Source organism: Meles meles, chromosome 18 (assembly GCF_922984935.1).
Source record: "Meles meles chromosome 18, mMelMel3.1 paternal haplotype, whole genome shotgun sequence".
Taxonomy (NCBI): Eukaryota; Metazoa; Chordata; class Mammalia; order Carnivora; family Mustelidae; genus Meles; species Meles meles.
In genome coordinates this window covers 3,174,138-3,246,226 of record NC_060083.1, presented here as the reverse complement: position 1 = coordinate 3,246,226, position 72,089 = coordinate 3,174,138, and the positions used below count along the sequence as shown (strand labels likewise).

Below are 72,089 nucleotides of genomic sequence, written 5' to 3'. Positions count from 1 at the left end.
TCCCCCCGCCCCCGCCTGCCTCTCTGCCTACTTATGATCTCTGTCAAATAAATAAATAAATAATCTTAAAAAAAAAAAAGTTTCCAAGCAGAGGCAAGAATTTTCAGGAGATGGGGAGAGACAGAATCCTGATGATGTTGTTAAACCTCTGTTACCATATGTGCTTGTGTTAGAAAAACTTTAGACTTTCCTCCTGTGTTTCTCAACTCTCACACAACTACTACACTTACAATACTTCTGACACTAAATACGCAGGGGGTTTTTCCTCCACCAAACAATTTTCTGAGATACCAGCAAGGTGTCCTAAAGTTTAACTTAATGTGACACTATCTTCCTGGAGAGAGAGCATCAGATCCCACAGGTTAAGGGTTCAAGCCCCCCAAACTGCCCCCTACTTCAGATGCTAATCACAAGTAATACATCTCCAGGTTACCCACAACTTCTGTTCAACTTGGTTACAAATCAGAGGTTCCCATGACCCCATCCTTGGTTTTGATTAATTTATCAGAGTGGCTCCCAGATCACAGGAAAACGCTAAATTATGTTCACCAGTTTACTAAAGGACATGGTAAAGGATACAGATGAACAGCCAGGTGAAAAGATAAAAAGGACGTATTCTGGGCTGGTACCGACTGAAGGAGCTTCTGTCCCTACAAAGTTGGGGTACATCACCCTCCCTGTATATGGATATATTCATCAATCTGGAAGTTTTGCAACCCCCAGATTCCTGGGATTTTTATGAAGGCTTCCTCACCTAGGCAAGACCAATTATTAATTCCATTTCCAGCCCCTCCCTCCTCTCTGGAGAACAGGAGATGGGACTGAAAATTCTAAGCTTCCAATCACAGTTTGGTTTTCCTGTGACCAGCCCCTACCTGGGGGCTACTCAGGAACCCTCCCAGAGTCACCTTATTGAAACAGAAGATCCCCTATCATCCAGGAAACTACAAGTGTTTAGAAGCTCTGTGCCAGGAACTCAAGACAGATAATTTTCAATTATCTCACAGTGCCTGATACCAGGTTTGCTTTCTTGGATTTTCCAGATACAAATGCTAACCAGTTCCCCCATCTTATTTAAGCTGCTGTGAGATAGATTTCTGTCACTTCCATCCAAAGTAGCTCTGACAATTATATACTCTGGCCTCCCTACTTCTCTTATCATCACTATTTTAGTAAAATAACCTTTTCATATTCCTCCTGCTTTATACAAACTATACAGCCTACTCCATATCTCCGTAGTTCTTCCTCTGTCAATCATTCACTAGGAAATGATAACAAAATCATGAGAAGTAGAAGTCTGAATAAAATATTTACTGAGCACATATGTGCCAAGACTCATGCGAGGTCCTTTTTATCAAGTAATTGATTTAATTTTTGCAATTCTCTTTTGTTTCTACATTTAATTCTTACAACCCCTCTTAAGATTGTTGATAGCATTTTCACTGCTTTACGGAAACCCCCAGAATCTCTACGCTGAGTTCTAAAGCCTATTGGCCACCACCATGTGCCCTCCTTCCCTCCCCCACCACTTAATTACCTCACAGAAATGAGGATACAGTGAAATCAGATTAATACAACAGGGTACAGAACATTATGTTGTCACCTTTAGGCTTCATGAAAACCCCTGATTTTCATCGCGTCTTTCATTTATTTTAAATAGACATGTTAAAAAACTTTTGCATTTTTAAACTTTAAACGTTGGGATATGCCTACAATTGGTCATACATTTCAACAGATTACTATTCTTTTTCTTGAGAGGTTTTTATTCATTCAGAGTGTATCATACATTAGAAGTATGTGAGGATTACAGACACAAGGCAATAAATCTCCTACTTAAGCCAGACCGCGCCATTTACTTAGTTCTTGGAGTGCTTTGGTCTGCCTGATGGGTTTCTCAGCCAGCAGTCCATTGAGGCTAGACACAGGAGACTTGGTAGAACAGAGAGTAAGAGTATCAGATTTGCCTCCCCAAAATATCCGTCTTTTGGTATATTGATTATTTTGAGCTGGAAGCACTTGAAAAACTGAAGAAGCCAGAAGTAGCTTTCTCTTTCTCTTTCGCTAAGCTTTCTGTTTAAAGACAGATTCTCCAAAGGAATTCAGTGTCATAAATCTGCTCCCCCAGGAGCATCATCATCCGGGAAGCCTGGAAGTTGACCCCACACTCAGACAAAGTTTGTCCCAGATTATCCCACCTTGTATCTGTATTCCATAGGGCCCATTCACCTTTCCTGGAAAATCAATTGCTCGCCCCTGGGAGGCTGACATCCTCCTTTCCTTTCTCTTTTAAGATGATATTGTTGAATAACAAAAATTCAACTGAGTTTATTTTAAAGATCTAATTGGCCTTACTAATCGATTCATGCATCAGGCAGCATACCATCTCGCAAGTAGAGGGGAGCTCCAAATGGCTACAGTTGGGGAAAGGTTTTTAAAGGCAGGACAAGGAGGTCATAAACAGAAAAGAATCATTTCAGGTGAGGTCACCTTCCTTTGGGGACAAAAGGATTTTAACAGGTGGATTAGCTCATCTCCCACTGGGGCAACAAAGAGGGCCCATGTGACAAATTACTTCCTTGGTACTGATCAGAAAAATTCCTGACTGACTGGTAAGACTAGATTTCTGGGGGGTTGAAGTTATAGTTTGTTTAGGTATTAAGTCTTGGTTTACTGGCTTGGGGCCTTAACCTAAGTGACACCATTTTGGGGCATGTGGTTTTCTTTTTAACAGTATTTAAGTCTGGTTTCTTACGCCACCTGAGGGAGTTATTTATTTCTCTCTGGTCTCTCTCACGTATACATGAGGTATATATCTTAATAAGCTTGTTTGTTTTTCTACTGTTAATCTTTTATTCAGTGGTCACAGCTAAGAACTCATAATGGTAGAGGGAAAATTATTTTTCCTCCCTGACAAGAATAAAACATCCCCAAGCCCGGGCAAAAGAAATCTTTGGTCACCATTATCATACAAAGGGTTTTCTGGAAGTGCTAGGATACTGAGAACTCAGAAGAGGAAGGAAGCAGACAAAGGGAGAGAAAGATAGAACAAAATACACCTGCTAGATCAGCATAACTCAAGTGCAATCATGCATGCTATTTCCTTTTGTGCTCTCTATGTGATACTCTTATCAAAAAGAGACACAAACTTGGACTTAGAGCACCTCAAACTTCTTTTTTTTTCCCCCATTTTATTTATTTTTTTCAGCATAACAGTATTCATTGTTTTTGCACAACACCCAGTGCTCCATGCAAAACGTGCCCTCCCTGTTACCCACCACCTGTTCCCCCAACCTCCCACCCCTGACCCTTCAAAACCCTCAGGTTGTTTTTCAGAGTCCATAGTCTCTTATGGTTCGCCTCCCCTCCCCAATGTCCATAGCCCCCTCCCCCTCTCCCAATCCCACCTCCCCCCAGCAACCCCCAGTTTGTTTTGTGAGATTAAGAGTCATTTATGGTTTGTCTCCCTCCCAATCCCATCTTGTTTCATTTATTCTTCTCCTATCCCCCTAACCCCCCATGTTGCTTCTCCATGTCCTCATATCAGGGAGATCATATGATAGTTGTCTTTCTCCGATTGACTTATTTCACTAAGCATGATACGCTCTAGTTCCATCCACGTCGTCGCAAATGGCAAGATTTCATTTCTTTTGATGGCTGCATAGTATTCCATTGTGTATATATACCACTTCTTCTTTATCCATTCATCTGTTGATGGACATCTAGGTTCTTTCCATAGTTTGGCTATTGTAGACATTGCTGCTATAAACATTCGGGTACACGTGCCCCTTCGGATCACTACGTCTGTATCTTTAGGGTAAATACCCAGTAGTGCAATTGCTGGGTCATAGGGTAGTTCTATTTTCAACATTTTGAGGAACCTCCATGCTGTTTTCCAGAGTGGTTGCACCAGCTTGCATTCCCACCAACAGTGGAGAAGGGTTCCCCTTTCTCCGCATCCTCGCCAGCATCTGTCATTTCCTGACTTGTTAATTTTAGCCATTCTGACTGGTGTGAGGTGATATCTCATTGTGGTTTTGATTTGTATCTCCCTGATGCCGAGTGACGTGGAGCACTTTTTCATGTGTCTGTTGGCCATCTGGATGTCTTCTTTGCAGAAATGTCTGTTCATGTCCTCTGCCCATTTCTTGATTGGATTGTTTGTTCTTTGGGTGTTGAGTTTGCTAAGTTCCTTATAGATTTTGGATACTAGCCCTTTATCTGATATGTCATTTGCAAATATCTTCTCCCATTCTGTCAGTTGTCTTTTGGTTTTGTGAACTGTTTCCTTTGCTGTGCAAAAGCTTTTGATCTTGATGAAATCCCAATAGTTCATTTTTGCCCTTGCTTCCCTTGCCTTTGCCGTTGTTCCTAGGAAGATGTTGCTACGGCTGAGGTCGAAGAGGTTGCTGCCTGCATTCTCCTCAAGGATTTTGATGGATTCCTTTCTCACATTGAGGTCCTTCATCCATTTGGAGTCTATTTTCGTGTGTGGTGTAAGGAAGTGGTCCAATTTCATTTTTCTGCATGTGGCTGTCCAATTTTCCCAGCACCATTTATTGAAGAGGCTGTCTTTTTTCCATTGGACATTCTTTCCTGCTTTGTCGAAGATTAGTTGACCATAGAGTTGAGGGTCGATTTCTGGGCTCTCTATTCTGTTCCACTGATCTATGTGTCTGTTTTTGTGCCAGTACCATGTTGTCTTGATGATGACAGCTTTGTAATAGAGCTTGAAGTCCGGAATTGTGATGCCACCAACTTTGGCTTTCTTTTTCAATATTCCTTTGGCTATTCGAGGTCTTTTCTGGTTCCATATAAATTTGAGGATTATTTGTTCCATTTCTTTGAAAAAAATGGATGGTACTTTGATAGGGATTGCATTAAATGTGTAGATTGCTTTAGGTAACATGGACGTTTGCACAATATTTATTCTTCCAATCCAGGAGCATGGAACATTTTTCCATTTCTTTGTGTCTTCCTCAATTTCTTTCATGAGTACTTTATAATTTTCTGTGTATAGATTCTTAGCCTCTTTGGTTAGGTTTATTCCTAGGTATCTTATAGTTTGGGGTGCAATTGTAAATGGGATTGACTCCTTAATTTCTCTTTCTTCTGTCTTGTTGTTGGTGTAAAGAAATGCAACTGATTTCTGTGCATTGATTTTATATCCTGACACTTTACTGAATTCCTGTACAAGTTCTAGCAGTTTTGGAGTGGAGTCTTTTGGGTTTTCCACATATAGTATCATATCATCTGCGAAGAGTGATAGTTTGACTTCTTCTTTACCAATTTGGATGCCTTTAATTTCTTTTTGTTCTCAAACTTCTTTTATATAAAATATTATCTGTTAGGGGTGCCTGGTTGGCTCAGTGGGTTAAGCCTCTACCTTCGGCTCAGGGTCCTGGGATCAAGCCCCACATTGGGCTCTCTGCTCGGTGGGGAGCCTGCTTCCCCCTCTCTCTCTGCCTGCCTCTCTGCCTACTTGTGATCTCTCTCTCTCTGTCAAATAAATAAATAAAATCTTTAAAAAATATATTATCTGTCATTTACAGATTCAGGGTGTTACAAAGGAATAAAACATCAAATCCAATAAATGAATATAAAGGCTAACATTTTTCTGGCTTTATTCCATAACGTGTCTATGACCGAGATATGCTTTATTAGGTATATTCCATGGTGCAAGGCCTGACTTTATATCACTATTGACTCTTAAATTTCCATATAATATTACTTTAAATTAATGTCTTTTCATTTATCTCATCTGATCTTCCCTGTTATGTTGTGAGATAAGAAGGAAAATTTGATTACCCTCCTTTTTCAGTTAACATGCCTAGAGTAGATCTTCAATAACTGTTTATTGAAGAGATAAAAATGAAGAGATTGCAATTCAGAGATTGTGTGTGTGCTCTGCCCCAGCTCACACTGGGCATGAAAGGCGAAATCCATATTCTCTGGCATCAAGCCAGGATATTTTGCTTGCAAATGATAGTCTTTCCTGAGTCCACTGACCAGTCCTCCTGGCAAAGGATCAAAGCGAGCCCCAGATCACCAGTCCCAAGGTGAAAACTTCAGGAATCACACAAAGGGGCAAGTAAATTCTTTCACAGCTCTGAGCCCAAGTCATCTTTTGGGTGGGGCCTGTGAAATGATGACTTTCGGCCGGATCACCAGGCAGAAAAGAGGGAGGGCAGGAGAAGTCTTTACTCTGGAGAGCTGGATCTCTTGATCTTCTGGAAGACAGTACTTTTAATTTTCATCAGTGCAAGACTATGTCCCAAACCAGAAGGGGTTTGCCTAATTCATCATACTCCCTGGCCACACAAGGGGACCCCTGACAAGCAGAACATCGGGGAGTGAGAGAAAGGAACATCATGAATGCTCATGAATTGCAAATGCTTCCTCCTTAAAGGATGGTCTCTTGCTTGGGACCATCTGCTTGATGTAACTGGGCCCGGGTCCTCCGGCTAGAAACATCTGCTACTTTAATAATTTCACCTCTTAATTAAAGCACAACCATAAGGGGGCCAAGCCTGGCGATGACCTCAGACATATCAGACGTCAACCATACAGAGTGGAGAATGCATCTGCCTCGGTTTGGCATGAATGAGAACACATTGGTGTGTTGTTCACCCAGTGTATGTGTTCACTACAGAGATAAAACAAATCCAGGCAAATAAGTCCCCTTTCCCCATTGACTTTGTGTATTACTTCAAAAATACCTTCATATTTAATTGTTCTTGCACTGGTAAGGCTTCCTGACCAGTTGTCCTTATGCTGTTCTGCCTTGAAGCATCTTGGTCAAGTAGTTAATGACTTACGAATAAACACTCTAATACACTAAGAGAGATTTTTTTTTAAGGGAACCCTGCACAAATCCTTTTGTACCAAAAAGAATTCTTTTATAATGCAAATTGTCACCCTTTCATTGATCTATTTTGTATGTGCAGATTTTCATATTAATTTCACATGCATCATCACAGAAATAATGCGTGGAAACACTCCAGCACATACGCAGTTAAGCACGAAATAAACAGTAGGTGATACTATTAAATCTCACTTTGGGATGGACCCACATTACCTTGAACTTAGGTCAAATTACAAGCATGCCACTGAGACTCTGGGTATACATCTGTCTACCCCTTTCGTTTATGGTCTCTCTATGAGCTAGACCGTTACACTGCTTTTATTTTGTTTCTCCTCTAGGTGTCTTATACTGAGTTCTATACCTTGGTAGTAGATGCTGCCAAAGTGACTAAGTGAGAAAGAGGACCCATCACTTATACATCATTCATTCATTCAACAAATACTTATTCAGCGTCATTTTGTGCATCAGGAACGTAGCCATAAGAGAGACAAGGTAATGCCTTTGTAGAGCTTCACTCAAGTGGAGTAGAGAGAACTAAATATATAAATAAACAGACAGCTCAATAAAATGCCAGTAGTAAATACTACCTAAGAGGAAGAATGAAGCAAAAGATAGAGATGGGGAAGGTGTTTTAAGTAGGTTTGGTCACAGAATACCTCTCTAAGGGGCTGAGAAGAATGCTGAAGTGTGCCATGGGGATGTCATGTAGACAAAACAGCACGTGGAGTGGCCCTGAGATCGAAGTGTGTTGGGTATCTTTGAGGAACAGCAAGATGGGACATACTGGGTGGGACAGAAGGAGTAAAGGAATGATGGTCGGAAGCGAGGGTCAAACCTTGTGGGTACCAGGGAAAGGAGGAATGCCATGCCTCACTGCACCGTGAAAGATAAGACTTGTTATATTCCTTTCAGTTCCTTCTCTCTGAAGGAAAAGAATGCGGTTGGATGATCACGAAACCCACAACAGTATTTAAGAGCCTCTAAAAAGCCACCAAAGTGTCTAAAACTACCAATGCGTCCGTGAAGATCTTAACGGCCCAGGATCCTCACTTAACAGTTGTTAACTTGAATAAACTTTGGTATTTTATACCCAGCTCAAGGAAATGTCTGGCAACAAAGATAATTGAAAAGTCATTCAAATATTTACTTGAAGAAGTATAAGGGAGATTAAATGTGTACTGAAAGACTGCTTAATGCCCCTCTCTTTTACCATTGGCTCACATTTCACCACTCTTTAATTATAGGATCTCCTTTCCTGGTTTCCTCAGCTTTCGCCCTGCCAAATCTCACAAGCACCCTGAATTTAGGTAGAGACCCTATTGTGTCTCAGCAAAGAGCTCCTTCACCTAAATGTTCCACACAGCCTCCTAGCAAGAAGGCGTCAATCCTGCCCGCCCCCCACCACCACCCAGAAGGTACTCTGCCTGCCTGCTGGCTGTTTAATGTCTGCAAGGGCTACAGAGACCCAGAAGCTCCACACCCCAATCCTCCTTCCTTCGATACTTCTAGGAGAGTATAGCTCTTCTCCTCTTCCAACTGCTTTTCTCATGAGAATCTGGAACAGAAAATCATTCATTCCATTCCACGAAGGAGAAAAGAGTGTGCTCGGAACCGGAAAGCAGCCTACCTAAAGAGTAAAACTGAGATCTCCCTGTGCTTTCAATACAGCACTTTTTCTAGGATGGGTGAAATACAACGTATATGCCAGATGCCCGGCATGTACACCTGCACATCTCATGTGGTCTCCAATAGAGAAAAACATCCAGGCTCTGAAAGGATGGTTTTACATTTCCAGTGACACCCAGCTGCCATATTGAGAGCTTGGACTGGAAGCCATGGCTGCTGAGGTCTAATTGAGTTCTCTTACAACTGGGCTTCTAATTTCAAGCCTGATGTTCTCATGCAAAGACAAAGGAAGGTATTCACTGTCTTCAGACTGTCAAAAGCGAGGCTCCCTTTTTCCGCCCTGAAGGCAGAATTTGGGAGAACAGCATTGATTTCCTATCATCTGCTTTGTGAATCATCCGTGTCACAGTTTATCTGTTTGGAGCTTATTAGTTTCTGTGAATGGAGAATTCAGCCATGACACCATAGTCCAAGGGTATGAAAGGGCTAAAGTGAAAGCAAGCATCCCTACACACTCCACAGTTATCCAGGTCCCTTAGCTACCGATTTTTCCAGAAGTATTCTGTGCATCTACAAACGATAGACTGATATATAGTGGTAGATTACTAAACTGATTTCCGTCTTGTGGCTTAACAAAACACATAATATTTCCTATATTGTGTTTTCTATAATAGTGTGTCTTAGCTTTGTTTCATGTTAGGACACAAAGAGCCTTCTCATCTTTCATGAATAGGTGTGAATGCACTACGACCATTTAACTGGTCTTCCATGGATAGACATGTGTATTACTTTCACAACTTGACTGTTACACATCTTGCTGCCATATTTATTTTCACATCATTTCTCATAGGGCAACTACATCTAGCATACACCAAGTACTTTACCCAGCTTGGAATTACTTCATCAGAAGTATTTTTGCATTTTAATAAATATTCAATTGCCAAATTGACCAGGGTCTATACCAATCTACGCAGCGATCAGTGAAGTATGAGCAGGTAACAACATTTTTGTGCTGAATTAAAAATCTTACTCCAGAACAGACACCAAATTATTTTCTTAACCATGCTTAGGGTAGGTGATTTCACATTAAGCTTGAGAAAGAGCTAATCATTTTGGAAAATATACTGAAAAGTAAACATAAATGTGTATACTTTATAAAATATTAGTATTTATGAAGAAAGTGACAAGGGTTGTACTATCTCATTTCTAAAGAACTCTCGAATTTTGGGCTTTTAAGAGGACATTCGTTAATAGATGATGTTTCTTCTTGCTAATGAGAGAAGGAGGGTGGAACATTTTTCAACTTTGATGAAAACTATAAAGCCACAAATCCAAGGACCTCGATGGGCCTAAGCACAAGAAACATGAAAAAACTATGAGCACATTATAATAAAATTGCTCAAAACCAGTTATAAAAAGAAAATGTTAAAAAGTAGCTGGGAGTGGGTGGGGATATATTACCTAAAGAGGGGCTAAGATAAGGCAGACAACAGAATTTTTGTAGGATACAATGCAAGTGGGAAGACAATGGAGTGGCATCTTTAAAAGAGAGAGAAACTGTTAACTTGGAAATCCATACTCGGAATAATCATCTTTCAAAAACAAAGTGAAATGAAAACTTTTGAAGGCATAGAAAAGCTGAAAGAATTCACTTCCAGCTGACGGGTGCTACAGAAATGGTAAAGGAAGTCCTTCAATCAGGAAAAAAAAAACAAAAACAAAACAAACAAGAAAAAAAGAAAAAAAAAACAGTGCCAGATGGAAAACAGACCTACAAAAGAATAAAGAGAACTAGAAATAGTAACTCTGTAAATAATATATAAATATAGAACCTATTGGGGACCTGGAAGGCTCAGTCGGTTAGGTGGCTGCCTTTGGCTTAGGTCATGATCCCAGGATCCTGGAATCGAACCCCCCCAGTAGGCTCCCTGCTCAGTGGAGAGTCTGCTTCTCCTCCTCCCTCTGTTGCTCCTTTCTCTCATGCTCTCTCTCCTTCTCAAATAAATCAAAATCTTTAAAAAATATATAGAAGATATTTTCTTATTATTTAAATATTTTTAAAAGATCATTGATGACTTCCATTCTGAGCAAAATGGTGTAGATTTATCTATCCCAGTTCCTTCTCACATAGCACAACTGCAAATCCTGGAAATAACACAAGAGACCGCCAAAGGGGAATTCTGACAGGTAGAAAGAGAAGAGCAGACTGTTCAGAACCCAGAACTGGAGGAACAAGACAGTGTCAGATGACCCATCCTCCCCAAAGCCCTTCACACAGCAGAATAAGGCCATCCAGCATTTCCCAATCCCAACCTACAACAGAAGATATCCCAGGTAAGTTCATTTCTTCCCCAGATCAAAAGGGATTCCGAGTGACAACATAAGGAAACTTAGCAGAACAGGCAGGAGAACAGATCAAAAGCCCCCAGCCCCCTAATAATAAGCTGCCAGCATGGATACCATTCTCCCCTGTTGGGCCCGATACTCTTCTCCCTCAACCAGAGACATGGCATACCAGGAACAGCAATAAAGGGGAACCAGCACAACAAATTTCCCAGCCCAAGGAACACTCTGCTTCCGGGACAGTCCTGCAATACATCTCTGAAACCAAGACTCATTACTTGGCCGGGGACAGTGGCAAAAGTTATCCCAACACAGTAAGCACCAATGTCAGAAAGAGCTCTCCATTCCTGTGAATCATGGTCTTCTGCTTAAAGACATCAGGAATGGCCTGCTCTGAGGAAGCACCTTCCATCCTGCCTGGTTAGAGTAACCAGTGGAAGCCATAGAAGCATCAGATAAACATAACAGACCCAAGTGGCACCACAAAGCATGTGAAAATTAAATTGTGATTGAACACAAAAATAGGTCAGGATCTATGAACTAAAGCTAAACAGTGTGACTTCTTAACAAAATTTGAAAATTTAGAGAGTCCCCAAATTTAATAGTGAACACCTGTCCAGGATAACAATACAAAAATCTATTGTCATACCAAGAATCAGGAGAACCACAACTTGAATGAGAAAAGACAATTGATACCAACACAGAGATAAATCAGATGTTGGAGTTATGTAAACAAGGATTTTTAAGCATAGATCATAAAAATGTTTCAGCCAGCAATCACAGATTCTCTTATAAGAGAAAAAGGGAGAAAATATTATCAGAGAAAGAGAAATATTAAAAAAGGAACATGCAAATTATAGAGCTGAAACATATAATATCAGAAATAAAACTTGTTGATGGGATCAACAGTAGAGTGGAATGATAGAAAAAGAATCATCTAATTTGTAGGCAGAACAATAGAATTAACACAATATGGGGGTGCCTAAGTGGGTCAGTTAATTGAGTATCTAAGTCTTGATCTCAGCTCACATCTTGATCTAAGGGTCCGAGTTCAAGCCCTATGTTAGGCTCCATGTGAGTCATGGAGCCTACTTAAAAAAAAAAAAAAGAAGAAGAATTTACACAATCTGAACAGCAGAGAAAATAATAATAATAATAATAAGCCTCAGGGGCCTGTGGAACAATAACAGAAGACCCAACATTTTTATCATTGGAGTACCAAAAGAAGACTAGAAAGAGAGGAAGAAAAAAAAGAGTGAAAACTTCCCAAATTTGGCAAAAGATATAGCCCTCAGATTCGAGTAGTAAAACAAACCACAAATAAGGTAAACCCAAAGAAAGAAAGTCATACCAAGACACATTAAAATTAAACTTCTGAAAATAAAGACCAAAAAAAAAAGTTTGAAATCAGCCAAAAAGAAATGGTGCATTACCTTAGTATTGACTCAGATGTCAGCTGACTTCTTACCTGAAACCATAGAGAACAGAAGGAAGTGACATCTGGGACACCTGGGTGGTTCAGTTGGTTAAGCTTCTGCCTTCAGCTCAGGTCATGATCCAAGGGTCCTGAGATCAAGCCCTGCATCAGACTCCCTGCTCAGTGGACAGCCTGCTTCTTCCTCTCCCTGTGCTGCTTCCCCTACTTGTGCTCTCTCTCTCATTCTCTCTTTCTCTGTCAAGTGAATAAATAAAATCTTAAAGTGATGCCTGGTGGCTCAGTCAGTTAAGTGTCTGCCTGTGGCTCAGGTCCTCAGGGTCCTGGGATCCAGTCGCACATTGGGCTCCCTGAGCAGGGAGCCTGCTTCTCCCTCTACCCGCTTCTCCTTCTGCCAGCCACTCCCCCCTGCTTGTGCTCTTTCTGTCTCCCCCACTGTCTGTCAAATGAATAAATAAAATCCTTTTAAAAAATAAAAAAACTAAAAAATAAATAAAATCTTAACAGTAAAAGAAGGAAGTGACTTTTTCAGGTACTGAATGGAAAGAACTGCCAACAACAAATTCTATAACCAGCAAAACTACCCACTAGCAATGAAGGGACAATAAAGACGTTCTCAGACAAAGGAAAATTAGTAGAATGTGTTTCTGGCAGACCTACCCTTAAAGAGTGGAAAAAGGGATTCTGCCAACAGAAAAGAAGTGACAAAGGAAGGAATTTTTTAAAGTACCAGGAAAGAAGATTAAAAACAACAACAAAAATGGAGAAACAGGGGTATATATAACACACTGTCCTTCTCATCATGAGTTTTATAAATCATTTTTGCTGACTGAACCAAAAATTATAACATCATCTGATATTCAAGATTTTTAAATGGGGTAAGTCAAATGACCTAAATAAAAGTGAAGACTCCACATATCATTCAAGTGGTGAAATGTTGATATCAGTTTATATCAGTAAAAAGTCAGATATGTGACTTTAAATACCCAGAGAATACACTAAAAAAAAAAAAAATACATAGATATAAAAACACTATAAAAGATACCCAAACCAACCAAAATCAGAGTCTCAAAGAAATACTTGTACATCATGTTCATTGCAGCATTATTGACAATAGCTAAGATGTGGAAGCCACCCATGTCCCTCATGAATAAGCAAAACGTGGTACAGGCAAATGATGAAATATTATCCAACCTTCAAAGGGAAGGAAAATCTGACATAGGTTACAACATGGAAGAAACTTGAGGACATTATGACAAGTGAAATAAGCCAGTCATAAGAAGATAAGTACTGTATGTTATCATTTACATGGGATACTCAAAGTAGTCCAATCCACAGAGACAGAAAGTAGGATGATGGTTCCCAGAAGTTAGGGAGAGGGGAGAATGGAGAGGGATTGTTTAATAGATATGGAGTTTTAGATTTACAAGATGAAGAGAGTTCTGGAGATGGATGGTAGTAATGGTTGCCCAACATTATGAATGGATGCCATACTGCTGAACTGTATACTTAAAAGCAGCTAAGATGGTAAATTTTATGTTACGTGTATTTTATCACAATAGAAAAATTGGGGGAAAACACTATAAAAGATTATTGTTTAGATAGGTACAATAACAATATAATGTGAGGTTGATAATATATGGAAAAATATAATGGATAATAAGAATAGCACAAAAGTTGGAAAGAGAGAAATTTGGGGATACAATTACAAAGTTCTTATACTATATATGAAAAACATAATATTAGTTTAAGTTAGAATATTATAAGTTGAAAATTCTAAAGCACTAAAATATGAAACAAAGAGATATAACATATTTGCCCACAAAGGACATAAAACCCTGTGACAGTTTTTGATGGGTCAACTTGCCTGAACTAAACTCCAAGGACAAGAGGTAGACTAGCAGTCATTTTGTGACATGTACATACCTCTCCCAGTGTCCAGTCAAACACTGACAACATGCTGCAGGGAAGGAATTTTGCAGATATAATTGATGTCCTTAATCAGTTGGCTTTAAGTGAAAGAGATTATCCTGGTGGGCCTGATTTAATCAGTGGAAACCCCTTGAAGGCTTAGGCAGTCCCTAAACCAGTTACTAACAACAGTTGACCCTACAACTGCTCTCTGTTTTCTGGATTTTCCCTTCCTAACTGCCTACACACAATAGCTTTGGCCCATGTCCATGGGGTTCTAGGCTACTCTTGATCTCTTCTTGATTGCCGGACTCATGGATTTCAGAGCTGCTTAAGCAAGCCCCATAATTATCTAAACCAGTTCCTTGTAATAAGTATCAATCATCTATCTATGTATCATCTGTTCGTATGCATGTTTCTCCTACTGGTTCTGCTTCTTTGGTTGAACTCTGAATGATACAAATGGAATCATTAAAAAATATTTGGTTAATCTCCCCAAAAGCAAACTTTTTCTTAAATGACCAGATAGTAAATATTTTAGTGTTATAGACATATAATTTCCATACCAATTACTCACCCTTAACATTGTAGTAAGAAAGCATTCATAGGGGCGCCTGGGTGGCTCAGTGGGTTAAAGCCTCTCCCTTCAGCTCAGGTCATGATCCCAGGGTCCTGGGATCGAGCCCCGCATCGGGCTCTCTGCTCAGCAGGGAGCCTGCTTCCTCCTCTCTCTCTCTGCCTGCCTCTCTGCCTACTTGAAATCTCTGTCAAATAAATAAATAAAATATTTAAAAAAAAAAAGAAAGCAGCCATATATAATACATAAACAAATAAATTACACTCTGTTCCAATAAAAATTTATTTGCAAAACACATGACTGGCCTGCAGTCTGTAGTTTGCCAATACCTGCTCTAGGTAGAGTTACCTGGAAGAGAGGGAACACAAGGAACCAACACTGGGAATGAGAAGGGTAATAGCCTGCATTACATCATGAAGATAATAAAAGGAGAATAAGGAAATTTGTAAACAAATTTATAAATTTGATAAATTGCATAATTTAGATGTTATAACCAAGTGTTCCTTGAAAGATACACACTACCAAACTCATTCAAGAATAGAAATCTTAATAACTCTATAAATATTTAAAGAAATTGTATTTGTAGTTAAAAGCTTTCTCAGAAAGACATCTTTAGGCCCAGAAAGGTTCAATGATGAAAACTTATCACATATTTAAAGAGTAAGTAACACTAATTCTATACAAACCCTTCAGAAAATTGCAAAGTAATGTACACTTCCCACCTCATTCCTGAGTCCAACACTATTTGAATACCAAAACCAGACAAAGACATTATAAAGAAATGAAAACTACACACCAATATTTCTCATGTGAAAATTCCAAAGAATAGTTTATCAAATCAAATAAATATTATAAAATCGGGACTAGTATATTTTATCCCAAGAATTCAGGGCTGGTTTAATATTTGCAAATCAATCAATGTAATCTTCAATATTAACAAATAAAAATTTAAAAACATATGATCCTCTTGATAGTTGCCAAAAAGCATTTGATAAAATCCAACATTGATTCTTGCTTTAAAAACAAAACTAATTACCACCACCACCACCACCAAACAAAACAATAGAAAACAAGACTATAGCAGAGTCAGAACTGAAGGAAATTTCCTTAACCTGATAAAAGACATCAAAGAAAGATGTGTAACTATCATCATACTTAGTGGTAAAAGACTGAATTCTTCTCTCCTATGCTTGATAATGAGCCAAGGACATGTGCTCTCACCACTTCTATTCAACGTTGTCCCAGAGGTTCTAGCCGGTGCACTAAGACCAGAAAAAGAAATACAAGGCATTAAGGTCAGAAATGAAGATGTAAAACAATATTTATTCACAGATTACATGATTATTTACATAGACAGCTTGAGAGAAACTACAAAAAAGCTACTAGAATTAATTAGTGAGCTTAGCAAGGTTGTAAAGTACATATGACAAATAATTTAGTTGTATTTTCATATACTAACGACAAATTTTTGGAAATTAAACCTAAAAACAAATACTATTTACAACAGCACCAAAAACTGTGAAACACCTAGGGATAACTCTGACAAAATGTGTATAAAGCTAAAAAGCGTCTTACTAAATAGAGAGATGCACGCGTTCGTGAGCTAGGAGACTCAATTTTGTTAAGATACCAGCTATCCCCAAATTTACCTATATATTCATTACAACTCTCCTCAAAACCCCACAGGTGACGGCAACTGGTGTCTGTTGGTGTGTGTGTGTGTGTGTGTGTGTGTGTGTGTGTGTGTGTGTGTTGGGGTTAGGGGCAATCTTTCTTGTGGGTCTTAACCTATAGGATCTGATGCTGCCCCTGGGTAGTTAGCGTCAGAATTGAGTTAATTGTAGGACACCCAGCTGGTGTTGCAGAGATTGGTTTGGTGTGGAGTAACCCTACACTTGGTGACCGGAAGTGTCAGAATGTGTTCTGTATAAGTAGTAAAGGAGACCCACAGGGAAGAAGTACACAGTAGAAAACTAGGTTTTCCCCACACAGGAGGGGGAAAATAAGAGTGGTGGGTTTTTTTTGTTTGTTTTTTGGGGTTTTTTTTTTACACATTCTAATATTTATATGACGGTATCTCATTGTGCTTTTAATATGCACCCTCAAATGAGGGTTGTCGAGCATTTTTTGATGTCCTGGTTTTCAACCAGGATATCTTATGTATTACTTATTTGTTTGTTTGTTTCTTTGTTTTAGTTTCAAGTTTTTATTTAAATTCCAGTAGGTAAATATACAGTGCAATGTTAGTTTTGGGAATAGAGTTTAGTGATTCATCACTTACATACAACGCTCAGTGCTCACCATAACAAGTGACTTCCTTAATACTCATTACCTATTTAACCCATTCCCTCCCCACCTCCCTGCCAGAAACTCTCTGTTTGTTCTCTATAGTTAAAAGTCTGTTTATGGTTTGCCTCTCTCCTTTTTCATTGGTTTGGTGCTTAAATTCCACATATGAGTGATATCATATGGTATTTGTCTTTCTCTGACTGACTGATTTCACTTAGCTTAATACCCTCCAGCTCCATCTGTTGTTATAAGTGTCAAGATTTCATTCTTTTTGATGGCTGAGTAATATTCCATTGTATGTATATACCACAACTTCTTTATCCATTCATCTGTCAATGGACATTTGGGCTCTTTCCATAATTTGACTATTGTTGATAATGCTTCTATAAACACTGGAGTGCGTGTACCCCTTTAAATCAGTATTTTTGTGTTCTTTGTGTTATGTAGTACTACAATTGCTGGGTCTTGGGTAGTTCTATTTTTAACTTTCTAAAGAACCTCCATATTGTTTTCCAGAGTGGCTGCACCAGCTTGCATTCCCACCAACAGCACAAGAGGGTTCCCCCTTCTCTGCATCCTTGCCAACATCTGTGTAGAATCTATAAATACTTGCTCCTAGTCCGTGCTTTGCCTCTCCATTTTCCTAACAATGTCTTTTAAAGAGCAGAAGTTTTTAATTTTGGTAAAACCCCATTGATCAATTTTTTTCATTTTGCAACACAGAATGGCAGTTTCTTAAAATGTTAAACTTAACACTGACCAGAGGAATCAATCATCTTATTCCTAGATATTTGCCCAAGAGAAAAGGAAACATATGTTCATTCAAAGACTTGTACACAAATGAACACAGCAGCTTTATTTGTAGTAGTCCCAAATGGAAACAACTTAATGCCCACTAACAACTGAATGGCTGAACAAAATGTGTTAGTCATACAGGAGAATACTTACTTGTTCACAGTGAAAAGGAATGAACTATTGGTACAATCAAAAAATATATTTTTAAATATTTTCAAAAGTCTGCAGTGAGACAGATGAAATTAATTTAAAAAACGTATTATATTTAACCTGGTATATCCAAAATGTTCTCATTTCAACATATAAAAAGTATATACAGGGACGCCTGGGTGCCTCAGTTGGTTAAGCAGTTGCCTTCGGCTCAGGTCATGATCCCAGCATCCTGGAATCGAGTCCCACATCAGGCTCCTTGTTTGGCAGGGAGCCTGCTTCTCCCTCTGCCTCTGCCTACCACTCTGTCTGCCTGTGCTCACTCACGCTCTCTCTCCCTCTTTCTCTCTGAAGAATAAATAAGTAAAATCTTAAAAAAAAAAAAAAGTATATACAAACACTGTGGTTAAAGTCACTGTAAATTAATTATAACTCAATAAGGTTAAAAATTCACTTCCTCATCTCACTAGCCACATTTCCAGGGCTCGATAGCCACCAGGGGCTGATGGCTACTGTGAGGAGAGTGCAGGTCTAGACCACTCAAGAATACTTTAAATTTTCTCTGTGGTCAGTATCTCTGCAAAAGTCAAAGGTCTACTTAATCCTTCAAATATTTGCAACCCACCTACAGACCCACCTACAGCAAATAACCAGAGCTCCCATTTACAGCAGCAAAAAGGGAGAGAGTCATCTCTTCTCTCCTCTCTATGGCTTAACACTGCATTTTTAGGAAGAGATGCAAGTGGCATTTTGAGAACAGGTCGATGTATTCAACGGGTCCTAGTCCTTTGGACCCATTCTTCCTCATCCCTGGAAGCCTCCAAGTTCCCGGAAAAGAGTTTATTTTGGCAACCTCAGTTTCCCCTAGCAGACCCCCTCCTCTCATTCTAAGAGGGGTGCAAAAATATCTACAAAAAATATCTCAGGGACCCTGGGTGGCTCAGTTGGTTAAGCATCTGACTTTGGCTCAGGTCATGATGTCAGGGTCCTGGCACTGAGCTTCAAGTTGGGCTCTTCACTCAGCACGGAGTCTGCTTGTCCCTCTGTCCCTGCCCCACCCATGCTCTCTCTCAAATAATAAATAAAATCTTTTTAAAAAAAAATCATGACTCAACAACCCCTCCTCTTACAAACCCTGTTTTGTTCTTTTCCTTACAGACGTCTGGAACTTCCTTCCATCTAAAGGGCAGACTATATAAAAGGTTATAGGAAAAAAAGAGCAAAGCCAATTTTTAAAAATAAGGTTTTACAACAGCAAACTTTTCTCTTGTAGAATCAGAAGTGTGAGTGACTCTGGAGAAATCCAGTGAATAGAGGCCAGAGTAAGATAATCCATTAAGTCCAGACCACTTGAATTAAAATCTAAATCTTGATGTCGAGAGTTATGCTAATTTCTTTAGTTTTTAGTAGATGAGTACTAATAAGATTACATTGTTGTACACACAATGACAGGGGCTTTTTCCCTCTCATTTTTCCCTAATTTAATATATATATATATATATATATATATATATATATATATATATATCCCCAGACAGTGCTTAGAATGCTTAATCCCCCAAGAGAAACGATGAGCCGCAGGCTGAGGCTTTACTGCCAGTCCTCACTAAGGATGGGTCTTGCCCCTCACTTCACTCATTTGAGGCTTTGTCTGAAAACTGCATAATAATTAAGGTTTGGGTGACCGTGATTCCAAAGTACATAACAATCACCCATTCAAAGCCTCTTAGTGTGTTAATAAGTATATATCCAGACTCCTGCATGGCTCGGTGGGTTGAGCACCCAACTTTTGGTTTCGGCTCAGGTCACGATCTCAGGGTAGTAGAATCGAGCCTTGCATGGGAGTCCAGGCCGGAGGGAAGTCTGATTGATATTCTCTCTCTCTCCCTCTGCTCTGTCCTTCCCCAGCTCATGCACTCTCTCACTCTCTCTAAAATAAATAAATCTTAAAAAAAAATAATACACATGTATCATTTAACTGCAAAATAAGTGCAGTAAGACCAACAAGCCCCCAGGACAGATGGACGGGTCCTAAATGCTCCATGCTTTATGGTCAGTCACCAGGCACCAAATCCAGAATCCAGAATGCTGGGGGATTCCTGACCTGGGGTCTAGACATAGAAAGCGTAATCTGGCTCATTTCAAACAAAAAACCAAAATAATTTTGTGTTTCATGTGCAAATAGAGCTGGAGTGGAAAAAATATGAAAACGAATCCTATTCAAAATCTTTAGGGTGTGAGTTTTAAAGAAGGTAGAAGGAACTATGTATGAAGAAAATGGTCCCTCCTTGTATTACCCAAGCAAGGGCTCCCTCTACTGGAAATCGATTTTGAAACTGGTAAATTGTAACTGATCCCTTGAAATGCCTATTTCGTGGCGAAACAAGAAAAGCACCCATAATTTAAACTTTCAAGACTGACATCACCTGTCTACCTAGGTAATGATAGCTTTTCACATTCTTTTGAAGCCAAGGCACTGATTTAGTAAAAGAATATTCATTTGCTTTAGGGTGAATAAGAGGAATATAAGAAAGATGCTATAAATCTTAAGAAAATGCTCCTAAAGAATGTTTGTTGTTGTTGTTGTTGATATTCTTAATTTGGCAGAGCTATAAAATCATCCTGGGAAATACCTAATGGAACCCAATGGAGCAAAAAGAGTGAAGAGCATAATTTTTCACTCAACACCCTGATGGGCAATGAAGGAAATGGTTTGGTTTTTTGTTTTTTTTTTTTTTTTTTTGGCTGCAATCCATCTGAGATGTGGACTCCCTGTATATTTCTCAGAGATTTAGGTCTTGACTAATGGTGTAGGCACCCCAAGGTGATTGCTATACGTCTCCAACTTTTAAACGTCCATGCCTGCCCAATACGGACCAGCACATTGAAGGTTTTATGTACTCAGCCTCCGATGAAGTCATAAAGCACAGGCATTTTAAAATAGTATGTTGCCTACTTCTTGGCTCCATTTGGAATTTTTTTTTTAAAAGGACCAATACAAATTCCAGACAATATTCATTTGATATTCTAAACATGTAGAGTTAAATTTTGGAATCCACTTATTCGATTGTGGATGACGGAGTCTAAAAGACATTATCAAGGGGCACCTGGGTGGTTCCATTGGTGAAGTGCCTGCCTTCTGCTCAGGTTCTGGAATCACATGGGGCTCCTTGCTCAGCGGGGAACCTGCCTCTCCTCCCTCCACCACTCCCCCTGCTTGTACTCTCTGGCTCTATCTCTCGGTCAGATAAATAAATAAAATCTTAAAAAAAAAAAAAAGGCATTACCGATTGTGTCAAATCAACAAGTCAGTCAACTGTACATTGTCTTACAATTCCCCGCAGTCATCTGCTCAAAAGTATACACACCATGAAAACGGCAAAATGTATAGAAAGCCAGTCTTCCCATATCGTGAGCAACAAAACAAACTGACATTCTCTCTGGACAGACTGAGCTCGTACCACCTTTTCATCCTACACACACACACAACACTCATGCACTTTGACCAGTGGAACAAGCCTGAACATCCCAAAGTGAAAAATCACAACGCAATTCAATAGTCACTGAATGCCTTCTGTCAATTCCATGGGAAATTTGTAAGCAAGCAAAGTCTAAGAGACTATAAGAGGAAAGAGGGTAAGAAGTGCTCACAGAAAAATAACATTTTTGAGTGTGAGTTAAGGAGTTTATTCATTTTCACATTGAACTGGAGACACATGACTCCATTAACCCTTTGATTTTGTTTACAAACCAGTTTTGTTGTGGAGAAATGTTCTCCCTTACAAAGAATATGGCCTTGTTCCCCGAGATCTATTATGATAGATAATAAATAAAAATGAGAAAAGTTGAAATGAATAGAATTATATTAAAATACTGTTTTATAGCCAGCCTTTTCCATTTTACAATGCATTCTGATTGTCCATATTTATAAATATTCTTCTATTACAACATTTCATTTTGTAGTAGCTGATATTCTAGCTTATGGATGTGCCACAATTTATTTACACTGTTTCTTATTTTTCCAAGTCTTCTATAAATACATCTCAAATTAATATCTTTGACCCGAAATCTGCACACAGCTTTGATTATTCTCTTAAGAGTAAAATCCATAGTGTAGAATTACTAGGGCAAAGGATATTTTCATATGTAATAATTTTGATATATATTAGCAAATTGCCTCCCAGAGAAGCTGTACCAATTTATGATTCTATACTAACTTCTCTTTTCCAGCTTAGTAGGTCAAAAAAGGGGAGGAGGCGCCTGGGTGGCTCAGTGGGTTAAGCCGCTGCCTTCGGCTCAGGTCATGATCTCAGGGTCCTGGGATCGAGCCCCGCATCGGGCTCTCTGCTCGGCAGGAAGCCTGCTTCCCTCTCTCTCTCTCTCTCTCTCTCTCTCTCTGCCTGCCTTTCTATCTACTTGTGATCTCTCTCTGTCAAATAAATAAATAAAATCCTTAAAAAAAGGGGGGGGAGGTTAGGGATTTTTTTTTTTTTTTTTTTTTTTTTAGAGAGGGAGAGGGAGGGAAGGCAGGAGTAGGGGCAGAGGGAAACAGAGAATCTCAAGCAGGCTTCACAGCCAGTGCAGAGCCCCACACAGGGCTCAAACTCATGACCCTGATATCATGACCTGAGCCAAAATCAAGAGTTGTACACTTAACTGATTGAGTCACCCAGACACCCCTAACTTGTATTTTTTTATTCATATTTAGCATTTTTGTTACTTTTTATTTGCAAATTGTCTGCTTATAACATTCACCCATTTTGGTGTGTTTATTTCTTAGTTATTGGCAAGAAATTTTTGCATGCAACATCAAAAATAACCCATTGACATGTGTTAGAAACACTTTCCCATTCATTTACTCATGCAATAAATATTTAGTAAGTGCCTACTAGGTGCAAAGATATATACTAAACCCGATAAGCAAAATGAGGAAAAAATCAGGTAGCCCCTTTTATTAAAATTTATTTATTTATTTGACAGACAGAGATCACAAGTAGGCAGAGGCAGGCAGAGAGAGAGGAGGAAGCAGGCTCCCTACTGAACAGAGAGCCCGATGCGGGGCTCGATCCTAGGACCCTGGGATCATGACCTGAGCCAAAGGCAGAGGCTTTAACCCACTGAGCCACCCAGGCACCCCAATCAGGTAGTCTTTAAAGGATGAAAAATATGCCTGCTCATAGGATCCTAAGATGCCACAATGAACCCCAGCAGACAATAGTGTAGCTAACATTATGGGGAGAAATCTGTGAACCAGGCATTTTCTACACAGCCAATTTATGTATTCAGGTGACAGAAGGTCATTCTGTTATTCACAGATTCAGAAAATACTGTGCCCATGTTCCCTTGAAAAGTTAGTTAAGATGTCCTCCAACAAACTATAAAATGAAGCTCATTGAGGAATTCAAGAATGGCGAAGGCATGGTATAAAAATATTGGGTGAGCTCAAAAACCGTGAGAACAGTCACAAATAATTACTGATACAGTTTCAAAATTACAAAAATCAACTTCCAAAAAAACCCTCCAGAGCAATAATTGTTAAAAATAATTAGCAAGATTAAGCATCCCAACAGTTAGGTAGAGATCATTGTAAATACATAGTTTATACCAAGAGGGGTTATTAAAAGATGCTAAATGGTGGACACCTAGGTCGCTCCGATCATGATCTCAGGGTAGTGGGGTTGAACCTCACATGAGGCTCTCCACTGAGCATGGAGTCTGCTTGGGACTTTCTCTCTTCCTCTCCCTCTGCCCCTCCCCACACATCCCCTACCCTGCTTGTGCACACACATGTGCCCACAGATTCCCTTGCTTTCTCTCAAATAAATAAAATCTTAATAAAAAAAGATGCTAGATATTAAAAATCAAGTAAAGCCATGTGCAAAGGCATTTTGAAGGACTATAACAAAAAAGGAAGTGGGATGGAAATGCTCTATGCGTACAAAATAGAATCCAATGCGAAAAAAAATTGATTAGGACAAATAGGGTTGTGTTATATTCTAAAGAGTATAATTTAGATGGAGATATTTCTTTATACAGCAAATGTTAGAGTAGCGATGTAAATAAAGCTAGAAATTACTAGAGATCTGAGGAAGAATTGGCAAAAATAAATAAGAAACTGAGTGAATGAAAGCAAGAATTGAAAAGCAAGAAAAATAATGATCCTCATGAATTAGAAAAAAATATGTAAGATTGATAAAAAATATATTTTTTAAGAAAATAAGAGAGGGAAACCACCACCATAACTAATCAAGGAAAAGAAAACACACATGTGTAAAACTAAGAACAAGAGAGTTGATACAGGCTGTTTTAAATTATTATTAGAAAAGTCTGTCTCACTTTAAAAAGTAAATTAGAAAATCTGAAGAAAATAGACAATTCCTAGAAAATGTATAAATCATCAAAATGAATGAAGAGTTCACACACTGAAATAGGAAACAAATTGGGAAACAGAAATTTAAAGAAGAATGCCGAGTGCTATTCCATAATTGGTAGGATCTCTTCACAAGAGCCAGAGAATTTTTGCTGCTGAGTACATCTCATCTTCAAAAAAGCCAGTAACACCTATATTTACAGAACTCCCATAAGGAAACATAATATTCTTCATTCCTGTGACAGCCCTTACATAGCCCCAAGATTAAAACTTATTAAAGAAAGCACATAAGAGGGGCACCTGGGTGGCTCAGTGGGTTAAGCCTCTGCTCTTTGGCTCAGGCCATGATCCCAGGGTCTTGGGATCCAGCCCCACATCGGGCTCTCTCCTCTGCAGGGAGCCTGCTTCCTCCTCTCTCTCTCTGTCTGCCTCTCTGCCTACTTGTGATCTCTGTCTGTCAAGTAAATAAATAAAATCTTTAAAAAAAAAAAAAGAAAGCACATAAGAAACTTAAAAATCAATTCAATTTATAAATATGAACACAAAAAAGCCTCGATAAAATGCCATTAAAATCTGTCAAAATGGGAGAGGAGCAGGAGAGGCAGGGGAGTAGGAGACCTAAACTTCATCTGGTCCCAGGAATTCAGCTAGACAGTTATCAAACCATTCTGAACACCTATGAACTCAATGGGAGATGGAAAAGAAAAGCAGCGATTCTATCAACAGAAAAGCACCACTTTCTGGAAGGCAGGACGTGGGGAGAAGTGAATCAGAGGCAATATTTGGGAAGATAGACCACAGGGAGAGGGGCTGGCTCCTGGCAAGTAACAGAGCAGCAGAGCACAAAATCAGAACCCGTAGAAGTCTGCTCTGCAGAGGGACGTCACTCCAGAAGCTAAACAGGGGGTGGAGCCCTCCTGGGGACAGTGTGGTCTCAGGATCCACCAGGTCACAGAAAGACGGGAGGTGTCTGAGAGTGGCAGAGCTCCCAGGTATTGGAGTGGGAAAACCAGCAGCAGAGACAGAGCCGAGAGGCAGCTCTCAGCTCTGGGTTACCTTAAACCATGATCCAAGGCACAGCCTGGCCACTACCCTTTGAGCAGGGACCCCACAAGTGGCCGATCCGGGAGACTCACTTTCCTCTTTGGGAAGAGAGGCATGGGAGTGCGCTGCAGGAAGCAGCTGGGTTTGGAGACTCCAAACGGGGCCATGTGCCGGAGATAGAAATGCTCGGTCACAGGCCGAGTGAGCATGTGGCCGGAGACCAGGGAGATAGGAGGGATTGACTGCTTTTCTTCGAGGGCACACTGAGGAGTAGGGACCCAAGCTCTTGGCTCCTCTAGCCAGAGACTGGGAGGTCACTATCTTCATTCCTCTCCTCCAACGCAGTAGGGAAAGAATTCAGGGAACAAAAGCTCCCGATAGCAAACCCGAGCAGATTGCTTAGCCTGGCCCCTGGTAAGGGCGGTATGGTTCTGCCTTGGGCAAAGGCATTTGAGAATCACTGCAACAGGCCCCTCCCCCAGAAGACCAGCAAGAACATCCAGCCGAGACCAAGTTCACCCATCAATGAGAACTGCAGAACTCCAGCGCTAGGGGAAAGCAACACATGGAATTCATGCCTTTTCCCCCATGATTCTTTAGTCCTTCAAAGTTAAATTTTCTTAATTTTCATTATTTTTTCTTTTTCTATTTTTTTTTTAATTTTTCCTCTTTCCTATTTTAACCAATTTTAACTATTTTATCTTATGTAAGACTGATAAATCACAGACCTGTACCCCTGAAACAAATAATACATTATATGTTAATTTAAAAAAAAAGAATCCTGGGTTTTTTCTACCTTTAATTACTATGATAAATTACTATGATAAATCCTAAAGATAGTTTTCTTACTACTGACTTGCCCATTTTATTAATGGAATCAAAGCTACCTTTTCACTATTCATTTGACAAATTGTTTTGACAGATTTATTTTTAATTAACATGTAATGTATTATTTGTTTCATGAGTACAGGTCTGAGATTCTTCAGTCTTATATAATTCACAGCACTCACCACAGCACATACCTCCCTTGGTGTCCAACACCAAGCCACCCCAACCCTTCCACCCCCATCCCCTACAGCAACCCTCAGGTTTTTTTTCTGAGATTAAGAGTCTCTTATGGTTTGTCTCCCTCTCTGGTTTTGTCTTGTTTCATTTTTCCCTCTCTTCCCCTATGATCCTCTGTCTTGTTTCTCAAATTCTTCATATTAGGGAGATCATATGATAATTGTCTTTCTCTGATTGACTTATTTCACTGAGCATAATACCCTCTAGTTCCATCCATATCATTGCAAATGTCACGATTTCTCCTTTTTGATGGCTGCATAATATTCCACTATATATGTATATACCACATCTTCTTTATCCATTCATCTGTTGATGGACATCTAGGTTCTTTCCATCATTTGACTATTGTGGACATTGCTGCCATAAACATTCAGGTGCATGTGCCCCTTCAGATCACTACATTTGTATCTTTAGAGTAAATACCCAGTAGTGCAATTGCTGGGTTGTAGGGTAGCTCTATTTTCAACTTTTTGAGGAGCCTCCATACTGTTTCCCAGAGTGGCTGCACCAGCTTGCATTCCCACCAGCAGTGTAGGAGGGTTCCCTTTTCTCCACATCCTCGCCAGCATCTGTTGCTTCCTGACTTGTTAATTTTAGCCTTCTGACTGATGTGAGGTGTTATCTCACTGAAGAAAAACCAGGGTTCTTGATAAAGACTGAAAATATTTAGTAACATTTAATATAAATTCTTGGTTAAAATTCCTATTGAGAATCAAGAAATATGTATTTATTGAAATAAATTTTTTAAAATAAATTAACAGTAAGCACTAGCATTCTCATTAAATTCAGAAAAAAATAAAATGATGTCTACGGTCATAGCTCTTATCTGGCCTGCTCTGAAAGTTTTAGATGATCAATAACGTGATCAAAGATCTAAGAACTATAAATACAGGAAGGGGAAAAGAGGCACATTATCTCATTTTTCTATTTTTGCCCATGCACTGATTACCTGTGTGAAAAGTCAAGATAACCAATCGAGAAATGTTGAAAATAATAAGACAGTTCTGCAAGGGAACCAAGTATAAAACTGGTAAAGAAAAGCCAGTAGTTTGGGGTGCCTGGGCAGCTCAGTTGGTTAAAGCCTCTGCCTTCACCTCCGGTCATGATGTCAGGGTGCTGGGATCGAGCTCCGCATTGGGCTCTCTGCTCAGTGGGGAGACTGCTTCCCCCTCTCTCTCTCTGCCTGCCTCTCTGCCTACTTATGATTTCTCTCTCTGTTGAATAAATGAATAAAATCTTTAAAAAAAAAGAAAGAAAAGGAAAGTCAGTAGTTTTCCAACATGTCCACAAAAACCAACAATAAAATACAGTGGAATTAAAATAATTCACAAAAATCAGAAAACATGTAATTGTGTAAAAAATAGAATTCCTATAAAAATGTAGGATCAGTATAAAGAAAGCAAAATACGTTATTAAAGTACAAACTAAGAACTGAATGGTTAGCATTCACTCATACTTACTTTGTCGGGGAGAAAAAATTCTCCCTCTAATCAAGGTCTTCCAGTGGAACTAAGAATTAAATTTAGATGAGATGGGTTAACAACAGATGAAAAACCCAAAATTTTATTATACATGCCTGGAGGTCCAATGATGATATTGAGACCTAAAGAAATGACAAAAGCATCCAGTTTTTATACATTTTAGGCAAAGAAACAGTAAGTTTGTGAGAAATGTATAGAATAAGGAAAACAGGTATAGGGAGTTTCAATCATTAAGGAATTCTAAAGCAGAATTTGGGCTGAGTTAGTAGATTAGCAAAAAAGTAACAAGGTTTGCTTTTATAGATTTCTCAGCTTTTAAAGTCTCTATCTCTGGTGGTAAGGATGTCTTTTCCTTAATAGAAGGAGGGCACTTTTCACATGGCAGATGTATTTCCTGCTTTCAGGGGGACAGAGAAGAGCCTGAGTGTCCTTCCTCTATGGGCTAGCTCTTAAGTAACTTCTACTTAAAATAAACAATAAGCCAGGGGCACCTGAGTGGCAAAGCCCATCAAGTATCTGACTCTTGATTTTGACTCAAGCTGTGATCTCAGGGTCCTGAGATTGAGCCCCATGTCAGGCTCTGAGCTCCACATGGAGTCTGCTCTCTCTCCCTCTCCCTCTGCCCCTCCTGCTTGTGCATGCGCACTCTCTCTCTCAAATCAATAAATCAATCTTTAAAACAATAAAAGAAAAGAATCGACATGACAAAGTGGCACATTTGGGGGCAGCCTGGCTGGCCTTGTTCCCTACAACCTGCATGTGACAATATCGATTTTCTCCCAACTAAAAGTTATAAATTTAACATAAACTCTTTCAAAGTAAATCATTGTTTTCAAAATATAAGGGCCTTCGTGTACAGCAGCTTCCAGCCGACCCCTTCTCCTGGCTGCAAACTTCTGAAAAATCTGGATAAAATTTTTCAAAATGTGTTTGAAAGCATTGTTGTGACACCAAGGCCACCAAGATTTGAGCCAGGAGATCAGAGAAAAGAAAACCCAGTGAGGTGCACCCACCGCTAATTCTGAATTTCCCCTTAAGAGGTTTGCAAATTAATAAGAAGCAGACCAAGAGATTGAAAAGCTGTCGAAAAGCAGATGCCAAGGGCAGAAAGACTAAGCCATTCTCAGCACTTTGAAGAATTGCAGACAACCGGAGTTTAACGTTTACTAAGACGTGAGGGTACAAGACCCTGGAGAGAAAAGAAATGGGAAGATTGGACTCCCAAGTCTTGAACTGCTATCCCCGCTCTGTGTACTTGACATTCTGTAAATGGTCCATGCCCTGAGCCTGAACCCATGGGCAGAAAGCAGCGAAGAGGATGGTTTCTGATCCAAACTCCATTTGTATCAATTCCTAAGATTAAAATATTTCTCAGAAGAGCTCCAGGATGGAAAATAAATGTCATCCAAACAATCCCCTGGGGAAACCCGAGATTCTGTTAGTGAAGAAATATGTTAACTGTCCATCTTCAACATCCTGTCTTGCTCTTTAGGGCTCGGAAGGAATAAGAATCTTGTCCCTTTTTTTTTTTCTTAAGAGAATTTTTTTTTTAAGATTTATTTATTTGACAGATAGAGATTACAAGTAGGCAGAGTGGCAGGCAGAGAGAGAGAGAGAGGAGGAAGCAGGCTCCCAGCTAAGCAGAGAGCCCGATGCGGGGCTCAATTCCAGGACCCTGAGATCATGACCTGAGCTGAAGGCAGAGGCTTTAACCCACTGAGCCACCCAGGCACCTAAGAATCTTGTCCCTTTAAAAAAACAAAACAAACAAACAAACAAAAAACCACAAAAATAAAAGGTGTATTACTTTTCAAACAGAAAGAACAGACTTAATGAGAGATCTATCAACAGCTGGGACAGACAGTTGTTTCTTTTCTTTCTTATTAACAGTTTTATTGAGATATAATTATCCTAGAATACAACTGACCCACTACAGTGTACAATTCCTTGGTTTTTAGTATATTCACTTCTGTGAAAAGACGTGTAACCAACTTGACAGTCCATTTTAGAACATTTTCATCACCCCAAGAAGAAACATGGTACCTGGGAGTTACTACAACCCTACCCCATTACATTCCCATCCCCCCTTCCCTGGTCTTACACTGATCTCTTTTCTCTCTCTGTAGCATTCCCCACTCTGGACTTTCGAAGAAATTGACTTATATAGTATATGGTCTTTTATGACTGACTTCTTTCATTCCATATTAGATCTCCAAGGTTCCCCTGTGTTGTAGCATATAGCAGAACATTGTATCTTTGTGTGGACAAAAAGTATTCTGGCAGGTGGGTATAAGACGTATTGTTTATCCTTTCATCAGTCCATGGACATTTGGGTTGTAAATAATACTGCTATAAACACCCATGTATTTATATGTCTGCATTTTGTGTGTTGATGTCTCTCAGGTATATTCCAAGGACAGAAATCACTAGGTCATATGGTAACTTTATCTTTAATCCTTTGAGGAAATGATAGGATGTTTTCCAGACCAGTTGTGCCATTGACATCGCCGCCATCAGCGTATGAGGCTACAATTTCTCTACATGCTCACCAGTGTGTATAATTAGCAGGGTTTTTGGTTCTAGCTAACCTAGTAGGTGTGAACTGGTATCTCGTTGTGGTTTTGATTTTCATTTCCTCAATGACTTACAATGCTGGACATTTGAGTGTGGAGTGTTTACTTGCCATTTATATTTTGTCCTTGGACAAATTTCTATTCACTCATATTTTAATTGGTTTATTTGTCCTTTTATTATTGAATATAAGAGTTCTTTATAAATACATTCTGCATACAGGCTCCATATCAGATATATGATTTGCAAATATTCTCTTCTATTCAGTGGTTTGTCTTTTCATTTTTTGATGATGTCCTTTGAAACACAGTAGTTTTTCATTTTGATGATGTCCAGTTTATTGATTTTTTTTTCTTTTGTTGCTGGTGATTTTGGTGTCATATCTAAAACTCTTTGCCAAGACCAAGGTCATGAAGATTATTCCTAAGTTTTATCCTCTACTAAGAGTTTTATAGTTTTAGATCTTTAATTTAGGTCTTTCACCTATATTGACTTAATTTTTTATACGCTGTTGGAGTGCCTGGCTGGCTCAGTCAGTTAAGTGTATGCCTTCAGATCAAGGTCATGATCCCAGGGTCCAGGGATTGAGCCCTGCATCAGGCTCACTGTTCAGCTGGGAGCCTGCTTCTTTCTCTCCCTCTGCCTGCCACTCTGCCTACTTGTGCTCTCTCTCTCTCTGTTTGTCAAATAAATAAATTAAATATATATATTTTAAAATTTCTTATGTGCTGTTAAATGAAAGTCCAACTTAATTATTTGTATGTGGATAGTTAGTTGTTCAAGCACTGTTTGTTGAAAAGACCATTCTTTTCCCCAGTAGGTGGTCTTAGCACCCTTGTCAAAATTCAGTTGATCATAGAACATGGTCAAATACATGTGAGTTTATGATATATGATCATAGAAATGTGGGTTTACTTCTAGACTTTCAACCTGATTCCACTGATCAAGATGACTATTCGGGTGCTAGTAACGACTGTCTTGATTACCATTGCTTTTGTAGTAAGTTTTAAAATCAGGAAGTGGGAATTCCTCCTACCGTTTTCTTTTGCAAGATTGTTTTGGTTATTTTGGATTTCCAGTCATTCCATTTGAATTTTAGAAACAGCTTATGAGTTTCTATAAAGAAGTCGGCTGGGATGGTAATTGTTCTGAAAATGTAGAACAATTTAGGAGCATTCCCATCTTAACAATGTTAAATTATCTGATCCATGAACATGGGATATTTTTCCAATTAGTTAGGTCTTTTTCGACGTCTTCATTGATGTTCTATAATTCTCAAACTATAAACTTTTGCACTTTTTTTGTTAAATTTATTCTTAAGCATTTTATCTTTTTTTGGATGCTATGCTAGGTGGAGTTGTTTTCTTATTTTCATTGCTTAATTATTCATTGCAAATATAGAAATACAATCAATTTTTATACATTGGTATTGTGTCCTGCCTCTTTGCTGAATTCATGAATTAGTTCTAAAGTTTTTTATTGGATTATTTAGGATTTTCTATATACAAGATCATTTATCTGTGAATAGAGATAGTTTTAGCCTTCCATTTTAATCTTGATGCAATATTTTTTTACCTAATTTGCCTAATTGTCCTAACTAGAACCTCCAATTAATGTTAAATAGAGGTTATAAGCACAGACACGTTTGTCTTGTTCCTGATTTTGAGGGAAAGCATTCGATAATTTAGCAATAAATATGATGTTAGGTGTGTTTTTTTTTTTTTAATAGATGTCCTTTACTAGGTTGAGGATATTTTCTTATTCCTAGTTTTTTTGGTGTTTTGTCATAAAAGAGCATTGGATTTTGTCAAATGCTTTTTCTGAGTCTATTGATTGGGATGTCATGATTTTTGCCTTATTGTACTTTTCAACAACATAATTTCCATTTGTCCTTTTTCATAATTTCCATCTTTTTATTTATATTCTTTATCTGATGCAACATTGTTATCACACCTTCAGTCACTTCTTTAATCATGATTTCCTTTGTTATGTGAATATGTTTATGATGACTGCTTTAAAGCCTTTTTCTGATAAATCTGACACTGGTCTCCCTCACAGATAGTTTTTCTGCTTTTTTCTAGTGTATGGGTCATACTTCCTGTTTCTCTGCATGCCTCATAATTTTTTTGTTGGAAACTAGATATTTTAGATAATTTATTGTAGACGAGATATTTTAGATAATATATCATCCCTACTCTGGAGTTTGTTACTGTTATTCACTTGTTTAATTATAGGCACACCTCAGAGATACGATGTGTTCAGTTCCAGACCACCACAATAAAACAAATGTCACAGTAAAGCCAGTCAAATGTTTTCTCTCCGTTTCCCTGTGCATATAAAAACTGTGTTTACCCTGTACTGTCGTCTACTAAGTGTGTGATGACATCATGTTTGAAAAACTTAATGTATATACTTTAATTTAAAATACTTGGTTCCTGGGTGTGGTGCATAAACAATGAATTCTTGAACACTGAAAAGAAATTTAAAAAATAAATTAAAAATTAAAAAAAATTTTTTAAATACCTGGTTATTAAAGCATATTATCATCTGAGGTTTCAGCAAGTCAGAAGCACTGGTCACAGATCACCATAAAAATATAATCGTGCGGGGCGCCTGGGTGGCTCCGTGGGTTAAGGCCTCTGCCTTTGGCTCAGGTCATGGTCCCGGGGTCCTGGGATCGAGCCCCTCATCGGGCTCTCTGATAGGCGGGGAGCCTGCTTCCTCCTCTCTCTCTGCCTGCCTCTCTGCCTACTTGTGATCTCTGTCTGTCAAATAAATAAATAAAATCTTAAAAAAATATATATATAATCATGGAAAAGTTTGAAATATTGCTAAAATTACCAAAATGTGACACAAAGATGCAAAGTGAGCAAATACTGTTGGGAAAATAGCGCCAATAGACTTGGTCAATGCTCAATGCCACAAACCTTCAGTTTTAAAAAAAAAATACAAGATCTGCAAAGAGCAGAAGCACAATAAAACGAGGTATGCTTGTATTTGGTAACTAACTAGATCATTTTAGTGAGGTATCTTTCCTCCCAACAGTGCTCAGCCTCTGATGTTGTTCCTCAGAGAGGCACAGATTTGGAACCCTCACTGTCACCCTGGGATGACGGGAGATTCAGCAGGCTTTTCTTACTCTCTTTCCCAGACCATGTCACACTGTTAGACCCCATTAATTTATTGCTGGTTTCTCTATTGTTTTCAATAATGCCCTGGGCCATAAATTGATCTACCAATTAATCCAGTCCCATTCCAACTCCTTGGAAGGAATAGTTTCTGAAGCCAGGGTATGATTTTTTTGTTCTGATCCCAGAGCATTCCTCCTACCCATACTATTCCCTTGTTCTCTCCTGCAAACCAGGTGGCCAGCATTTTAGCCTGTATCTTGAATCTCCTCCCAACTGCCTTCCCTCAGCACCTCCACTATTCTTGAAAGTATCTTGTGGCTCGAACTTCTTCACTCTCTGGAGCAGATGTGGTTTGTTCCTGGGAAAGAGAGGAGAAACTATCTGTTTTTGTGGATGTTTCTCCACCCAGGCAAAAATCTCTGAGCCAGGGCTCAGTGAGGCAGGTGTAGGTATACAGCAAAATATGATGCAGAATTCTGAAAGCATGAAACCAAGCTCGTTGAAAATAATGAGGTATATGCTAATGTAGAAAGATCTCCAATGTATGTCATTAAATGAAAAGAACACCATGGTAGTAGTAGCTTGGTCCCTTTCACATTTTTCAAATACTTAGATGGGTGCATATATGTGGTCATGGTCTTTTTTTGTGGAAGACATCATAAGCTATGTCTTAGGGAGGTTGGGGCAACCTGAGGGTTTTGAAGGGTCAGGGGTGGGAGGTTGGGGGAACAGGTGGTGGGTAATGGGGAGGGCACGTTTTGCATGGAGCACTGGGTGTTGTGCAAAAAGAATGAATACTGTTACACTGAAAAAATAAATAAAATGAAAAAAAAAAAAAGAACTTAGGGTTATCTTTGGCAAGAGACTATGGGGAGGTAGGAAAGAGGTTTTCCCATGTTATTTTCCCCTCCAGATGTCTTTAGGATGTTATGATCCTAGATATATATTACTTTTTTTTTTTTTTTAATGCCAAGAGCATTTCCTAGGTGGGGAGATTTGGGCCACTTTTGGTTTTCTTCTTTATTCTTACATATATAAATTTCTAAGTGTTAGGTCAACGTTATAGAGGAAGGTTTGTGAAATGAAAGTGTACTTTTCAGGGTGCCTGGGTGGCTCAGTGCGTTAAAGCCTCTGCCTTCAGCTCAGGTCATGATCCCAGGGTCCTGGGATCGAGCCCTGCATCAGGCTCTCTGCTCAGCAGGAAGCCTGCTTCCTCCTCTCTCTCTGCCTGACTCTCTGCCTACTTGTGATCTCTCTTTCTGTCAAATAAAATCTTTAAAAAAAAAAAAAAAGAAAGAAAGAAAGTGTACTTTTCAAAGTATAAGCTCGTGAAGCGCAACTCCTAGTTTTCCCAATCACCTACATCTCGCATGCACCTGGTGGCCATCTTGTCACCCAACTCTGTCTATCCAAGTCACAAGCAGTTAGCCCATCACTACTGAAAATGTAGAAAGGGGGAAGCCCTCCTGTCAGAGCTGTCCAAAGCCCTTCTTCCAGAGCAGGAGGTGCCTGAAGGTGGCTTTATTCATACCCTTTCTCCTCAAAGTGTGGTCCGCGGAATGGCAGCATCAGCGTCACTTAGGCACAAATTGGAAATGAAGAACCTCAGTCCCCACCCCAGACCTACAGAACCAGATCTGCATTTTGTAGGATTCCCAGGTGATTCATAACCACACTGAAGTCTAAAAAGCGTTTGACAGGCTCTTGGTTTATCATCCCCCACTATGCACTGGCATCACCTGCAGGATCCTTTAGATCTGTCAAGGTGGGGCGGGTCCCAACACAGACAGAAGGAATCCACATCTGGGGTAGCCCTTGCGCAGGAGACTCTAATGTGGGGGCCTGGGATTTCGAATTCCCCGGAACAATCGATACCTCCTTTCAATACACCTCAAACATCACATCTGTGATTATCACTGCTTTACAGAGGGTTTTCTGTCTACAGCTCACTCCACTAGTAAGCACTTTATACTTTCCATCTCTTTTCATCTCTACAGTCCCGTAAGTTGGGCATTGGCATGTCCATCTTATAGATGAGAAAATGGAATCTTAGAGTTGGTCTGTCCCCAGTCTCCTGCAGCTGGTAAGGGAGAGAGGGCAGGTTCAAATCCAAGGAGCCTAATCGGTTTGTCCTTCATTACAATATAGTTATGTGCCTGTGCCTCTCACTGAAATATTACCCTTTGTGATCCTAGGGGCCCCTGGGTGGCTCAGTGGGTTAAGCATCTGACTCCTGATTTAAGCTCAGGGTCCTGGGATCCAAGCCAGTGTTGGGCTCCATGCTCAGCATGGAATCTGCCTGAGATTCTCTGTCTCTCCCTTTGTCCCTCTCTCCACTCACGCTCTTACTCTCTAAAATAAATAAATTATATCTTTAAAAAATATATACATGATCGTTTCCTGATTTCTGGTGCCCCGTTCAGTGTCGGTGCTCAATGAGAGAGCCATGCTGAGTGAATCTTGATCTTGATGTTTCACACGTGTACAATATAATGTCGATGGGTAAAAATATCCACAGGTGAGACACAGCCCAGAACCCCGGAGCTAGATGACATGGTCGGCCTGTGATCTCCCTCAGGACCCCATCAGGAATTTAGTTGATGCTTACTAATGTTTTATCTGGAAGTCTGGCCTCCAGTCATCATCCAGGGATTCCTTCCTCCCCCTTCTTTTAGAGGACAGGAGTGTGCACTGCTCATGCCAACATTTCCCATATGTTAGGTGAAAGCATGACGTGCTTCCACGGTCCCCGTGTGGTTCATCAGAGAAGAGGGTGCGGGAGTTAATGAACTTTCAAGTCCCTTCCAGCCCATTTACGGTTTGTTTCAGCCGCGATTCCTCATCCTCCCCAACGAGCAGACATCTGCACAGGCTTACGGAAGGCACGATGTGCTCCCTGTCACCTGCAAGAAAGCCAAAAGCCAACCTAGACCACAAATTCAATCTTGGTTTCTGCCAAAGTGCCTCTTTCCTCCACTCTGAAAGGCAACCCCCCCCCCAAGCCCAGGTCCCCACAAAATTCCAAGAGAGATCAGTGAGTTACTCTGATGTTTATTTTAATGCATCTTAGTCCACACAGTTGGTATAAAATCAGAAAAAAAGCAAAGCCAAAAAAAAAAAAAAAAAGGTCTGGAGTCTTAGCATCAGAAGGGCACCATATTTACATCTACAGTTGGTGGCCAGTACAAGTCATTGCCAGACAGTCCTTGGAGGCAGAGAACAGTCTAGACCCAGCTGAGCCCTGGGAACGCACAGTCCCTGGCAGGTGCGGGGTGTCTAGAGCTTGTCCCAATGCTCCGACCGTAAGAAGAATGTGGGAGCGATAAAGGCTGTGTTTATTATTTATTTATTATTGGAATAACTGCAGCCTAGCTAGGTACAAAAGCAGTTATAAACCATTTATATTACAGAGAATTATTTATTCAGGTCTCCATTCTACTTTACGTTGTAAAACCGTTAATTGAATTTCCAGTGAGTGGTTTAGATGATTAGTGATACTAAGGAATGGTAGATACATAGCACCATTTCATGGGTTTCTTGTCACCGATTTCTCATCTTGACATGTGACCGAGACACCCACCGTCAAGGGCAAGCGTTCCGAGGCCACAAGCCGTGTTTTTGCCAAGGGCTCCAGTTTGGGGGTTTCCCGCACGTGAGCGTGAGGCTTCGCACGGGATTGTGCGCGGCACCCGTCTCTGTGGGAGAAGCACGGGGTCACCCACAATTTAAAGGTTTTGGCCATTCAGGGTTTCTACCCACACTTTGGTTTTCTCAATGAGGTGGAGCAGAAGGGAGGTATCTTCTTTCAGATCAAAGGGAAGGGGCAAGACGGAGTTATTTCATGTCTGGGCAACACAAAAAGAACGAAAAACAGAGAACGGAAAACACTGAGCTCGATTACACGGTTAGGATGTCAAGTACCTTAGCTACTTCTTTAAGATTCAACACAAGGCTGATGGTCAACATAAAAAGCAAACAATACTATGTACATATATGTAAAAAGTGTTATAAATAGGTTTTATAAACCGTAGATATTATATACATCTTCAGTCAACACTAACCCCCCCCTTCAACTGCTTTCTGTTTGGTTTGGTTTGAGTTTGGGTTTTTTGGCTAGCTCTTTTTTTTTTTTTTTCTGGTTTCTGATTTCCTTCCTCCCTTCCCCTAGGTATGCTCAGTGTCTCAGAACAGCTGTCTGGGCACCTCATTCGCGTTTCCGCAAGATCACGTATATGACGCCGCTGAGAAGGGCCAGGGGGAAGGCCACCCAGGCCAGGATGTAGGCGAAGCCATAGGAGTACTCCGAGTTGAAATGCCATTCCGGGTGCCTCACCGTGTAGATGGAGGCCGCGCTCATTACGCACAGACCTGGGGAAAGAGAGGGGCAAGTACGGTGAGGGAGAGGTCACGGCGAGGGGTGCCCTGTCCACCACCCCCAGTGCGGATCCCATAAACCCCGGGTACCGGCCCACACCACTCCCTGCTCTTGACTCACACACACTCACACACACTCACGCACACTCACACACACACTGGGCCACCCAGTCTTTGGCAGACAACACAGTGCGAGAAAGGCATACTGATTCTGGAAGGAATCTGCTGCCAGGTTGAAAGGAGGGGCTCAAAGATCTAGAAACACAAAACGTGATCCATTCTCTGGTTCCGATCTATGTTGACCCAGACCAGCATCTCCACGGTCCCTTGTCATCTTTTCTGGCCTGTCTCTGTTCCTTTAACTGTCACCAGTTCCTAGCCGACAGCAAGAATTTGGGTTGTATGATAAACCTGCCCAGCTCTTTCCAAGGAGGGCTGGGAAGTCGGCTCCCAGGGTGGGAGCCCCTGGGAACCCATGAGCTGCTCTGCAAGTGGGCAGTGACGTCATCTGAACCAGTAAAGTGAAATGACACTCTGCCACCTGAGTGGCGCGAAGGCCAGAGCACGTGGCTCCAGGCAGGCAGAACCCGGGGCCCCTTAGCAGGACTGCCCTGTATCAGATCGAGTGATCAATGCCTATGGGCATCGCTAGGCTTACAAAGGAATATAGAGGAACAAGAAAAGGACGAGGAAGGACAGGATATGACTGGGAGGCAGAGAGAGGAGGAAACTATCATTACACTTGGTCCCTTCCAACAGTTCCTGGTGCCCCCGAGGTTGGGTCTGAAGCCCAAAGAGGAGAGGAAGGTTATTGGATACACAGATAAATCAGGAGAACTTTCCCCTGCCTACGTCTGCAGCCTTTTGGTGAGGGAAAGACAAGAAAAAGCTCCACCTAGGGGCTCTTAAAGCAGGCAAATTCAAGAGTGATGGTCTATGCCCACAGTGGTAGTCCGCATCCCCCTGAAGGGAGGGGTCCGGTGATGCCAGCACCCCAGCCCGGAGCTGCACAAAGCCTGCCCTGTTCCCTCTGTTGCCTCCTGAAAACAGGGTCTGTGAGAAGCTCTGAGTGGCTTTATTATAAATCCAGCATGCTCTGCGGGATTCCTATGGTTCCAAAGCTCCCAGTGCCCCAGACCACCTACATCTAACCTTACTGCTATTCGGGCTGCTGTTCCAAGGGACACTGCAACTTTGTTTCAACAAAGTGCATAAGTGGAACTATGTTACATTCGCCACCCTGATAAGACTGTCCTTCTCCAAGTCAGAGGAGAAAACTCCCACTCCGCTGGCCCCCGCTAAGAAAGCCACACAATGGTCCTGGAACTACAGTGGGATCGGATCCAGGATCTGCTACCTACAGAAAGTTCCAGAGACAGCCAAGATGCCTGTGTGAGGGGGGGAACCAGAAGCAGGCAAACCATCATTCGGGGAAGTCGGCCCTTTTGATCTGCCAGGAACACGCTTTATTTGCCCTGAGGCCCGTGATCCCCAATTCCCATCCCTCAAGTCTCACCTCAGCAAAGCGCAGATTCGCGTCTTTAAGAAAGATTGCGGTTGTCTCTTGGGAGACCTACCTAACGAGGGCAGGGCTGTGCAAAGAGAAATGTCACCGAGGGAACAGTGTACAGAGGGAACAGAGTGTGAAAAGGCCAGACCGATGCCTGTCACGCTGGCAAGGCTTCCAAATGGGCCATGCGCCTAACCAGCCGCCTCATGAAAAAAGGCCACGAGAGCTGTGCAGACCAACCGTGCCTGGATTTCACCGGGAAGGAGTGAGCATTCCATCCGTGACCAAGAGGGACAGAGGGAGGCAGGATTCACAAGCACAGTGACTAAGCAGATGGCCTAGTTTACATGAAATTTGCCTGAGGAACATCTCAGAGCCAAAGGAATTTGCGCTTTGCCACGATCTGCAATGAGCTGAGCCAACTTACAAGGCCGTGCTTTGTAATTACTGTCGTCAGGAGACTGATGTTTTAGGGAATGTGTTATTACAAGGCTGTCTGTCTGTACGGCCCTGGGATATAGGGTAGTTGATGCCACACGACAGTCCCGAAACACTCGTCCCCGTAAGTGGGTGGTAACTTGCTTCCTCACCCACCGGTAGTGGGGGCGCCGCGATGAAGGTCCCCCACGGGGAAGGTTCCTGCCACACCAGCAGCCTTGTGCTTTCCCCACGAACAAGCCGTCTGTGCTCTGGGAGTGACGGGGACCTCCCTGTAGGCACCTGAGTCCGGAAGGGCAGTCAGCTATCAGTGGGGGCCACAGACCCTGTCCAGACAACGTTCGAGAGTTTCTCCCTATCAGGGCGGCTGGATCAGGAACCAGCTTCCTAAAGCCCCCTTGAAGACGAGGCCTCAATCCCCCTTCACAGCAACAGCAACCACGGGTGAGCAATCAGAGCCCAGAACCTTTGGACAGGAGTAACCAAGGAGCCAAAGACAAAGCAAGAAATGGAGGAAGTCTCGAAGCTTCCTTATCTCCATTGTGTTTGGCTCTGAACACAGGTACTGAGCACCTACTGTGTGCGGGCACTGTTCTGGCTACTGAGGGCACCACGATGGATAAGACATGGCCCCTAGTTCCAGGAGGGAGTGTCATTCAGGAGCAGACATGCCCGCAGAAACTTCCAACATGGTCTGACATGATTTTAAGAGAGGGAGAGAGAAACGCATCAGATGATGTCCTAAGAGAATGGAGAGGAACGGAGCCCAAACTGGGGGGCCCAGGGAAGCCTGATGGGGGGAGACGGTGCTTGACCCGAGTCTAGAGGGTGTGGAAGTTAGGCAGGGGAAGCAGGTCCTGACAAGAATCCCCCAGGACACGGGGAGGGCAGCGTGAGGGCAGGTGGGAGAGTCCTGAGTGGCACGCTGAGGAAGTTGTGGTGGGAAGCCCATCGTCAGCAGAGGGGAGGCATGATCTGCGGTGGGTTTCAGAAAGGTCACTCTGGGAGAAGTGTGGGAAATGGATTTCGGGGTGGCAACAAGACGGGACGGGAAGGCGCCCAAGTTGGCTTTTGTACAATGGCCGTGGTGTTAGTGAGGACAAGAAGAGAACAGAAATGGACACAACTTCCACGCAGGTGTGGACTGGATCTGGGTTAAGGGAGACAGGGGACCCAGCCTGGCATGTCCCCCTGGTGAGCTGGCTTAGCTCCCTGGGAAAACAGGGATGTCTGAAGGATATCTATCCTTCAGGATAACAGCTGGGAGGAACGAGCCGTCAACAGAATCGAAAGGAGCGGAGGGACTCAGCAAGTCTATTCAGGGAGTTAGATCACTGACCTCCGCAGAAGCCAGAGGGAACCTGGCTAGAAAGTAAACGGGGATACAAGGAGCCTCGTGGTGCTGGTTGGAAGAGTGAGGGCCTTCGAGTCACCACCCGCTGGTTCTGAGGGTCTTGAGGTGGGGCAGGAAGAGGCTGGAAGGTCCCTCCTCTGAAAGCGTTGGGCTCTCTGTCTGACAACGCAGAACTTTCTCTGCCCTGCTGGCCCAGCTTCCGATTTCAGCACCCAAGTCACCCTCACCACCTCGAAAGCCGCCCACCGCATTCCCGGATTCCGACCTGGGCACGGCGAATGCAATGTCTGGAACGGTTCACCGCAAGGGGGGCAGTTCCTAAACGTGGCATCTGGCCACTGCTGCCCTTGACCCCTTCGGAGTAGGGAGCGTCCTGTGCTTTTTTATTCATCCCCTAAAGTCTTTCGTTCTAAAGCCCTACATCTGTATCCGTCTGTTGGACAGAAGAAACAGAGCAAACAGAACCACTCACTCCAGGGTCTCCTTTTACCATCTTCTCTATTCTTCGCGCTAATCACAGTAAATAGTAACGACACATGTGACCCGCGTTTGATTCTGCCAGTTGGAGAACAATTGCCAAACGGAGTACAATTATCCAGTCATCCAACAAGTGGCTTATTCAGGGCCTCCTGCGTGGCGTGCCCGGAGCCCGGTGCTGGGTCCTGAGTCGTTCATTAGAAATCCAAACACGGGCTCTGTCTTTCAGGTCTGTATCTCTATGAATTTCCTGATGCTTTTTCATGGAGCGTAACCCAGCCCAGCGGGCTTGGGGTCAGGGTAACCACTGTCTGAGAGCATATTTACCAGTTCTGAAGACAAAAAAAAGACTCCAAAATCCAGAGAGGATCAGAATAGCTCTTCTCTAAAAAGGGGGTTTATAAGAATCGATGGTCCAGGAATGGGATGAGTGGTTGGCACAGAAATTCCTAGAAGACCTTACAGTGGGATTAGGGACAGTGTGATGGCTACACCAACAGCTCCCAAACTTGGATGAACATCAGAGTCGCCCGGGGCACAGCCCCCCCAAGACCTCTCCAGGGATGAAGACTGAGAGCTGGCATATTTGTCAAAGTGCCCTCTTTTTTAAAAGGTGATTCTCAAAAAAAAAAAAAAGAGTTAATATTCATTTGAGAAAGAGAGGGAAGGAGAGAGCGTGTGTGCATGAGCAGGGAGAGGGACAAAGGGAGAGGGAGAGAGAATTTCAAGCAGACTCTCTGCTGAGCGCAGAGCCCGACATGGGGCTCGATCCCACGACCCTGAGATCAGGACCTGAGCTGGAACCAACAGTCAGATGCTCAACGAACTGAGCCACCCAGGCGGCGCCCCTAAAAAGAGGATTCTGATTCTGATGTACAGCTAAGATGGAAAAACAAGGAGCTAGATGGAGCCTCCTGACACGTCTCCAGGAAACAGCCAACCAAAGAAGTATGTAATCAAGTGTGAGACTTGTGGCTTATTATGAAAAGCAGAAGGGGATGATGCAGCAAAGCAGGCGGGTGGATAAGCACCCGCAGAGGTATAATCTAGAGCAAGCAGAGACGGCTCCTGAAGCTACAGTCAGTCCCGACAGCCCCCCACACCTTGTACCTGCTTTTCCCGCAGGCTCAGGTGTGATCTGTGAAGACCACAGCTGGGCCCTCCAAAGGGACGCTAGGCCGGGGCAGAGCAGCCCAAACAGCACCTGGGAGACTCCAGTGGCTTCCACTTAAAATGCTTCAGTGCAGGGCGCCTGGGTGGCTCCGTTGGCTAAGCATCTGCCTTTGGCTCAGGTCATAATCCAGGGTCCTGGGGTCGAGCCCCGAGTCAGGCTCCCTGCTCAGTGGGGAGTCTGCTTGTGTTCTCGGTCTCTCTCTCTCTCTGTCTCAAATAAAATCTTTAAAAAAGTTAAAAACAATAAAATGCTTTGGTGCTTTGAAGAAGTATGGGAATTTCTAAGGGAAGACCATTTCTCTTTTAGTCCTCCACTTGAGTCGCAAGGCCCTACAGAGAAAGTTCAACTGCAACATTCTGGAGAGCCTGGGGTTACCAGAGGATCCTTTCAGCTCATGTGAACTGGCGCTCACAGTTAGGAACAGAACATTCTTCAGGCTTATAAATTATGACGGCCCCTGCGGCTCGACATGGCCAATTCAAGACAGCTTCCTATTTGAATAGCGGTTGCCGGGCTGACAAAGTGATAAACTAAAAATTAAGTCCCATGAGAGATAAGAAGCTACATTCAAAGGGGAAGAATGAAGAACAAATCATGTGCTTTTAGATTTTTTTTTAAAGCAGAATTCTAGCGGGCTTGCACTGAGTTCAGAGAAGAGCCAGAACAGGATGGGTTAGCAAATCCATGCTGGAAAAGCAGAGTTTCTGCCTTCGGTGTTGGGTTCTGTGGCAATTTTGGTGGATTCGGCATCTCTAATGATAAGGAAGTTCCTAACTAAATACGGAGTTCTTGTGGAACGAGGGGAAGTGGAGGCATTATGTTGTTGTTGTGTGAGTTGGGTGACCTTGGGGACTCATGATCCTCTCCTGGTCTCCATTTATCAGTAAAGTAACACATTTGATGAAAGTTCTGTTTCCTGAGTCTGGATTGTTTTATCTTGAGGACACGTCCATTGATGCAAAAGTACGATCATCATTTGACTTGATACCAAATCGTAAATGGCAAGCCAAAAAAGAAATCCCAGAATACTTTCTAGTTTTGTGTATTATTTCTGGAAGCAGAGTGACTAATGATAGCTCTGCTTTTCACATACCTAGGAATGATATCTTACTCCATAATTTGTGAGTTAACAAAACTGGCAACACTCCAGGAGCCTTCCTTGGTATAATAGAACTACGCAAGTAGCAAAGCACTCTTCAGTTTTGAAATCCTCAAATGGTACATACTGAAATATTGTACTTAAGGATTTAATGAGGAGGAGCTGTCCAGTCTAATTCCTTCTGCTGGGAAAGGGTAACTCTCCAGATTCTAGAAAAAGGTCATCAGCATTCAGCATCAGGCTGTGCCTTACCATACAGCCATGTGGAAGCCATTGTATCCACATACCCATCCATCCCTCCCTCCCTCCATCCATCCATCCATCCCTCCATCCATCCAGGACACGTAGGCTGTTTTCGACCTGCCAATGATGCTTCCGAGCAAAGGATGGTGATTCAGCACCATGGACCTTCCAACAACCAACGAAGAGACAGCATACCCCTTTGCCTACTCAGCCAGATACTAGAACATCCCACAGGACATCGATGTATTCTGGTATATATGGAGTTTGTGACTTATTAGCATGGGCTCTAGGAGCCACCACCCCATCTGCTCCTGACTTCTCTCCAGTGTTTGCTGACTCAGTCAACTGGGAGTCAACAGACAGAAAGATGAAGAGTCAATGGAGAAAGACCTTGCTCAGGATGTAGAGACCAAGTTGGAGGACGTCACCCTCTACAGCAGAAGCTTCTCGGACTCTGCATATTGTACATACGGATAACCTCTCCAGTGGGGGAATGTGAAGGCAATTTAAGGAAGAGGCAAAGAAAACCTCTCATGTGTCATCATGGCCCCATGTTTGGAAATGGTGGCACATTACCAGGGGTGTCAAAATGAAGACACCTGGGGATGACAACAGTAAATCAAAGCCCACCAGAACCCTGGAGGGGGAATAAAGGAGAGTAAGAATTCACCATGGCTTCATCACTGCTTAGAGGAAGGACACAAGAGCTCAGCAGCACATCGAGGCCACTTTCCATGCTGAAGCAAGGACAGCTCCTTGGGGCATAACATAATGTACGGGGATACGCCCTCAAGACTGGCCTTGGCTCTACTGATATTCTTTGCATTCACCTCTGGTTATGTGTCCAGAGTATAGCTTCATTCCTGGTGACAGGTCTGGCTGGGTTAGGGACCTTCCCACCAGAGTCCCTAAGTCTTATGTCTATGAATCTCGTTCCATGGCATAGTGGAGATTTCCCAAATTCTAAGGTGTAGGTACACACTCACACTCTCTCTCTCTCACACACACATGCACACCTGTACTTTACATAAACCATCCAAGGTACAGACTCACAAACATCTATCCTTCCGGGGCCATGTCCCTCTACCGACTCATCATTCCCCAGCCTTGCACAGGCAGTCTCCACACGAACTGGATATCATCTCCAACTTACCGGCAAGGATCTGGAAGACTCCAGTGATGTAAAACCGGCCCCCTTTGGTGAGGGTGAAGAGCTGGCAGAAAAACAGGAACAGGGACAGGACACTAAAGATGATGGACAGGATCATGGTGGCCTGGACAGACTGCAGCCATTCTGGGAGGGGAGAGACACCAGGTTAGGAAAAGCCAGCCAGGGCCGGGGGAGGGGCTGTGCCATGAGGAACATGGCACCTGGTGCACCATGACCCCTGAAAACCACAGTCCTCCCAGGTGACAGAAGCCTTGTTTTTATGAGAACTCAAACCATTCACTTCTATAATACGGGCTGCAGGAAAATAGCTCTAGTCCCACTACTAGGAATTAAATTCAAGTTACAATATATTGAACACCTTCCCAGTCTTTTCGCCAAATGACTTACTCCCACATAAGTACGCGGGTTGAAGAGGGTCCGAGCCCTGCCCACTGCCTTCTCTCTTCTTGCCCTCAAGGGGTTTTCAAGGGCTTGCTTCTTGGAACCCCTATATTCCAAGAATAATTTAAAACCACTGTTCAAAATATCAACATCCCCCCAAGGAGAGGTAGGGATCATGAGGATGGCTGGGAAGAACAAACAGTGTTGATGCCAAAACCAATTCTGTAGTAAATTGGAAGAAAACGATGGTGGAGAAGAGCGTGCTGTGAACATCCGCTTGCTCAGCCAAGCTGTGTCTTGGTCGGGCTTAACCCCAGTCATGAGCCTCCACTCAGAGCGGTCTATGCTCAGTCAAACCACCAGCTGGGACGCTGGGTCCTACTTCCACAACTTCACTGAACCGCGTCCATTCCCAGCCCCACCCCTCCTGCCCCGAGTCTGGATCAAATCCCCAAGCTCCCTACTGAAGTTCAGGCAGAAAAGGGAATTCTGTAGCTCAAGGTCTGCTGCAAGAGAACGTCATCTCGGGAGGGAGGAGAGAAGACGATACAGCCTGGGCTCAGCCCTACAGAGGGAACCTATGGTGTCCATCTAGGAGAGCCGCTTTCCTCCAAGTGCCAAACAATCATTGAGGGAAGGTGTTGCTCTAATCAAGGCAAAGCAACTGGAGAAGCCACAGGGCTTTATCCTCTCAGCCCAGTAACTGGGTGGTGTATAAACGCATCGATGTTTCACACAGTACTCCAAGCTATGAAATCCGCATGGCCTATACTCAGTCATGGAACATGATGAACGTCGTTTGAGTCACAAGGAAATCATGGCAGAGTTTTAAGGGTGCTGGCAGGATTAACTGAAGAAATGTCGGAGATCCACCAATCCAGCCCCTTTGTACTGACAGAGATTTCCGGAGATGTTCTGAGGAGCCCAGCTGGCACGGCCAATCTGGGAGGCCCCGGATTCCAGTCTAGTATTCTTTCTACCATGACAGAACATTTACTTCTTTTATGTTTTCAATGTCTTGGTCAATTAAGGTAAGAAAATGATGTCCCGGGTTGTGAGCTATCCTGACTTCATTTTTTATACAGCTCTTAATTTAATCTGTTTGTCTTTCTCCACCCTAGTAATTCCTCTAAGGGAGCAGTCTGCAATAAAGCTAATGTTGCCATAATGTTATTTTTTCCAAGGTAAACCAGTTATCCAGCGCTCTGGTAGGTGAGCCTAGAAACAAAGATAACGTGAGACCCAAATCCAGAATGAAAACAGTGACTGAGTTCTTTACTAGGAAACATTCTGCTGGGTACACTCTCCCAGACAGTGTGGCCGGTGCAGATGAAAACCTGGATTTCCGCCTCCAACTCTGAAAACTTTACCTGACTCTTTACTTCTCCTACCACTAACAATAGACCTCACATTTGGAGAAAACTCAAAATCTTTGATGCTAAATCTACAGGAATAGGAAAAATTCCTTAGACTTAGAAATGCAACTAAAGCCTTCTTGAAACTTCTTTTACCAATAATTTGAACTTGAGTCCCAAGCCCACTACAATGGAGTTATTTTGCCATAAGGTGTCAAGTTAGATTAGAATTAGGGGGTCAGGGAAGTTTTTATTCAATGTGTATTTATTTGCTGAACACCTACTGTTTTGAGGCCAGCTCTATGATTAGCTCTGGGGATACAACGTTGAAGCAGCTTTTCAATCATAAGTACAATAAAACACATACATGAAGACAGTAAGTCCAAATACATCATCAATCACAATACTATACATGGGTTCAAGTCACTCGTTAGAAGATGAAGAATTTCACCTTCAGTGACATAATTCCCATTGATAGTCTGATACAAGAGATACACCTAAAACAAACAACAGTCAAAAAATAAAAAGATTTTAAGAAGAGGTGCCAGGCAAATAGTAATAAAAAGAAAGTAAATATAGTAATAATGGCATCAGACAACACAGAATTTAAATTGCAAAAGATGAAAAGAGCCAAAGAGGGATACTTCATAGTGAGGAAAGACCCAGCTGACCAGGAAGAAAAGATAGTTATAAACCTTTATGCCTATAAAATAGCATGGCTCAGAAAAGGTATACAGTAAAAGATAATTGGGAGATGAGAAGAAATTGACAAAGTCACAGTCATAGTGAAAGTCATTAGTATACCTATCTCAGAATAAACAAATCAAGTAACTGAAAAATGCAGTAGCAGAGCGATTACTGGTAACAGAATTAACCATTTCAACTTAGTAGCTACACAGAAAATTTGTGTCCATATAACAAAGACCATGAATTATTTTTTAAATGTACAGGGAACAGTCGTAAACGTTATGTGTTAGGTGACAAGTAAATCTCCATGAATCTCAAAGGAAGCAGAAGTAATACAGACATAAACTGAGGCAAACAGAAAGTAGGAATGAACAACAAACTGGCAAAAAAAAGATTGGAAATTTAAAAATAGTATTTGGACAAAGAAATCAAGATGAAAACTAAAACTTTGCTCAGCAGGGATTGGGACGGAGAGAGTAGTAAATGTCAAAACTGTGGGCAGTGGTCCAAGCCGTACTCAGTGGAAAATGCACGCCCTTAGAGCACTTACTAAAAAACACAAATACTGGCAAAGAATGAACTAAACTTTCCACTTAAGAAGTTAAAAAAGAAATAATTAAATGAATCCAAAATGAACTGACTCATTACTGATGAGAGCAATTGTTAATAAAATTTAAGAAGGACAAAAATACAATTAATTAAGGACTCATGTCCTTTGGTGGGGGGCTCAAAAAGGCAGACAAATTTTATTAAAGCACATAAAAGAAGTGCTAGAGACATAGAAACATAATATCTTCCCAGACAGAAACACTCGAAGTCTTAAAGATGCCACTTTCCCTCAACATAATGTACAAATTCAAAGCTAACCTAAAATACATCCCAACTGGAACTTGTCAAATGCTTTAAAAACTTAACTGAGGGGTACCTGGGTGGCTCAGTCAGTTAAGGGTCTGCCTTCGGCTCAGGTCATGATCCCAGGGTCCTGGGATCGAGCCCCGCATTGGGATCTCTGCTCAGTGGGGAGCCTGCTTCCTCCTCTCTCTCTGCCTGCCTCTCTGCCTACTTGTGATCTCTGTCTGTCAAATAAATAAATAAAATCTTTTAAAAAAAAAAAAAGAATAGCCAATAAACATATGTAATGGTGTTCAACCTCATTAATATCCAGGAGAACGCAAGGGAAATCCACAAGGAATGTGATGCCAATGTTTATCCATCAAACTGGCAGAAATCAAAAACGCTCTTATGGTCAACCGAGTACATGTATGAGAGATACCCCTGAACATTCAGAAAAATGATAATACAGTCAACCTTCTGTGACCGGCAATTTGGCAGAATATATTTAAATTGTTAGATGCCAATTACAGGACTTCACCATTTAATCACTACACCGTGGATAAATACTTAAACATACCCCAAAGAGACATGAATGAGGATTGCTCACTATACCATCACTCCCATGAGTGGCAGTAAATTAGGGTAAATCCCTCCAATGGAATATTTTTGCAACCGTTAAAGAGTCATGAGTAAGATCTCTGAGACATTGAAAGGACTAAGGTGTCCACACAACGTGATGTCATTATGGGAATACCAAAAAGCTTTATAAATAGGTGTAACTATGCACACACACACACATGCATAACTGTGTGTATGTGTGTATGTGTGTGTGTGTGTTCACTGGAAAAAGAGCCAAAGCCACACCAACTGATACCCACGGCCGCCCCCAGGATCTGGAGCTAGAATGGAGGACAGTTCGGTCTCTGCTCAAAGACCAAATCTGCACCGTCAGATTTATTTTTAATAAGGAGAATACTTTCCTATAACATTTGAATAATTAAAACTAACTTAAAAGATTCCAAGGCAAAGCAGCACAGCAGGCCACAAGAAGGTTTCCAAAACTCAAAGAACACTTGGAAGCTAGACAGGACTGGTCTTCCACCTGCAGAGAGTAAAGGGACTTCTTCCCTCGGATGCTATCAGATGGGGCGCCGGGGAGATAGCCAACGGGGCCGGAAGGAAGCAGCCTCCATTCCAGCCCCGACAGGCTGGCTGAAGGTGCGTGGGGTTATTCAGAAGGAAGCCCACCATGTCCTGAGAAGATTCTGAAGTGCGGAGGACATTTCTCCGAATCCAGAATCCTTCATCTGGATGGGACTCTATCAGGAGAGCAGGAATCCCGGCTCGGGGCATGGCAGGTGTTTGGTCCCGTATGAGGACGCGCCAAGCCCGACTGCTGGGCAGCCCAGGGGATGGTTCTGACACCTCCTTCTGCTGGCCACCGGCTTCACGTCTCAGTTACCACGTGTTTGGCCTTGGATTTCTCTTCTCTGACACGACACACCAACTATCTTGCAGGGCTACCGCAATGATCAAGAGAACTGATAGGAAAGCTCTGCCCAGGGATGATACGAGTCACCCCGTTTAAAAAGCTGATGTGGAGGACCAGGGCAAATAAGCATTTACGGACTGTTCCAGGGTATGGTTTCTGGGGTACCTCTCGCTGGGTCACTCTGGCAAAGAAAAATGGGGACCACGGTGTTCCCATAAACTATATGATTAGGGCACCAACCAGAACTCCAAATGCATTTGCCAGTATTTGCAAATTGTCTGGAAAGAGGCAGACTGTGACTATCTTAGGCTTTGCAGGCCAAAGGTAGGGTCTCCGGGGCCACTACTCCGTTTTGGCATCTTAGCGCAAAATTGGTCTCAGTCCCTACGGAAATGAATGGGCGGGGCTCTCACCCAGCAACACCTGACTTACAAAATCAGCCCTGAGCCAGACTCGGCCTGCAGGGTGTAGTGGCCAACCTCTGCTGTCACAAAGCAAGTCAGATGTACAGGATGTCATTATTAAGGATAGAGAGACATCTGATGTGCGAGACAGAGCTCTCAAGGACAAACCTGTTTTAAAGGAAGCAAATTTCACATGACACCAACACTCCAAGGGGCAAATCTGAGCTCCTACCCGAGCCCCAGGTCAGGAAGACGCTGTCTCTCCAATTGCAACTTTGCGATCACTCGCTGAGCCAGTAATGAGCACCCACGGTCATCCCCCAGGCCCGGCTCAGTGGCTGGCCCCAGGTGGACACCTGGGTGAGTACTTGTGGAATTCCCCCTGGCAACGTTTTCATCTCCAACCTTGGTGCAGAGCCTAGGAATTAAATGCCCTGAAACTCTCTGCAGGCGTGGTTTTAATGAGATTGCCAGGTCCAGGAGCCGCTGACAGCTCTCTGACGTGGGCCACGGGTGCAGGCAGACCCAGCTCCCCCCACAGATAAGGGCAAGCTTGAGTTACCCAATGATCAAAGCTCGCCTCAAGGTCAGATTCCTGCTGCCGTGGCAGCTAAGCGGTAAAGGAAGGACATCTGCCCCCGCAGCTGTATTCTTAGCCCAGGGCCTGGAGTCCAGTGAGTTATGGGCTCAGAGAGGATGAAGCACTTTGAAATGTACCAGAGCATCTGGGACCTTCCGCGTCCTTCATCGCGGGCACGGGGCCACCTGCCTCTCCCATCCTCCTTGCCCTGCAGGGAGTCCGGCTGGGCTCTGAAAGACTCCTAAAAGCTTTCTGACTCCATCAACAAGAGAACCGGTTTACTTGGAAGGAAGAGGCAGGACAGGGGCCGGAAAGTCACAGCATGCATCCGGGAGGCCGGGAGAGAAGAAAGCCTCGAAGAAAGAGGCCATGAGAGGGGATGAGTCCCAACTCCAAGAGATCGATGGGATTGCACAGGTACATAACAGTGGGCTGCTTTCAAAAGCATGTGACCGAAAATAATAAAAGCACGTGACCAAAAATTATAACAATTTTAAAAGTTAAAAAAAAACAAACAAACACAGACTCAGCAAGGCCTGGCTCCCCACCCTCAAGCCTCCCCATCCACCTGCCATCACAGGCCATTTTCCTTACATGGCGTTCCAGGAATAGCTGACCTGCCAGGAAGCCTCCATCCTCCACCACGTGGCCTTTGACCTTGGGCTTCGCCCACCAGCTGGAGCACATGCAGAGCCCAGCCTGGGTCCCCCACCCTGGTGGGGTGGGCGAGGGGCTTCAGTTTCATCCCCATTCAGACCAGCCAACGGCTTTGAAAGACGTTCAGGTCTCAGGCTGGATGCAAGCTGAGTGTAGGCTCTCGGCCCACAGACAGCCACCCGGAGCTCACAGAGACGAGGGAGGCCACCAGGAAGAAGGATTTTCCAACACGTAGTCATGGGAGGGGGCAGGCTAAGCAGAGCGAACCCCACAGGAAGAAACTACGGGTCAAGGTGTTTCAGCTAAATCCGAATTAACCGCACTCCTGGTCCACAGGCTTAGTCGTAGACACAAGGAGTCTTTCAGAGCCTAACTTGGATCTGTGGTTTGACACCAACAGTCTTACTCTGCTGACTAATCCTGGGGCTTGGAAGGGGAATATAATATAGCACAGAAAGTACCTGAAAATAGGAAGCTGTTGGAGGCTTCCCCTATTTTCCGGTTGGAAAATGTTAGTAACTAGAGGATCAGATTAGGCAAGGCTGTGTTTCTCAAAGAATTGTTGTGGGACCCAACAGCTGAATAAAAAAACAAAAAGAGAGGAGATGAGTTCCACGGTCAAGTCCGTTAACCTCCTTCCTTGGATGTTAATTGTAACGTGTAATGAAACAGTAAAGGGGAAAGGAATTCTTGCCATATAAGAAGCCTTCTTAACTTGAGAATTTTCGTGTTTTTCAAACTGACTCAACAGAAAACTTTTTTTTTTTTTTTTTTAAGAACAGGCCTCTTGGAAATAAATAAAATCTTAAAAAAAAAAAAAAAAAAAAGGAAGAAGAAGAAGAACAGGCCTCTTGGACCCACTGGGTTTGGCCAGAAAAATGGCCTTCGAGGACAGAAAGGCATTGTTTATGAACTGTATTATCCAAGAGAGCACAGAGGATGAGCGGGAACGGCTGTTATTCTCGGGATTTTCGGGTTTGAAAGGCATTCTCCACATAATAATCACCAGAAGCCCCCTCTCCTTTCAATCCTGGAATTATTTTCAGAAAAGCCAAGCATCATGGTGATTAAGACCTAGAATGGGCACAGTAACCCCCTCCTTCCCTTCCCCTAGCACAACGCCTTACTCGCCCCTGCACAGCTACTGAGATTCTACCTAATTTCCAAGGCCCATCTCCGAGGCCACCCCCACTCAGGACCTGATGTGGTAGGTGCCAGCTCCAGGCCCTACCTCCCTGCTCGCTCTGCTAAGCAACCAAGACACTGTTCCAGGTTCTCAGTTCATCAGGGGCAGGCCCAGGGCAAAAAAAAAGCAAAGAGTCCTAAGGTCTATTGCAGTGAGCTTTCCACCACAACACACAGAGGATACTGAGAGGTTGAATAACGTGTTTGAAATCTGATGAATTAAACGAGCCTGCTTTCTCTAGCTTTCTTTAGCTTTCAAAGTCACCGGAGCTAGGGAGGGAGAAGGGAGACTGCTGTGGCAAGGTAACGAGGTCCCCATTCTCTGTTCATCCATGCGGTAGTCAAACCACCATCCCGGGTTCCGAGGGGCAGGAAGCGGCTCGTGCCCGCTCTCTAGAGGCAGAACGTGACAAGCTGGGATTTCCGAGGAATCTTGCCAGCCCCGGAGAAGCCACGGAAGGAAGAAGGCATCACCCAGACAAGGGAAGAGCCTCGAAGACAAAACTGGGGTCTCTGAATATTTGAAATCAGCCTAGGGACCCTTCAGAAGTTTAAACCAGGCAACCTGGTCAAACCCCAGTCCAGCCCATCAGCAGGAAGGAAACCGTCAGAAATGAGCAGACCTAAGAGGGGACAGACTTGGGTCTAACAGCGATACCACTCATGACAATGACTCACGGCTCCCCTCCTGTATCACTGGTCACTCTTTCCCAGTCCCTTCGGCTAACTCCTTCCCGTACCCCATTTAATCACTGGGATATCCCAGCACTCAGCTCTGGACCCTCTGCCTTTCTTCCCTCCCTCCCCTCTCCCGCCTCACCCCCCCCCCCCCACCTCCTTCTCCAGTCAGCACACTCAGCCAACACTGGCCTCTTTCCATTACCTTCTGGAATATTCTTCCTGTGGTTCTTCCCGTGACCAGTCCCTCCCGTCTCCAACCACAAAACCGGAAAGGAAGAGGCCTTCCGTAACCAGCTCCCCCCACCCTGGCGACTTTCTATGTCCTCATTCTGTCTCCTTCCGAATCCTTTCCTCTCTCTGCCCTTGAGTATTTATTGTATACTCTGGGTCTCCCCCCAAAAGTTACCATGAGCCCCACTAGAGCAGAGACTCAGTCCTTCTTGTTCAGCTTTACGGGGTCAGTTTGTGGATGCGCTCAACGTATTTCAGGAATATAAATGAAGGGGACTGTGCTGTTAGCTCTTTGAAAATGAAAGAGGCTCTTTTGAAAGGTAGTGAGGTCCCCGTCACTGGTAGGATGAACATGGGATGGGCGTAGCTGAGAGGGGTCTGAAGCAAGGTGCGGCGGGAGAGAGAGATGGACTTGATGACCTCCCAGTTTCCTGCCAACATTGGGAGTCTACGTGTGTGTCCACGACGACACACTCAGGAGGCTTTGCGCCCGACAACCGTCTCTTGGGCCCTGAAAACCAACACCCACAACCTCGGGCCTCATTATGGCCAATCCCTGCTCCTGAAACACAAGCGATGCTTTCTTGACTCTGCTGGATCCTGGGAATGCAATTTAAATTTCTGAAAGAGCAAAGACCGTGAGCCTCAAGGGCCATGTGGTTCAGACCCAGGTTTGAACAGGCACGCAGGGCGGACTCCTGGATGTTGGCGTCTGATGAGAAACTTTGAGGCTTGAAACATTAGCATTCCGACACCACATCCCATCCCCTGCCCCTCCCTTGCCTGCCAGAGCCTCGGCAACCCACAGGGGCCTGTAAAAATCAAGAGCCGTTACTTGGGCAGAGACTGTGGGTTGGCCCAGAGAGCCGGGAAGATTTTAAATTGCAAAACATGAACCCATAAATGCAGAGGGCCTTCTGTGTCCTCTCCAAACTGACCAAGAGCTGAGCCACAGACAAGGAAATGGTCTGATGCCCTTGCTGAAATGAGAAGGCCACCAAATGGATTAAAAAAAGAGAGAGAGAGAAATCTGGAATCAGGGAAGACATAGACAAGTGACCACCGAGGTGGCCCTGGGTGTTCTGGGGACAGACTGGAGGAGGGCCCGGTTTTTTCCATCACACTTTTGTGTTCAGCATGGGGGCCCCTTCTTTAAAAGAATTCAAGAATGCATACGTTTTATGTGCCTAACACCTCCGGATGGTCAGCTCGGTCTGAGACAAAGGAGGACTTTTTAAGTGGAGGCAGGGCATGGGGGCTGGGTTTTAGGAAAGATCATGTCTCCGCAACCAACGAAGGGCCGGCCAAGCAAAGGGCAGGCAAGGCCAGGACTGGGCCCTTCCAGCTACCGGGGCCCCAAGCAGCCCGTAGCCCGACTCCAGAACTCTGATCCATTCTGTTACCCACCAGGTCCATGCAGATAAAACAAAGAGTTGGGAGAATGTCTGTGTGCATTTGGACCTAAAATGTGCAGAATATGGAGTATTCAAAACAAAAAGCATTAGTTCGGTCAATGCAAGACACATTTTGCCAAACTTTCTGGATCAGTAGATTTTAAACTCACGCATGGCGTAAGGGCTCTAAGGAGACCCGCGCCTTCGGGACCTGGGGAGAAGGTTGGTGCATCGCCCCTGCTCCCCAGATCCCAGCCGGAGCTGCTCAGATCTCATTAATTTGAAAACCAAGGCTCTAGGAACTGGCCTCCTCCGTCTCTGGATGGATGTCTGCTTGTACAGATGCCACCCCCGCGGGCCCTGCCTGCCTTACCCCGAGGCTCTGCTTTCTTACTCCAAGCAGAAAGAACCTATTTGTTACTAGATCCTAATCTCCTACCGGGAAATAACATTTACAGCTATTTTGAAAATTAGATGGGAAATGGGTAGATCCCTATGGGATTTCATGTGAAAATAAAAGATGTCAATGAGGAAGATGGGCAAAGTGGCAGAGGAAAAAAGAAAGCGATGTTGAGAGCGGTAAGAATCCCATGTCTCCGGACAATGACAAGACACGCATCGGTGCGTTTCTACCGTGCAAGGTTTCTGATGTGTTCTGCATTATAGATGATCTGGACTGCTACTCCAACTTGGAATAAAATGGACCGAGATGCATGTAAAACACAGCAGGTCTAAATGGACAGTAAAAGGTAGAAATGCACCCGAATGCACCAAACTGCTTATTAGGGTCTAGAAAGAGCTACAGGCCAGTATACTGTTCTACCCCTCGCCTCTGTCTTCCCGCTATCTTGTCTGCCCTCTGTCCCTCAACGCTGCCAGGCCCCTTCCTTGCCCGAGAGCCTGCGCTGGTTGGCCCCTCAGCCTGGAACTTTCTCCAGATGTTCATACGGCTGACTCCTGGTCATCCTCAAGGGGTCACTCCTGCAAGAGGCTACCTTCCCCACCCCAATCCCTCATGACACATTAGTCTGTTTCGTTCTCTTTATAGTTCCCTTCCCTGCCCCAAATTATCCAAGTTTCTTGGCTGTTAATTTCACCCAGTAAAATGCACGCTGTTGTTCACTCTGACATCCTCAGTGTCTACAGTGATATCTGCTAGAGGGCAGGCACCCACAGAGTAGCTGTACACAAAGAACAGAGGAGGGGAGAGATGGGAAGTTTATGATCAAGGAAGTTCCAAGATGAGGAGAAGAAATAAACAATGAGATTTCACGGGAACAGATCATTCAGGTAGGTTCCTATGGGGTTGGGGAAAGATCTCCATCTGAGGATTAAGACCAAGGAGAGGACTCTGAAAGTCTTCAAATCCAGAGTCATAGGCATGGCTTTGTATTTTTAAAATTATCACCCTGGAGTCAACATGAAAAATTAGTTACAAAGAAACAAGCAAGGTGAAGTGTTTGGGGGCCGCCTCTACGGCTCTGATAAGTCCTGCAGGCATGGTGACCTTCAAGGGAATAGCCAGTGGCCGGGGCAGGGGAGGCGGGCAGGGGAGGCAGGCAGGGGGAGCTATGAGGGTGCTATGAGGAGAAAGCGGGGAACACATCCAGGCCGGCTGCAAACATGAGCAGCGTTCACTAAAATTCTAGAAACGGTCAAAGAGGTAGGTTTGGTGGAGGAAGATACAGACTGACTAGTTCAGGGGTGCCTTTGAGACATCCCTGTGGAAATGTCTAGTAAATGGTTGGCTATGCAGGTCTGGAGTTCAGAAGAGACGTTGAGGCTGGAAAAAAACAAAGATCCCAAGGATGTCATGAAACAATAAGTCTAAAGACTTAATGACTGGAGACGGAGAGAAACAGAGGGAAGTCTAAGACATGGGGCTCTGTCAGAATGGCGGGGTGGTGGATGGAACCCAGGACAGAGGAGAGATGAAATATTTGAAAAATCCTAAAACAATGGGGTTCTGCTCAGAAACTGCATAGGACCCAGCAGAGCTATGGTAAAACAGTAGGACCAGGTACAGAGCGGGAGAGATGGTCAAAGCCCTGGAGAGATGTGTTTCAAGCCAGGCTTAGTGGGAGGTGCTTGCTATGACATTTCTAGGAATTGAGAAGCCATGCTTCCCACGAGGCCGAATGACTACATTCCCGGTCTCCCTTCTTAACTAGGTGTGGCTGTGTGACTAAGTTCCTATAAAAGATAGACACAGAAGTATGTGGTCTATCTGGAGACACCTCATGAAAAGGGAAGGGCACACATTCTTCTCCTCTTTTCTCCACTCTGCTGCCCGAAGCATGGATGAGATGGCTGGAGCTCCAGCAGCCCTTTAGTCCATGAGGATGAGGACCCAATGTAAGAGATGGCAAAGAAAGGAGCTAGAAAGTGCCCGGGCCTCTGACAATTTCATAAAGTGCCATAAATGATCTTATTTAAGCCACTGTCCCTTGAAGATGCTCTGTTACATAGTCAATCTTAATCCTAACCAGAATGCTAGCCAACTGGTCTGACACATCCCCTGCATTGCTGTCCCCTTGCTGGCGGTCACGTCATTGCCTGGACAGGGAATATCCTCCTCCTTGCCTGTATTTATTTAAATCCTGCCCATCCTCTGGAGGATGGATCAAATCCCCCCTCCCACACGAGACTCCCCTTCCACTTCCTCCCCTGAACTCTGGCGCTGCCTGCCTGCCCCCACTCCTTGGGCATCTGGCCTCTGCTGCCTTCACAGTGCTTCATCCCTGCACACGTATCCCCTGGATCCTCAAAGAGGCACAGGACCATCAAGGGCAAAGTCCCCAGTTTCCCAGGCCTTGTACTCCCTGGGCCCGGGAGACATTCCTTGCCAGGTCCTGTTGTCATCGGCCCCAGGAAGCCTCTTTCATTCCACCTGCAGCCGGGTTCAGGATGAAGCCAGAAGGTATGTAGATGCATTCAGAAAATAGAAGAAGCTCAAGTCCAAACAACCCCAGCTTGCTTGAGGGCGTCCCCAGATTCCCTCAAAACGTCAGAGAAGATAGATGTGAAGAAAGCCCGTGCTCTGGTGCCCCCCCGCCCCCACAAAGCAACCACATGGATTTGGAGCCCACAAGAAAGACTCCAAAGTCATTGTCAATGAAGCCAAGGAAAGAGCTTGGCACGTAAAGAGCCAGTTAAGAGACGAGAGGTGTCCTGATGAAAGCAACACTGATCCCTCTTTGAGTTGGGAGAACAGCCATTTATAACCGCGGCAGGTGCAGCATAAAGGGCCGATTACAGGCCCGACATGAAGACCGCTCTTTTTCCCGGTTTGAGCACGGTTTAGACGGCTGCTCCTCTGCTCCCTTCCGGACCCAAGAGTCCAGGATTCCGTGCCAACCCCACATGGCCCCACGCCACTAGGGAAGGGCGCCTGTGGACACGCCCCACCCCTCGGGGAAAGCCACCCTTTCGGGCCGCGTCATCACGTGTGGCCACCAGGTGTCAGTAGCGAGGCGAGGCGCCTCCCATCCTGAGGCTTTGGGAACTTGAGCCAGACCCTGAAGCGGGGTAGACAGGACATGCTGTGGCTTTGGGGACAAGCAGGGCTGTGGCCACATTCTCAGGCACGCATGAGTATTTCATTCCATGTGCCTGGTTGCCAATTCATCCTGCAAACTCACTGTGCACCCCCTGGGATGTTTTCAATGCGCTACCTGTCACGCGCTCGGAGAGAAGATTCAGGGCTGCTCGAGTCGGTAAGGACCGAGGCCTTTCTTTTGTTCCCCCCCAGGAAAGTGAAAACATAAAGCAGGGTTTTCTACTCCTCGCTTAGCCTCACCACAGAAACTACCAAATCACTGTTCTACCACTTTCTCTTTATACGGAGGTTGGAGATGTTTGGTTTGTAATGCTTTGGCGACAGCTTGGGTATTATTGGGTGCTGGGCCCACAGGACGCAAAGCCCAGCCAAGAACCTGCACTGTGCAAAGCCAGAACGAAGGCTCCCTTCCCTGCCTGCTGTATTGCCCTGGGTCTAAGCTGGATTCTCTCATCCGTTGTAGCATCTTCAACAGGGAAACTGGATCGTGAGTTCAGCAGCAATGAGAGCCGTGTTTCATGGGTCTTTTAAAACCCAGGATGTCAAGGAAGCTCTCTCTGCCCATCCTACAATGACGTCCCTCTCCAGGCTGAGGGTACCTCCTTGGAAACACAAGACGGAGCCAAACCACGCCCACTACATCCTCAACGCCAAGCACCACAGCCCCTCCCAGGGGCCACGATGCCACTAAACAGCGCCCAGCCTCCCAAAAGAATGCACTCTCTTTACCTTGGCCTCTCCACATCCAGACACAGGACTCCCTGCTCCCCTGTAATGCTCTCTCTGAGTACTTAAGGTGTCTAGTGGGTGTTTCGCAGCCAATTATCCCCTTCACTTGAATCCAAGTACGCCTGGTTTCAAATATCTCGCAAGCGGCACGGGGCACAGAGGAGAGACAATCCTCTGGATGAAGGACTCTCCCAGAATTTAGCATTCTGCAAATAGCTTGGAGTCGTCCCCATCTTGCCACAAGGAAACACTCTAAGGTTTTGATGCTAAATGGCAGGAGTGAGACCCATGACCTAGAAAAGCAGTCTTGTAAATAGGGGACAAAATGCTGGACCAACAACTACCTTTGGGACCATCACTGAAAAAGGCAGAGGCAAGACATTTCTGGATAAAGACGGCCACCACCAAAGATGCTGGTTGGGGCCAAAGTCCCAGTGGGGTTGGCCTAAGTCTTGCCATTGAGCTAACTTACCTGTATCTGAGTTTCTTTGTTTACAAGGAGCATTACATCAAGTGATAAGGGAGAGCTCTAAGGCATCTTTCCAGGCAGAGATAACGTACAACGATACCCAGGGTTTTGGCTTAGCCAGGGAAACTGCTGTCCCTCTCCTTTAATCTTGGGTTCCTGGTGCCCGTTGCATTCCGCCCCATCCCAGCAACGACGCTGGAGCTGTGTCCTCTAAGAACAAGTGTTTCCAGGTCTGGACTGAGAAACACGGCACCCGCAGATCTGCACAAGCAAAACCCCAGTCTTACCGTTCGCGGATGATGAGTAACAGTGCAGGACGTTGCCCGAGGAAGAGGTGCTACAGTTCTGCCACAGGTCGGTTGCGTGTCCATTGCCCACGGCCCATTGCTAGGAAGAACCAGACACGATAAATCAGACCAGCTGGGGAGGAGCGAAGGGAAGGGGAGGGTGAACACAGGGAAGGCAAGAGCAGCCTCATCGACTGGGTCTCGCTAGCCTGCCCCTGCCCTGCCCACTGCGCCCGGCCAGAGGCCACAGTCATGCGGGGGGGGGGGGGGGGGGGGGGGAGCAGACATGGTGCTGCAGGAGGGCAGTGTTTGCAAGTGAAAAGCACTTTGTTATTAAAAAAGTAGCACAGGTGTGAGGGCTAGTATGTGCAGAAGTATGTACTATGGAAGAACGAGGCTCAGACGCAGCCCAGGACACCTCATTCAAGCCAGCTCCCCTCCCTGATCTCCTGAGTGTCGCTCCCCCAAAACCACCACCCCTCGGAGACGGTCTCCTTACCCATAATTCCTACTAATCCAACAAGATTAATTAAAACATTGTAAAGATGCCTATAAATGATAGCACAACCCACAAGTCCCCAACATCAATATTTCTCCTTCCGACATAATTCTCTCTCAACCTTTCAACCAGAGGGGAATCACGTGCCTGGAACTTGCCCCTAGGTAAGGAAGTTAAAGCCACAGTCTCCTCACTGCCTGAGGTCTCAAATCGCATGTGCTAGATGGCTGATGGGTCTGTGACATCACTCATACCCTGATGACCTGTTCCTATACTGGAGGCTCAATAGCGAAGGCTCTGGGTCGCCATCATAAAGCAGACCCGGGACTGTGAATTTCTTTTTCGGAGGAGCCCATGTTCACCTTCCAATATCCAGCCCTCGGGGGTGTTTTATGAACTAAGCCGCCCAGCTGACCTACGGCATGTGGAGAAAAACAAAACTTCGTTAATACTGCGCTTCCTTCCTCCATGAATCTACAGCGAGGGATGGGGGGAAACTACGCAATCTCATCAAAGGAAGGACGGGGAACCCTGGCTCTGCACCGACGTTATCTGGGTACACGGAGGCCTGCGCAGCTAACCTGGTCCAGCGATTGCTTCCTTCCTACCCCTGACTCGGCTCCGGTTTTCTCAGAACAACTGAAAGGGGGCAGATTGCCAGAAACCGCGAAACGCCCCGCGGGGACGTCTGAGACTTTACTTGTCTCGCGGCGCTGAACTAGAGGGAGCCCAGCCGGAATCATCGCCCGGGGGAGGCCGGAGCCCTGGGGCAGGGGTGGGGGGGAGAGGGGGACAGGGGTGGGGGGGGTTAGAGGGGAGCTCGGGGTGCCCCGCCCGCCGCCCGCCGGGCACTCACGCTGACAATCGTGGAGACGAACAGCAGCACCAGCACCGCGACGTGGAGGACGATGATACCCAGCAACAGGAGGAGCATTCTGGCGGCAAGTGGGGCTCAGCGGAGTTCCTGCCAGGAAAGAGAGCCGAGGCTGGACGAGAGGCCGAACCAACGGCGCGCGCGAGCGACGGAGGAGGAGCGCGCGGAGGGAGGGTCCCCGCGCCGGCGGAATGCAGGGGGCTGGCACCGCGCCCGCCCGCCTGGCGCGGCCCGGCCCCGGGCGCCTGCACGCCTCCCGGGGCCCGGCCGAGAGAGGGCAGCAGCCGACCGCAGCATCCCCGCCCGGCAGCCGCGGGGCCCGCCTGCGACAAAACATCCCTTTGCTTTGGGAACAAAATAAGGGGTACGCACGTCTAAGTCTCCCCAGGAGGAGAGGTTTTTCCCGAAGGACGAGCGGAGGCCGCGGCACATGTCCACCCACTCGGGGTTGCCTGCGAGCCCAACCCCACGTGGGGAAGGGGACAGAAGACGAGTCTGCCCCTTTTCCTAGGGATGGGGAGGTGGAGGGTCAGGGGTAGGCGCCCAGATTTCTGCCGGAGGCCTGGGGACAGCGGCGGCACGCTGTGAGGGAGAGCGCGCAGCGGGGCGTTGGCTCCCCAGACCCCGTGCGCTCCGCATTCCGTTAGTCTCCGAGTTTCCACCCGCTTCTGCCAGCGCTGGGGAGCCGTCCTGGCCCCAGCTCCGCCTGGCATCGACAGGGGCGGCTCCGGAGAGGAGGCGCAGACCGGGGGAGTGTGGGCAGGAAAGAGTGGCCCAGAGAGTGGCCCGACCCTGCGCTTCCCGCCCACCGCGCGCTTCCCCAGGCGGCCGCTGCTGGCCGGGCCCTCCGCTCCCGGGCTGGCCACTCGCCCGATCGCCGGGGTCCCGGCCGCGTCCCCGCACGCACAGCCGAGACGCAACCCGGTCCAGCCTCTGCGTTCCGGGACGCGCGCCCAGGAGCCTGCACGGAGGGGGCCAGACGTCCGGTGGGAGGGAGAGGCGGCGGACGAAGGGCTGAGTCCCAGGGAACCGCAGCCTGCCGGAGCGGGCAGGACATCTTCACGGAGCAGTCGTGCGGTCCCAGCCCCTCATTTTACAGACCTTGGGGAACTGAAGACCCCGGTGACCCGTTAGAGGATACGTATGGCTGTGAAAACCCTGCTGCACTGGGGGGTGGGGGGACCGTTTCAGTACAGGGCCTTGGGCCAGAGAGACGACATTTCAATAACTCCGTTTTTAAAGTACCCAGAGTACCAGGCCCCTCCGCGGCGCTCCGTTAGCAACACGTTCAGAAGAGCCCTGGAATGTCCGCGAAGAAGTAAGCCCGGTTTTCCGATGTCTCCCAGAAGGTTTAAATTAAATCCAGTGGCTCCTAGAGCCGGGGAGGGGCAGAGAGGGATAATCGGAAAGAGGTATGTGGCTAGAAATTGGGGGCCACGGGGGTCCCCCCGGGTGTCCACCGCAGGGACCAATTCGCCAATGAGTCTTCAAGTAGGCGCTTCTCCAGCGAGACGAAAGCTGCTCAGCCCCTTCCCCACATTCCGGACAGCAGCACTCGCGCCCCTTATGATTTATGTACCATAAGGCAGGCCACGCCGCATCCCTACCAGTCCCGTAAGAACTATGCAAGACCGTGGTCTGTCTGTCTGAGCTCGGAAAGTCAGCTCGGAGACCCGGCCAGCCCGAAGCCCGCGCCTGCTCCGCGCTTTCTGGCACCATCGACGGAAGAATCCCACGTTTCTCCTCCCATCTCCTCCACTTTCCCCCTACCAAAGCACTTACAGCCCAAAGGGATGGTTGTCCCCGATCCTCAAAGTGGCCTCCGGCACAAACTCTCGGCGCGTTTGCTCGGCTGCTGGCGTCCCCGAAGACAGCTGCGCTGCGGGGCTGCGCGCGCGAAGCGAGGGGCCAGAGGGAGGCTCCCGGCGTTCCCCTTTAACGGGAACAACGCCCTGTCTGCGTCGCTGCAGTAGGGTGTGTCCCTGGGTCAGCGTGTGCAGGGGGCGGGCCTCAGGGAGGAGAGAGGGCAGGAGGGAGGGAGGGAGGGCGGGCAGCAGACAGTTACTCGGCCTTCAATCCGCCCCAGGAGAAAGTCGATCCCTGCAAAACCGCTGCGACTTTTACTCGCAACTAGGCGGCCGCTGAGCGTTCTCACCTCCGCTTCCTCTGGCTCCCCGAGTTCCTGGACACCCAAGGACTGGCCAATAAACTGGTCCCTCCGCCCCCTCGGCCACGTGGGAAGAGCCCTCCCGAGGTCGCCCCCGCCGGTGCCCAGCGCTGGGCTTCGGGGCGCGCGCAGGCGGACTGCGCCCACGCGAGGGGCCAAGGCTGGATTCCTCGCCTCCGGGAAGGGGGGAGCAGGCACTTAAGCGCCGGAAGGCGTCTCTCTCCTCTAGGGTGCGGGCGCGCCTGGCCGGCCCTGGCATTTTACCGGGGCACACCTGCCCCGCGCCCGCGAGCCCGCGCTGTCAGGGTCTGCCCTTAGGTGGTGCGCCGGGTTCCGAGGACTCGAGGGGACCCCCTGGCGGACCCTGCTTGCGTGAGAATTAGCGGGAGGCGGGAGAGTCCCGCCGACTACAGAACAGCATGCCTGGGTGCGGGATGGGGGCGGCGCGGTGGGAAGGGGGTCTGATTCCTCCTAACCTGAGCAAAACCAGCTCACCAGTGGGTAAGCTCCTGGCCATGCTCCCAGCTCGACTGGCGTCCTCGCCATAGGGTGGGGAGTTGGCCACTGGAGATGGGGGAAGAACAGCCAGGGAAATGCGCTGATTCATAGTCGCCTGAACGTGGTCCGCCGGGCCTCGCGGGGAGAGAGGCTAGCCCTTCTGGGCGCGGCACAGGTGGACCCAAGTCAGGCTCTCCGATGGGAGACTCTTGATGCACCAACAAGGAGACTTCATGTGGATTCTAGATGTCTTTGCTGACTAATACAGCCCTTTCACACCCACAGGCACTCAGGCTCCTGCTAGTGTCCTGTGTCTTAAATCCTTATCGCTCTAAATGAGTCAAACGATTCCGTAAGACTTTATTACTCTTTGCATGTAGCTGGTTAGGGTAGCTAATGGCATATTCTTATCTTTAAGTAAAAGTACGTTATCTGAAATAGTCTTCAAACAGTGGTCTTTTAAAAATTGTTATATTATGAGACTAAAAAGAAGGTGATATGTAAAAATTTCACTCAACGCCCTTACGTGGCAGGAACCTTAACAGGACTTTACGCCCGCCCTGGGAGAGGGGGGTATGGGGCAATGCTTAGGGACTCTGGTTCTGGGCTCAGACAAACCTGATTACTCAGGATTGTGAATTTAAGCCAGTAGGTGAAGTTGGATGAGCTTCTGTTTTCTCATCCCCAAGCAGAACTGGTACTGCCTATTTTATGGGGGTGAGTAAAAGGAATGAAGTGTGTGAAGCAGTTAGCATAGTGCCTAGAACATAGGGACCAGGACTCAGTAAACTGTCACCACGGTTATTATTATATCATCGTTAGCCCTCAAGGCAAGGCAGACACACACCCCCCCTCCGCCAAGCTAAAATAGCTTAGAAATCCCGCAGGCCTGAAGTTCATATGCAAGTAGAAAAACCAACCAGAGGAATAGCACTGTGTTCTCTCCTCCTGGGTCATTTTATAGGTCAGCAGTGCCCCAGGAATCATGGCCTCACTTTATACCATTCAGACTTTTATTTTGTTTATTTAACCAACATTTATGTGGTCACTATGTCCCCAGAACTGTTCTAAGCACTTCACAAATATTAGCATATTGAACTCGGGATTTTCTTTCTCTTCCTTTCTTTTTGTTCCCAGTAACCTTTTTCATAAAGTATATCCATCTGGAAAAGCACACGCATCGTAAAGCACAGCGTGGTTCCTCCTCTTCCCTAAACCCAATATTTTAGTCAATGAGCAGGTAATACCGCGTGGTGGGTTTCAGAACATGTGAACCTGAACCCTTTGGTTCAGCCCTTAGCCTCTCGCCTGCCTCCTGCCTGCCCGGTTCCCAGGATAGAAAAGGAAACACTGCCCGGGGCTTGGCCATACCCAAGGACCAGTCAGTGCTTTGCTATAGGTGGAAACTTCTCCCTGACCTGCTTCCCACCCCGAGGTACCACTGCCAGCTGTGTGTGCAGAGCGGTTTCCCATCAGGGAAATAGCATCGGGTCTCCTTTCTCCCTTCACATCTGGATGCACTGGTCTTTCTAGATGCTCTCAGACAGCCCTTCTCACCTCCCCAGCCGGAGTATGTAGCCAGCTCCTCATCAGGGATTTAAAACATCCTCTGTCTTTCTGTCAGTTCCAACACAATGCACCATCTCCACTGCAATCCCTTCCAGTCGTGGTTTGCAGCGGGTGGGGGATCGGGCAGCTCTCCCAGAAGCATAAGCATACACTATCCAGAGGGACAGTTTGCCAAGCAGACTCACCAGGCCAAACGGTGTAACCCTTTCCTCCACGCGGATTTCTTTGCAGTCAAACACAAGGGATGCCAAGGCAAGGCCCTCCCCACAGGGCGACGGAGAGGCCAGCAGGCAGACTCTAAGCCCCACTGCTTGCAACCAGGATCCCCGAGATGTTCCCTGGTGGTGCTCCTTGTAACTGAAGCCAGACCAGGCGTCTTTCCAGTTTATTCAGGGGCTGGTCCAATGCTGGGATATGTCATGGTGGCCTGAGAGCTTCTCAGCCTCTACTACTTAAAGAGACAGCACCCCGTTTTGTGTACTTGCCAGAACATAGTGATCCCAAGGGGCCCCCCGGCGCATGGAGAACCTGGGATCAACAGGGAAAGGACTTGGGGTATGCCAGCAACCTGGAAAGCCAAGCCCGTTCCCACTTGTGCCAGCCTGTGTGCCAGCTCCCAGCACCCCACCTCTCTGCTCTCCGGGGAACTCCGCAAGGAGGAAATCCACCATGCAAAGGGGCTGAGTGCATTGTGTCATATGTGTTACCTGCAGACTGAGTCTCACTTTTAATCAACATCGTCGTTTTCAGGAGCCCCAACGTGGTACAGATAATGCTGACCTTCCTGAGATAATCCTATCCAAGTAAACAAGCCTCTGATGAAGACACTCCAGCCGGCCCGGCAGGACAGGCTAGGAGGACGATTGCAAAAGGTGCAGAGAGGCAGACACACGAAGGTGCCGTCTTCTTCAGGCTCTTTGCACTGTTCCTTCAGGCTCTCAGAAAGGGTCCTGCATCTCTAGCAAGCCCTCCTGGGTGGAAATGCTGAGACAAGGACACTTGGTTGTTTTGAAGGAGTCTTTTGGAATTCTGGCAATTTCCCCCACCCCTTATTTCAGGGGAGGGCGAGGCCACCTGGAGTGCTCTGTAGAGTCTGGAGGAGTCTTTCTCTGCCACAAAGACTTTATGTTTCACTGGGCTCTGCAGGCAGAAGGGGGTCCCAAAGGCCCTCTCCCCGTTCTGCTCCCAGCCAGGATCTCTCCCAGTGAAACAGTGGGACCCAGCCTTGGGTCGCATTAGATCTGACTGCTCCTTAAAAAGGCAGAGTTTTGCATACAGCCTGGCCTGGGCCTGTGTGCAGAGCGGCTGAGTCAGTGGCTTGAGATGCGGCTCAGGTGTGGGCCATTTTTTACATTCCTCGAAATGTTCCCGTGTCCAGCCAGACTGTCACAAGGCATCAGGTGGTCCCTGGTGTCCTTCTAGCTGCCTTCCGTCGGAGCCCTGATGGAAGTAAGGCCCAGTGTGAGCTGTAGGGTTAGACAAGTTATGGTTCCGTCTTACCAGGTAACACAGGGGTGTGTGTGTATATCTACGGTGTGTGTGTGAGAGAGAGAGAGAAAGAGAGACAGACAGACAGACAGAGAGTTGCTCCTTCAATCCTCCCCGACACAGCGGGTGAGGGAGGGCCCAGTGAGCATGACTTTGGGCTTTTCCAGATAACCCCCCTCCTAAATACCCCCACCCCCGCCCATGATTCTACCTAAAGACTGCAGGATGAGGTTGCTGCCCCTCAGGCCGGACTAAGCCTGAAGACATCTGACATCATATCTGCTCCAAGGGCCAGGAATTCAGAGGAAGAAGAGTAGGGCAGGATGCAGGTGGGAGGCATAGATTTTTCTTCTGGCTGGACACTGCCAATCGGATCAGCCCTCCATCCTCTCAAGAGCTGCTTGTTCCAGGACCAGCTCTCTCAGCCCTCTGTCTCCTCCAATCCCCCCATCGCCTGCAACCAGGCTCTGAAAACTTGCTGGCTTTGGCTGAGACCTGTTTGAGGACTTCCTGGGGGCATCCAGACACCAGAGCTGGTCCCTGCTGTGTTCTGCCATCGGGCACCAACACACTTGTCCCTACACACCTGGGCCAGGCTCTCGGTCTCCTCCTGGGCCTCTCCCTTTCCTGATCTGGAGGCCCTCCTCGCCCAAAAGAAACCCCCGTCCTTCTGTGTTGAGCAGTGCATCCTTGGGGCCATGGAGAATATCCCCCAGGGTCACGTGCCATACTAATGAAGAGCATATTGATCAAGTCGTATTTTACTTCTATTGTTATTTCTGCTCATTTTATAAAGAGGAATGATGAGAATCTCGCAGACAGGGAGCCCAATACAGGGCTCGATTCTAGGACCCCGGGATCACGACCTGAGCCACAGGCAGACACTTAACCATCTGAGCCACTCAGGCGTCCCTCTTTTTTTTTTTTTAATTGCATTTATTGGAAGGAAACGTTGGAATAGGACAAAAATATTAATTCCCATTCAGAGTTAATAATTCTATCAGAGCTAAATTGAAATATCCCTTTAACATATGAATGAATAAAGTGTGCCAAAAGTACTATGATAATCAGTTTTCAAGTTTTGTGTTGTGTTCCATGGGCCTGTGTGTCTGCTTTTATGACAGTCCCACACTGTTTTCTTATTTTTTTTTATAAACATATAATGTATTTTTATCCCCAGGGGTACAGGTCTGTGAATCAGGCATCCCTCTTTATAACAACCTTATGTATAGGCACCCTGATCATCCTTTTTCCATCTGAGGGGAAACTGAGGCACAGAGCAGGACACTGAGTGGCTTTCTCAGGACACCCCACCCCACGAGAAAACAGCAAAGGCCGGACGCGAAGCCGGCATCCTGGCTACAGAGCCCATGCTCTGTAGCCCGTGCCATCCTGTGCCCTAACGCTGGCCTTCACAGAACATCTGTCCTTTGTCACATCATAATCATATCATACACATCATACACACCAAATAATCCGATTTCCTTCTTCCACCAAAGTTACTGGTACAGTCTATTTCTACATCTGCGTTTCTTTTTCCATTAAAAATTTAAAAAAAACAGGAAAATATCCCAGCACCTCCATGGCTTGCCCCAGTCCTATGAGCTCCCCTCGCAGGTGTTCTGCCTGCTTCTGTGGGCACGGCCTCCGTGTCGCACACCCGTGGAGTCCTGCATCCCGCCACTGACAGTTTGATTTGATAAGACCATCGTGGTCATCCTCACGGGGACTGGGACTTAAGCAGGCGCTGGAAGTGGGACGTGGCCCCTTTTTCTCTGCATTTCGAGTTGTGGAAATACTGCCGCCCATTGTGGTTTACTCCACAGGGGGTTGGGGGACAGGTTCTGACCATCTTCTATGTGAAGAAGGCAGGGCTTGGAGAATTTGCCATATTTCTTCTAGCCACCGGCGAGTACGTGCCAGGGCTGGGCCCCAAAGCCAGTTCCTCTAATTTCCAAACCTGTGATTTTTCCATCATGTGGACTCCCCAAGGTGGGGGGGGGGGGCAAAAGCGAGTCTTAATTGGGCAATTGTCCCGTTGATGACGTTGTTGTCAGAGCCTCGGTGTCTCCAGGCACTGGGTCAGTATCTGACGAGGTGTTTACACCATAAATGAAGCCTTTCCTGTCTCACTACAGTCAGCAGCCTGTGTGGGCGTTCTTGGCGAGGCCTGCACACATCTGGTCTGGAAAGGTCCTCAAAAGGGAGGTTACTGCTTCGTCTACACTCCTCTGACTCTTCTGAGCAGCTTAGTATTAAAAGCTCAAGCACGGGGGGTGGGGGGGTGGGGGGGTGGGGGGGGGTGGGGGGGAAGGCAGAGGGGAAGGAGGGACGGAAAGAGGGAGGACAAAGAGAAAGAGAGGAAAGAGGAGAAGAAGGGAGTAGAGAAGGAATGGAACGGGCCAGTTTGACTTCCCTGAGCAGATCCCTGTAAATACACATTAGAACGATGGCAAATCCAAGCCCCCAGAAGATGTTCTCTGAGACCAACAGAAGCAGGTAGAAAACAGCCTGCAGATACACACACTCAAGTTGGCACAGGGCCCGTTCCCTCAATTACTGTCTTTAAAATTCACAATTTTATCTCGGGACAAGTTTCATCTTTAAGCTCCTTCACCTGTGGAAGTGAGCAAGCACAGAGCGATTATGCTGTGCCCTTGGAACGATACAAAGTACAAAGAATTCTTTGTTCCCGAAAGTTTGTTGCTTAGGAAAGCCAGATTCCATAGATGCAAGCAGGGGGCGAGAAAGTGGACTTTTCTGACATCTCCTGAGCTAGTGGACGAGGGATCTGGGAGCAATTTAAGTAGGAGAGAGTCTGAAACTGACATGCCCCTGGCATGGAAAACTATGAAAACTTCCTAAGACTCTGAACTCCTCAGGGATATTTTCTGCTCCAAGCCAGGGTCAGCTCCAAGCCAGGGTCAGGCCCACGGAGGTGGGGAAGGTGATCGATCTGGCCACACGGATGGGGCTGGGATAGGTGGGAATGGACAGATTTTCTGAGCCCCGCAGACCAGGCACAATAGTGCCAAGGAAGGCAGCCCGGGCTGCAAGTCAGAGGCTCTCCTTTTTCAGGGATGTGGTTAGGAGAGTCCACTATAAGCCAAGGGAATGCTGGATTCGGATAGACGAGGCCACACTGAGCTATGGGCACATTAATCTCCTGCAAGACGAACAAGGTGTGCACCAGCCATCCCCGAAGACAATCTGAGTGAACAAGCCCCAGGATGCATCGTTGTCCTCGCAATGCATCATCCCACAAGTGCCTCTGAGTTGGAGGGACAGCAGTAGCACTACAAATGAACTTGAACACAGATGTTTTCTTCATCTCTGAGTCCCTGAACCACTTATCAAGTGTGAAACCTCAGCTCAAGCCAGGGGAGTTCACAGACAAAGGCCAGATCCCTTTGAGAGGTTCAAGGCAGAAGTGGGCAAAGCTTCAAACATATTTACTCCCCCTTGTTAAAGACTGGGGAAATATCGATTCAGGGGACTTCAGTGGTAAGCCTGGGTCTCCTGTGACAATTACGTTAGAATTCTGATCCAGAAATTAAAATTCTAAAAGTATATCTCACAGGAGTGATGGATATGCAATGATTTGGCCGTTAGAACATCCTAAATCTCAAAACATGGGGAAATGACCAGAGGAATTTGCTGCAGTCCTAAGATGAGATATCATGTAGACATTAAAAATAACATTGAAGAAGGCTATTTAATGAAATGAGGGAAAGTCAATGATGCATACTTAGTGGGGGAAATGTTAGGAAATAATATATCCATAATTTACTGGGTGCTTACCAGGCATTCTGCTAGCCCTCCCATTTAATACCCACAACAATCCCAGGAGGGCCGAATATCTCTGGCCCCTTAACTACAAGGTTAAGTAGTGCCCAGGGGACACAGTTGGAAAGGTAGAGCCAAAATGCAAATGTTGACAATCCAAAGGCAAGACCCTGCATTCCCAATCCCTAGACTCCAACACATGGAGACATCCCAAGTTCCATGGTGACAAAAAAATGAAAGCAGAATCTGAAAGCCCACCACGTTTGAGAATGCAGAGCAACACTGTGCTTCCAGGTTCAACATCAAGTGAGAAAAAAATACATTTGCGTGGAACTGAACTGACCCCAGAGCCAATTGTGAGTAATAATCACCCGTCTCAGTCTTATGCCTCCATCAGCCGAATCTGTGGATTTCTGGCTTAAGTGGAGGAAATGGGCACTGGGCCTACCCCAGGGAGGGGTCAGGAGAGGCACAGGCCAGGCCTTGCTTCAACTCTTGTGCTGTCTCCAAACGCAGTGACACATCCAGACCCGGAGATAGTATGACAGTATTGAATCCTGAATACATCAGGAGACTCAAAGAAAACAGAAGAAGTATCCTGGACCCTATGGATCTTGAGGAACCATGAATGAGCCAACAATAGTCCTTTGGTCTAGGTGTGTGACTTTGAATCTGAGAATCCCTATGGCTCATGGCAAAAACATGGTCAGATGTAATTCAGATGAGTAAAAGTGCACTGACCAGTTATGGTCCATTGACCAAGGGGGAAAGCCCTACGTGGTTGTCAATGCTC

General features: G+C 45.1%; 1 protein-coding gene across 3 annotated transcripts; it reads right to left on the bottom strand.

Annotated features, from left to right (window-relative positions):
• Positions 1-36,681: 36,681 nt before the first annotated feature.
• Positions 36,682-66,347, bottom strand: PMP22 (peripheral myelin protein 22). 3 transcript variants are annotated; one of them, XM_045986567.1, is made up of 5 exons: positions 66,208-66,347; positions 61,771-61,882; positions 60,416-60,515; positions 45,473-45,613; positions 36,682-38,018 (listed from the first exon to the last, which is right to left on the bottom strand). In XM_045986567.1, exons 2-5 carry the CDS (start codon positions 61,846-61,848, stop codon positions 37,855-37,857), a joined length of 483 nt encoding a protein of 160 aa, XP_045842523.1. In that variant the 5' UTR covers positions 61,849-61,882; positions 66,208-66,347; the 3' UTR covers positions 36,682-37,854. The 3 variants fall into 3 exon arrangements, with proteins under 3 accessions (XP_045842523.1, XP_045842524.1, XP_045842522.1); XM_045986568.1 differs by lacking the exon at positions 66,208-66,347 and adding an exon at positions 63,571-63,917 and having other exon boundaries at positions 61,771-61,878; XM_045986566.1 differs by lacking the exon at positions 66,208-66,347 and adding an exon at positions 63,571-63,911.
• Between the last annotated feature and the right edge of the window lie 5,742 nt (positions 66,348-72,089).

Coding starts and splice junctions, on each gene's coding strand:
- PMP22 (XM_045986567.1), bottom strand. CDS start 61,848: ATGCTCCTCCTGTTGCTGGGTATCATCGTCCTCCACGTCGCGGTGCTG. Junction 60,516..61,770: donor TCGTCTCCACGATTGTCAGC/GTGAGTGCCCGG, acceptor GGTTCTTCCTAG/CAATGGGCCGTGGGCAATGG. Junction 38,019..45,472: donor AGTCTTCCAGATCCTTGCCG/GTAAGTTGGAGA, acceptor CTCTTTCCCCAG/GTCTGTGCGTAATGAGCGCG.